Source organism: Chondrus crispus, genomic scaffold (genome assembly GCF_000350225.1).
Source record: "Chondrus crispus Stackhouse genomic scaffold, scaffold_84, whole genome shotgun sequence".
Classification (NCBI taxonomy): domain Eukaryota; phylum Rhodophyta; class Florideophyceae; order Gigartinales; family Gigartinaceae; genus Chondrus; species Chondrus crispus.
Window position 1 is genome coordinate 187,061 of NW_005178758.1, and position 71,504 is coordinate 258,564.

A 71,504-nucleotide genomic window follows, 5' to 3' on the forward strand; every position below is an offset into this window, starting at 1 on the left:
TCCTCTGACCGACATGACGCGCAAGGATTCGGATCCTGACTTCTACAACCCCACCGAGGCGCAACTTCAGGCGTTCGAGAGCCTGAAGAAGTGCATGATCGCTCCGCCGATCCTCGCGTTGCCCCGGCATGGTCGACCATACATGATAGACACCGACACGAGTGCCTATCAGCTCGGCTGCACCTTACTACAGGAGCACGAAGAGCCGAACGACTGGCGACCCGTGGGGTATTGGTCGTACTCACTGTCCGATAGTGAGCGCAACTACAGCGCTACAGAGCACGAGTGCTTCGCCGTAGTGTGGGCCGTCCGCACACTACGGCCATACGTAGAAGGAACGAAGTTCACCGTCCGAACGGATCACGACGCCCTGAGGTGGCTCATGTCCCTCACCGAGAATTCCGGAAGACTCACCCGGTGGCGGCTACGTCTGGCTGAATACGATTGCACCATTCAGTACCGCCCCGGGCGCGTGCATCAGGTGCCCGATGCCCTGTCACGCCTCGTGTCGCCTCGTGTCGCCGATGACCCTCGCCCCACCGTCGAGGTGGATGACGACATTCCCACCTTCGACGCTGGCACAACCGTCCGAGACGTGTCGGATGAGCTCGCGGGTCACGTTTGCACCCCGAGCTGCGACCACAAGGCCGTCCATGTTTTCGTGACGACACGAAAGCAGGCGGGATCACGAAGGACCTCGCGCGCTCGGACGCGCGACGAGCCGCAGGGCGACGAGGAAGCCCCGGCTCTACCAGGACCCAGTTCGTTCTGGGAAGAGAACGACGAGTTCGACGCGGGCGATATCGAACGGACCTAAGAACATGAAGTCGGCGCCCCTGACGCTCAGGTCGCCCCTCCTCAAGACGACCTACCGGCCCCTCTGACGATGGAGGAGATAGCTGAGGAGCAGCGCCATGACGACTTCTGTCAAACCATACTGGTGCGCCAGTCGGAATCTCGAGATTCCGTTTTCTTCGAGGATCACCACGGGGTGCTCAAGCGAAGACATCCGTACGACCCGGATCACGTACAGGTTGTAGTGACGCGTACGCTGCGAGCCCGCCTCCTCCAGCTGTGCCATGCACCGGCGATTGCGGGACATCCGGGCCAGAATCAGATGTACTACGCACTCCGTAGGGAGTATTACTGGCCCCACCTAGCCGCCGACGTTGCAGCAGCCGTGCGAGGATGTCGAACCTGCGCAATGAACCGAGTCAAATTGCGCAAGCATCTCAATCGATTGAGACTTTTCCCCGCGACGCGGCCCCTCGAGAGTCTCGCGATCGATATACTGGGTCCGCTCCCAAAGACCAAGACCGGGAAACGATTCCTCTTGGTAATAACAGACCGCTTTACGAAGCTGATGCAGGTCGTCGCACTCCGAACGACGACCGCGTACACCGTCGCAGTTGCGTTCTGCGAAGCGTGGGTCTTCAAGTACGGCGTCCCACGTTCGTTGCTTTCGGACAACGGCCCTCAGTTCAACGCCAAGTTCTTCCAAAGCACGTGCCGGGTTCTCGGGGTTAGGAACCTGTATACGTCGGCGTACCACCCCCAGACGAATGGGCAGGTCGAGCGATACGACCGTACGATAGCATCAATGCTTCGTAACTACGTGAATGAACACCAGGACGACTGGGACGTGTACGTGGGACCGCTTACGTACGCGTACAACTCCCACGTACATCGTACGACCAGCACGACGCCCTTTGAGCTCGTGCTCAGCAGACCCCCGCCGGAGTTCTCTCTCCGAAGAGCCGACGGGGACGCGCCCCCTCCGGATAAGGGGAATCATCGAGCGGCCTTCTTCAAGACCCTGGACGACACGATCCAGAAGGCCTACGGAAGCCTGCGACGGACGCAAGCCCGCTCTAAACGCGACTTCGACAAGCACATTCGGGGCATCAACTCGCGCCTCAAGGCAGGTGACTACGCATATCTGAACCCCACCGATGGGGGGAAGACATCAAACAAGCTCGCCTCACCGGCGGTCGGACCGTACCGAGTTCTCGCGAACGACCAACGCACCATCACGATCGATCGTGATGGAGTTACAGAGCGCATCTCAGCAGACCGCTGCGTCTACGCACCCCCGCCGGCGAACGCGCCACGGGCTAGCACGACTACCCCCGCGGACCTTGCCGGCAAGATCACCGAAGGTACACAGTATGCCGTCGAACGGCTGCTGAAGCATCGCGTCATGGAGGATGGAACTACGGAGTTCCTCATTAAGTGGGCAGACTATGACGCCCCCACATGGACAGCGCGTACCCACATCCCCGGGGAGTTGGTGTCTCGTTACGCACGAAGACTCCGAGCGCGTACAGGGAGAGACCTCACCTCAGAAGTGAACGCAGACGTTCACTCTTGAGGAGGGGGCCCTCAACCGCTTCGTTGCGGATTAACTTCCGTCTCGAATTAAACTCACCCCGCGGGCTTAGGACGAAAGGGGACGCGCGAAGGGACAGATGTCTCCAAAGAACAGCAACGGAATCAGTCGCGAGAAGCCAAGACGTATTGGCAACCGAGAGCTCCCGTACGCAAACCAAAGGAAGCGAGCAGCACGAGCTGCGCCATGATGTCACCTCGTCACGGACTGTGGGCAATGAGCCCTCGAGCAGGGAGACGATCTCCCGGAACGATACAGTCGCCCCGCGGTCGCCACAAGTTTCGCCTACATGTGGACAGCTGTCCTGCACGCACTGGTTCGTACCAGCTGCGCTATACGGAAGGGGTCCGCGATCCCGAGACCCCCGCGACGACGAAGGACGCACCTCGGCACTAGATAGCAACGACAAGTACGCTGCAGACCGAGCAAGGGGAGGGAAGAGACAGTACGAGCCGCCGTCGGCTGATACACTCGAGATCAGAGCCCCAACAAACAGCCACGGCCATACCCTAAATAAGGGAGAAAAATTAGTGGAACACGAAATTACACTGGGAGACAGTGCCCTTACATGACGTCCAAGCGCACGTGATACGTACAACGCGCAAGGGACGTTCGGACGGCAACACGTGGGAAGAGTACAGCGTGTACCCACCGACCGGGACACGCTACCGGAGCCCGACCATGAAGGGGCGCGGTCCCGATGCCGCCCCCTCCAGAATTGTCAAACCGGCGAAATGCGCAGAAGTCCGACGCACGGGGCGTCCCGAAAGCGGAGCAGGCACCAAGACCAGCGACTCGAGACGCTGCGCATGGAAATCATCCAGCGGTGGGTACGGCACGCGAGTAACGAACACGCCAGTCCTCGCCGCCTCCCCACCGTTGGTTCGCAAGGGGACTCGAGAACCCCACACCGATGCGACGAACGCCAACTCCGCGTGTGGAATTGGGGAGTATCGAGCTCCGCCAGGGCCACCCACACGACCATGCGGACGAGCCGTTTTGGCGGTGAGGGAGGAGACGACTCCTCCCCCTTCTCCCACATGCCAAGGTCTCTTACTCCTCTCCGCTCATCGTCAAGAGCACGGGCGGTGGAGACTACAGTACGGAGCGCGACGTCGCACGGGGAAGGGGACGCGTCAGGCGGACGACCGCACTTACCACGAGGCGCCTGCCCCCTCGCCATAACCCCGCGGACCCGAGCCCCGGCGACAGGAGAGAGAAGATGGCGCCCTCTCCATCCCCAGGCGGACGATTCGGATCGTCCACCAACCGCTCTCTTACCCATCTGCCCTCGCCATTGGAGGCGAGGGACGCGACGACAAGGACAATACCGCGCTGTGCTCTCGCCCTCGGAGGCGAGGGGCGCGATGAGAAGACGTACACGAGCGATGCCCTCGCCACCGGAGGCGAGGGCCGCGATGAGAAGTACAGGTCCCTCGGGCCTTGCCCGCGCCATCGAAGGCGAGGGCCGCGATGAGAAGTACAGGTCCCTCGGGCCTTGCCCTCGCCATCGAGGGCGAGGGAAGGCCAGTCTGCGAGTTCGGTGAGGGGCAGCACCGACAGCCACCACCGCCCTCGTCCGAGTACGACGACGACCTCGAGAACGAAAGAAAAGACGCGGTACCCGCACGAACATGATCGCGCCCACCAGAGACCCTTTCGTAAGAGGGAGAAGAATCGCGCGGAGCACTATCGAGGCTCGGCTTCGAGGAAAGGAGAGGATCTGTGCGACGGACATCGCGTGCACAAAAGAGACGGGATTGACTTTACGCAGAGAAGGGGACGGTTGGAAGAACATACCCCCGATGGGTATAACGGGACGACCCGTTCAGTGGTTTGTGCGGTTGGGCGGCGAAGCGACCCCCGACCCGTAAAGGCTCGGGGGACAGTAACTGGGGTGACGAGGCGGCTCTGCCGCGTGCTCCGCCAGTGGGGGCAACGCCACCTCACTGTGGCGGGTCCAGCGATGCACACTGCTCTGAGGATCCGGGACGTTGCCCACCGTAGCGGCCTCGTTCCCCGTCTGCTCGTAGGGATCCCGCCTGACCGGGTGTGGCGTCGACGAAGACGCCACGCGAAGGCTTCGGAGGTCGTCCCGCTCGCGGCGGTACCGGTCACGTTCGGCGGTAGTCCGCTCCAGAATGCTCGCATGACGATCAGAGGACTCGCGTGACGCTGCTAACTCGTTGCGTACACGGCGCAGCTCGGACACGGACGACGCACGACCCGCCTCGAGGCGAGTGCTTCGTCGCTTCGCGCCAAGTACCAGCTCGCGAGTGTGCCAAGGAGACCGCCCACCTGCCAAGTGCGATCGGCAGCGCGACCCAAGGCATGAACTAACGACGGCACGGCCCTGACTTCCTCTCCTTCCAACGTCGCGTGGCGTACGGACGCCACTTGGGGCGCCTCCCGGGGCAGCATCGCATTGAGGGGAGGAACACGGGGGACGGGAGGACTCGCCACCGGACCGAAGTCGCTCTCGGCGAGAAAAGTCTCGAACAGCGGGTCCGCACGTGCGGAAGGATGGGGAGCGGGCTCACTGTCCAAATCGCGATATCGCTTCTTTCGCGCTTCGCGCGAGGCGGAGCCAACTCCGCCCCCGCTCCTGACGTGTGCCGAAGAGGACGCCGGCGCCACCTGGCGCGCCACGAAGGCGTCAGCACGATGGTCATACACGAGGAAGGAGGACCGCTCGCCGGTAGTGAAATCGGGCCAGCGCCGACGCTGGCTTTCGCTCACCTCGCAAGCCCGATGCATGAGCTCGAGGGCGAACGCGTACGATCAAGGCACATGCTGATTACACCGCTCGAGCGGATGAAGGGGGACGTTGGGGAGGTCCCACGCAACCCTCCCCAAGTAGGCCAGCACCTCGAGGGGCTGGACAAACACGCGTCCGTGAATGGACACTTCGTTCATGAACGCATTCCCGAGGGCCCAGTCCCATTCTCTCTCTACGTTGTGCATTAAGTCTGCATAAGCCGGATGTTGAGCATTTGAGCACGCCACACCGAAGTGCTTGAGCACATACGGGAGCAGCGGATGAACTCCCAACGAAGGGAGGGTCTCCCGTATCACTGCAGGGAGCCGGGGGAAGTCGTGGGGGGACAGGCCTCCTTCGAAGGAAGCGTGACGGAAAATGCGCCCGTCCTCCTCCTCAGAATGGCGATACGCCGACCAATCGTGAGGAGCAATGGCGACTCCGTGTAGTCTCATCAGCGAGCACGCTGATTTCTGCAAGGCGGCGCGCGCCCTCGAGTACGCGAAAGGACGGGGGCTCACATAGAGACTACCCACGTGGGACAAGACGAATTCGCGAGGGGCCGACCCCTCGCGGTGGAGGAGATACATGGCCATGCGATCCACTTATTCTACCTCACCGAGGCTGTACGCAAACGTGCGATCGCAGGGGATGGCAGAAGGGATTTGATACGCCGCACCGCCACCTTCTGCCAGCAGGCGCCCCAGAACGAGTGAGGCCTCCTCTACGCGTCCGGCTTCGTAGACCTTCCGGACGCGTAGCAAATCGGGACGAAGTTGCTCCCGCGCCAGCAGCTCTCCAACAGTAATGCCGGCATGGGCAAAGCAGCACCACGCGAACCTTAGACGGTCTAGGGGCAACGGGGCGGAACGCTCGAGCGCCGCCCCGTACCACTCGGATGAAGCCTCGACCACCGCGGGGGCTTGACCCGCCGGATCCTGAGGCGTCTCAGGATGTTCGCCAACGCGAGGGCCGCTGCCCGATCTCCCGCGCGAACCCGTCGCGTCAGGAAGCGCGGCTGTAGCGCCCCCGACGGGGCCTGCATCGACAGGCAGGCGAGGGGCGGTGGCGGAGGGAATCAGTTCGACAGAGGACGTCCACTCCCGAGAGACACGAGCTCCCTGAAATGGCTGTGCAGTAATCCAAGGACGCCCGATTGCCCCGGCGCGACACGGAGCGTGCCCAGCCGGGGCCGCGATTCCGCCGTCGACGGCGGAAGGGGAGCGGCGCCTCCGGGAGATTGCGACGAAGGACACGGCTGCAAAGGGCATGGAGTCACGAAGCTCGACGGAGTAGCGACGGACGCGTCGAACCGACCATCGGAGGGCGACGTCGTGATGACCCCGACACTGAGGCCTCTGACGAAGAGGGACAGGACAGCGGGGGCGCAGCGACCCGAGTGCGGAAAGGGAAATAACAAGAGAGGCGCACCGATGCGCGGACGGAGAAGGAGCGGACGGCAGAGGACAAGATGGTCAATAGGGGGAACGGGTTGAACGATAGATAACTCCGAGCAACGCGAGCCTCGCGTTGTCCTCAGGACGGGTGAGGTGGAACCCGGGTCAAGTCCAGGACTACAGGGAGGGGATCCGACATGGTCGCCTCTACAAACCCGAGACTGCTGAACGCGGACGTTCAGTCTTGAGAGGGGGCCGTGTAGTGGAACGACGAAGCGATTAGATTAGAAATTGGATCCAGGACTGTAAGGCACGAGCCTTACAGGCCACCAGCGCGCACGTGTACCCCACGTGTACGACAAGTGTATGACGCGTGTACCAGCACCCCACCGGCTGACAGTGCACACTACTGTAGCACCGTCGAGTACAGTACGTACTGTACTACGTTATGATAGACGGTTTTGTAACATTAAATACGGGACCGGACCGACGGCGGAGGGGGCGACAAGCACGGACTTGTCATCAACCTCCCGCTTAGGTGAGACTTCCCAGCTTATTCTAAACGCGCTTTCGCCGACCGCACGCGTTTAGACGGAGCCGAGCCGGAGTGGACGCGCAGCACGCGAGCGAGCACGGAACCGCCTCCGCCCATCAGCACTGGTACGTCACCCAGTGCTGCTCCGGGGCGTCGAGGCGTCGATCCGCTCGTGCGTGCGCGAGTCCCCGCTCGATCCCGCTCTACCACCGCTACCCGGGCCCGAGCCCGGTTCCGTAGCTGGTTGTGCTTCCCCCGTCTTCCGCCGATCCGGAGTCTCCGTCGAGCTGTGTGTATACACCCCCTGACGACCGCGGGGTGCTTATACTACAGTTTCGTCCGCGTTAGGGCACCGGACGTTGAGACGTATCGACTAAGTTCGCTCCCGCAAAAAAAACGGGATGCGGACAGCCACAGGGAGACGATCCCTACGTGAGGAGCCCTTTTCAGCAGGGAGACGATATCCGGCGGCGATACGGTGCACGAGGGCGACAAAGGTGCCTTGAGCAACCGGACAGCTGTCCGGAACGCTTCTGTCCGCGCCTTCGCACGCGCGCTTACGCAGGGAAAACCCGCGCCCTGTCGGGGCTCCGACAACCTCGAGTCCGTCGCGACGACGCGACGACGCTGCCCTCAGCGATAGAGGGACGACCTTTGAGCACGAGACCCGATAGGGGAACGGAGATTGGAGCACGGCCGCCGACATAGTCCCGCGAGAACAGATACTGTACCGACAACAGCCACCGTCATATCCTGCAGAGAACAAAAAAAGAGAGAAAAAGGGGGGAGAAAAATTAGTGGAACGCGAAATTACACTGAGAGACAGTGCCCTTACATGACGTCCAGGCGCACGTGGTGCGTACAACGCGCAAGGGAAGTCCGGACGGCGACGCGTAAGAAGAGTACAGCGTGTACCCACCGATCGGTACACGCAACCGGATCTCAATTATGGAGGGGCGCGGTCCGGTTTCGCCACCTCCATAATCGTCAAACTGGCAGACGTCCGACGCACAGGTCGTCCCGAACGCGGAGCAGGCACCAAGACCAACGACACCAGAAGATGAACAAGAAAAGACCCCCGCGGTGGGTACGGCACGCGAGTAACGAACGCGTCCATCCCCGTCGTATTAACACGCAAGTCCTCGCCGCGCCCCCACCGGGGGGGGGGCTCGCAGGGGGACTCCAGAACCCCACACTGAGGCGACGAAGGCCAATTCCGCTCCCTGAGGGGGTAGGCTCGAGCTCTCCCAGGACCACCTGCACGGCTACACGGAAGCGCAGCTCTCGTGAAGAGGGAGGAGACGACTCCTCCCCATTCTCCCACACGCCGAAGATTCGCTTTCCTCACCCCTGCTCGCTCGTCCGATCTCGTAGCGGCGGAGACTACAGTTCGAGGGGAGACGTCGCGCTGGGAGTGAGGTACGCAGCACGCCTGCAGGGTACGTGCAATAAGGACGAGCGGGGACGTCCCGCTAGCGTCTACGAAGAGCCAAGCGAAGCGGACTCCGGTCGGACATGCACACGACCGACGGCCGAAGGGCGGAGAGCGGGGCGCTCGTCTCATCTCCCCGTGGTAGTACATAAATTCGCGCGTACGGTCGCACACGAAAGCGGACGCGGCTCACGAAAGCGAACAACAAGTTCTCACCTTCCGAGCCACGCCGACAATTCGGATTGTCACCCCGCTCGCCTTGCTCGCTCGACCATGAAGAACGACGACGGCTACTGTACTCAGCCGAGCCCGACGACGAGCTCGGGAAGAAAACCACGACGCGTGTGGCAAGACCGGCATCGCGCACGACCGAACCCGTTTCGTGGACGGGAGAATGAACGCGCCGAAAAGTATCGCGAACCTGACAGGGACGAACTGTCAAAAAGCATCCGCGAATACCACGCACAAGAGACGACGCATTCAGGGGGACGCGCCCTGGACGAGACCCCGACCGACTTAGCGCGATGCGGGGGTATCGACACGCCGCGAACGGCCCTGTCCTAAGAGAAAAAGAAAAAAAGGGGGGAGATGTACAGAACATAGTTGAGCGTAAGCATGGAGGAGGGGAACGAAGAGGGTACGAAGCCCACCGGGCCAAGGCCAAGAGACGAATTTGGTTTTTACGCAGGAAGAGGACAGGACGACCTGGCCCCCGCGGACATATCGGGACCCCGCTCAGTAGTCAACGCCGCCGGACGACGCCTCCGGGCGCGGACCATAGAGCCCCGGCGGACAGTAGCCGGGGTGATGTGGCACTGTCGTGCTTGGCCCCGCCAAGGGAGGCATCGCCACCGCACTGTGGCGGGTCCAGCGGTGCACGTCGCCCTCAGAGGCAGCGACGACGTCCGATGAGGGGGGTTCGCACCCCGAGCTCTAGTAAGGATCCCGCATCGGGCGTGGAGCAGACGAAGGCGCCATTCGAAGGCTTCGGAGAGCGTCCCGCTCACGGCGATACCGGTCACGTTCGGCGGTCCTCTGCTCCAACACGCTTGCCCGACGATCCGAGGACTCGCGTAATGCTTCCAACTCGCTACGTACGTGTTGCAGCTCGTATACGGAGGACACACGAGCCGACTCGAGGCGCCGTGCTTCGTCGCTCCGCGACAAGTACCAGCTCGCGAGTGTGCTGAGTAGACCGTCCACTTTCCATGCGCGGTCAGCGGACTGACCCAAGGCGTGGGAGAGTACAGGGACGGCCCTGATGTCTTCCCGCTTCAGCGTCCCGTGACGCACAGACACCACCGGTGGCGCCTCCCGTGGCGGCATCGAGTTGAGGGGCGGGACAGGGGGGACCGCAAGGCACGCTGTCGGACGGAAGCCGCTTTCGACGACGGTAGGGTCACCGGACGGGTCCGCACGTTCGAATTGATACGCAGTGAGCTCGTTGTTGAGCTCCCGGTATCGTTTCTTTCGCGCTTCGCGCGAGGCGGAGCCAACTCCGCCCCCGCCCGCGGGGCGGCTAGGAGAGGGCCCGACGCCCATCGACCGCGCCACAAAGGCGTCGCCTTGGCGGTCGTATACCAGAAAGGAGGACTGGCTACCGGTGGTGAAGTCACTCCAATAGCGCAGGTGGCGATCGCCCATCTCGCTAGTACGATGCATGAGGCCGAGGGCGAACGAATACGTCCATGGCACATGCCGCGTACTCTGCTCGAGCGGGTGTAAGGGTACGCTGGAGAGGTCCCACGCTACCCTCCCCAAGTAAGCCAACACTTCGACAGGTTGGACGAACACGCGCCCGTGAATAGAGACCTCGTTCATGAACGCATTTCCGAGCGCCCAAGCCCACTCCCTCTCGACGTTATACACGAGGTCGGCAGAGGCGGGATGCGACGGATCTGAACAAGCAACTCCGAAGTGCTTTAGAACATAGGGTAGCAAGGGATGGACTCCCAGCGAAGGGAAGGTCTCCCTTACCACAGTGGGGAGACTAGGGAAATCTCGCGGAGATAGGCCTCCTTCGAAGGACGCAGAACGAAACACGCGACCATCCTCCTCCCCGGAGTGGCGGTAAGCCGCCCAGTCGTGGGGCGCGATCCCCACACCGTGCAAACGCATGAGCGAACATGCCGACTTTTGGAGAGCGGCCCGAGCCCTCGAATAGGCAAAGGGGCGCGGGCTTACATAGAGCCCCGGGACGTGGGACAAGACGAATTCACGAGGACTCGATTGCTCCCGGTGGAACAGATACGCGGCCATTCTGTCGACATACTCCACCTCGCTCAAACTGTACGCGAACGTACGGTCGGACGCGACCGCGGCGGGAATTTGATACGCTGACCCGCCACCCTCCGCCAGGAGCCGACCCCGCACTAAGGAGGCTTCTTCCTCGTGCCCCGCTTCGTACACCTTACGCACCCGGGACAAATCTGGACGAAGATGCTCACGCGACAACAACTCACCCACGCTGATGCTGGTCCGCGCGTGTCGACACCAGGAGAATCTCAGGCGATCAAGGGGGAGAGGGGTAGACCGCTCGAGCGGGACCCCGAACCACTCGTGGGTGTCGACGTCCCCCTCCCTGCTCGATATCACCATGGCCTGAGCCGTCTCAGGCCGAACACCGGAACCGCGGTCGCCATCCACCTCACAAGTCGGCGACGGAGGCCGGACGGGTACAACGACGCGCAGCCCTACAGGGCCAGTGGCGGGGATGATCTCGCTGACCACCACCGGGGCGTGGAGGGTGGGAATTAGCTCGACGGACGTCGTCGACCCACGCGAACCGCGGGCTCTTTGGAACGGCTGGGGAATAGTCCACGGAGGCATGACATCCCCGGGACGACCCGGGACACCCCCCGTCGAAGCCATGACGACCGGCGCAGGGGAAGGACCGGCAAGCGAGGCAACGCGACCCTCAGGCGGAGACACCATGACCAGAGCCCCGAGACAACCGACGAAAGACGACGGTACGATCGCGGCACGAACGGCGAGGAAGGGAGGAGATAGTACGACGGAAGCAACGTCGACGCGAGCGCCGAGTGAGCGTCGCTCCGATGGGTTGGGGGAAAAGGAGAGAGAGCCCACGCACAAACACGGGGAGCGATAACGGCGGTACGATAAGAGAAGGGGGTCGGGACGACGCGCATCCACCTCCAGACCAGTGAAAGAGCCCTCAGACATGGTCGCCTCTACAAGCCCGATAGTGCTGAACGCGGACGTTCAGTCTTGAGGGGGGGGCCGTGTAGTATAACCCCCCCTGGGGCTTTAAATTAGATTAGATCAAGAACTAGATCAGCTACTGTAGAGCGTCGAGCTCTACAGTACAACCGCGCGTGTCCAAGTGTACACCACGAGGACAAGGGACACGCGCATACACGTGCACACGTGTACAGCGCGCGAACGAAGCGCGCACGCACCACGAGTAATACGTGTACTGTCAGCCTCGACATTGCTGACAGTATTACAGTGCTGGCCGACCTGCACTACAGTAGCCCACTACAGTACCTCGGTACTGTAGTGTTATGATAGATTGTTTTGTATATTAAATAGGGGGCGGACCGACGGCGGCAGGAGGGGGACAAACACGGACTTGTCCTCAACCGACCGCCAAGGTCAGTCCACCCAGCTTATTCTAACTACGCGCCTTCGCCTTCGCGCGCGTTAGGAGGAAGGGAGCGGGTAGGGGACACGCGCGTGCGCGAGCGAGCCTAGATCCGCCTCCGCCCGTCAGCGCTGGTACGTTACCCAGCGCTGCTCCGGGGCGTCGAGGCGTAGATCGGCCCGCGCGTACGCTCGTCCCTGACCTTCCCGCTCTACTACACCGCTACCAGGGCCCGCTTCCCTTCCTCGTTAGCTGGTGCTTCACCCGTCTTCCCGTTCGAACGGGGTCTACGTCGGACTGTGCATACACCCTCGGTCGTCTGGGGGTGTTTATGCTACAATAGCCTAGGGTTGCCGTAACGGTCCAACCCATTTTGACCGGCTTTCGTGCTATCTTGAGGGGGCTGAGGGGGTGTAAATGGAGCAGATGAGCGTGATCCTGGTTTCTTCGGTCGTCCGTATTATTTCTGACCTTCGTAGTAGAGATCAGGAGTATATTTGGATGTAGATTTCGTCTCTTTATGTAGAACAGATTGACCGACGCTCAGATCTTTCTTTCTACCTTCTTGTTCTTCCTGGTCTTGAAGCCAGGCGGCGTGTAGTGCCGTATACAATTGTTGGAAGTCCCAAGGATTGGATGTGGACTGAGAGTTCGCAAGCGCTGACTTGGCCCACGGGGCTCCAACTACAGCCTTGTAAAAGTATTTCACCTTGTCTTCTTCGGAACGGTGAGTCCGTGGTCCTTGAGGGGCAAATCGTGTGATGATCTCACGTAACTCTTCCAAAGCTTCTGCGGTGCTGAGCTTCTTGGAATGTATCAAAGATTGAATTCTCAGGCTCTGGAGATACTTCCTGATTCTGTTCTGTCTAGTGATGTTGTTGTACTCACCTTGCAGAACTTGGCATGCATCACCAAAATTATCACACCTGTCCCTCACTTTCTCTCGATAGAACCTCTTTGCTTCTCCATCGAATATGTTGTGGAAGAAGGCAAGTTTGTTGGTTTGGTCAAGGTTGTAGTCCTGGGCGGCATCAATGTAGTTGTTGATGTGCTCCGTGAGGTCCTCACCTAGTTTTCCGGTGAATTTGTCTTGATTCTTGAAACGCAAGGCCATGTTGTGTGCGACTCTTGCCTCGGAGTCACGTCTTCCAGGAGTATAACCTGGTACTGTGGGACCGGCTTGACGTTCAATTTCCTTGTTAGTAGGCGTACATGCTCGGCTACTCTTCTTGTGCTGAACAAGTCTTTCGTAAGCAAAATCAATGTCGTCCGTGTCTGAATATAACATTTTCATCAATCCCCACGAGATGCGGTCAGTTGCGGGATGTCTGTTATACTGTACACCTTCTGCCCGTAAGAAGTCACGGATGATTCTGAAAACGAACGTGGTGCCCTTCAGTACTTCGAAGGAGTACAGAGTTTCAACAGGGAGATCTTCACGTAATTTTCCTACCAATTCGGTGTCCAAATTATTATCAGATCTTTCGCGAGTAATGTGTAGCGTAATAACTGATATGATATCATGGTGAATTGAAGATGGAGGTGTATACGATTTGAGGTCCTTGGTGATGGTCTTTATACCTGCCTCATCAATTACGTTTTGCATTTCGTTTGATGAGTTGAAGTCTCGAACCAGTATTTTAGTAAGTTACTTAAGCTTTAGAAAACGTTTCTGCCACCCGAGCGTTATACTTAAAAAAATTCAACCTTTTTTGTGTGTGATTCACACTAATTCAAGTTGAGTACGTGTACAGGTGTCTAACTATTACAGCAGAATCTCACACGCGTTGCCGTATAGCTAGTGCCAAATCTGTAATACGTGTCGGGTCACAATTGATGTGGTGTGCGAACAATTGAAATTGGTATTTTGAAAATGGCTAAAAAGGATGGAAGAATTTGTGGAAGAATTTGAGAAATTTTTGTTTCATCAGCACAAAATCTCCAAAACAAATTTTTTTAGTCAATTATTTGAGCGTCAATTCGCGCTCCCGTAAAAATTTGACCCCATAGCGATGTTTCGCGCTGATGGTGTGCGCCTGTGAATCGTGATCGGAGGGAAAAGAGCTGTCGCAGGGGCTGCAGGTGTAGTAGTTGGTTGCCCTCTCCAGGCGAATTTCGCGCGCACGGTGGTGCTTACCACCCTTTTGGTGCTGTAGCTGAAAACTACTCGTCAGGGTGACGTTGCAGAGGGTGCAATTAAATCTACGCGGATGTGCCTTTTTCTTGGCGACGCGGGTTATAGCCATGCGATGTAGAACTCTGTTGACGCCTTCTGGCAGCACCGGGAAAGGGTCCCTAATCACTTAGAGCGTGTCTTAATTCAATTAAAAACACGCGAGGCGCTTTCCACGTGTTGCTCGGTTGCTGCACGTCGCGTCGAAATTTCTGCACCTTCTCCGAAAATCTTATCCTCCGGCCTGGGTAGGTCCGCAGAGGTCACTTCGGTCTCGACGAGGCCCAACACGGAGGTGGAGTCCTCCTCGTCGCTTGTCCAGATTACCTCAGGCGTGCGGGGTCGAGGCCGTGCGCCGAGTGTCGTTGGGTCTTCTGGTTCGTCGGCGAGGACGTGCGGCTGCCCGAATCTTCTATAGCGTCTTGGTTTTAGTACCACTAGAACAGAAAGCAGTTTGTTAACCGTATTTCTATTTTAGTGATAGCGGAAAATAAAGAACTTACTCTTGTATTTTACGGTGAGAGTTTTCTTCTATTAAAGAATATGGGCTTGACTCCTTTTTGACAAAACGTGTTGCGTTAATATGAAAATGGAGGCAAGGACACCACTCTCGAGAACCAAATTTCCAGTTTTGTGTTGATCTTGAGCTGCTGAGTTGAGTTTGTTTTTTTGCAGAGAAACTAATTATGCCAGTAGTCTAGACTGTCGCAAAATAGAGAAAAAACAGTAAAGTTAACCGGCAGGACTGGGTGAGTTGAGGGGTCGCGTCATTTTTACTGTGGGTTCGTCTTGTGCTTGTGCATGTCCGGGTAGCTATTCTGCCCTGCGCCTCTGGGTATTTATACTACTTCCTCTTGCCCACCCCGACCCCCTTTGACTCTCGTACGTGCAATCCTCTGCTGATAATCGCAGAGGATTGCATTATCAGTAGACTCGCTGGGAGAGGATGTGCACTGTGTTCGGACAGGTGATGTCAAATTTAATTCTGCCCACATTTTAATAGTGCTCTACGTGCATTAAACGGAATGTGTACGTCACCGCCATCTGGCAGTTTTTTTCTCACAAATGAGCCTTGTGTGGTAGGAATGTTAGTCTCCAGCGGAAGCTGAGGCTCGGTTTCCCTGAACGTGCGCAGCGGAGGGAGCGGAACGGAGGTGATCGAGCGAGGCGAAGCGAAAGGCCACAAAAGCCACCGGGGGTCTTGTCTCGTGAGTGCGTGAGTAACCCCCGGATTTCTAGTCCCTTTAATTTCCCCTTGATTTAAGTACCCGGTAAAATTCCCCTTTGTATTTTTGGGACCGGCGGCGCACCGCCGCGGACACTGCCAGTCGCTTAGGGCTAGCGCTGTCCTCGCTGTATAGTGCCCACGACACCTTGAACAACTGGATTGTCCAGGGTATCAAATTACGAAGAAACGGAACCTAATTCTTGATATTTGGTCCCGATATTTGGCTCGGAACCAAAAATTTGATGATTTGGTCAGACCGGTGGGGATGTCAATCCACATCAAATCATCGATTTTTGGTTATTTGGTTATTTGATTCTACCGGTGGTGATGCTCTTAACAGTCGGCTCCGCCTCCCCCGTGCTGCCCGCTGCACAAAACTCCCTTTGCCGACCAGCCAGAGCTGTGAAACGTTCAAGACTGCCTCTGCGGATGACATATCTTGAAAGGGGCAATGACTAATTTTCCATAACCCTTCATATTTTTGAAACGTTGCAGCAAAACAGTTCTGTGTTCTTGCTGCTGGCAGCACTGGCACCAGTGCCCGACTAGACTTGACGATCCTACTACTTCTCCATGCGGTGCAGCGTGCAATGGTACTATATTACGATTGCAACGAAACAATGTCCGCCCACGGTGTCACTACTCGAAGCCCTGAAAGTCAGAACGGCTGATCAATTTCAGCTACCGCTAATTTAGATACAGATACAGACACCCCGTAGTTGCGGCTCCATAGAAGAGGTCGCGCGGCTACCAAAATATGACCCTGTCTCGAGCTCGACGGTGTCGTTGGTTGTTCAGTTCATTGTTACTATCTTGTTGTTGTCTATTCTACAGCTGGCATTGCCAACCTAGCAGCTCTATAGAAAAGGTCGCGCGGCTACCAAAATATGACCCTGTCTCGAGCTCGACGGTGTCGTTGGTTGTTCAATACTATCTTGTTGTTGTTTCTTCTACAGCTGGTGTTGCCAAGCTAGCAGTAGCACAGGATAGGTATTCATCATGAGGAAGCAAAGTGCAGAGACGGAAAACCCCGCAGAAAGCGACGACATCTGCACTACTTGCCTCATTGCGCACTGCTGTCCACGGCTGGTGCGAAGCGCGGCCAAAGGCGCTGATAGCGTTTCGGATGAAGAAAGTGCATTGTTGAATGACGTGTTTTCCCGGAGTAACATTAATGTTCTCTCCAACATTCGGACCACTGACAATCTTGGCAGAGTTCACTTCGGTCCTCAACGAGCCGCGTTCCAGCAAGAGCCGCTGTAGTGAACATGGCGAGGTACATGTGAGTGCATCACGGTCAGAGGCGGCGAACACGCTGCCAAGACGCTTGTATCAGCCACAACATATCATGCAGAGGAAGCCGTTTCGCCTGTTCACACCAACGCGTGTTTTTCATTGTCGAGGTACATTCGCTAGTTTCCCCGCTTGATAATTGGTGTACTCTGGGTTTTCTCTCTTGCTGCGGAGATTGTTCATGACATTAAGCGGGATGTCAAGTCCCTTACTCTTCAGCGCCTCTAGCGCATCCACGACCCAATTTTGACAATTCCAGGTAGTACTGTCATTGTTCACGGAGAGTCCCTGTACAATGTCAACCAAGCTACTGAGACTATGCTCTGCTGATATAGTAGCGCATTTGATAGTTTCATGCAAAGAGTCTGATGCGTCCGGACGCTCTGCCTGCGGCTTGGTAACAAAGTAGCCCCTGTCTTGCTCGTCGTCTTCGATTTGTAAAATCCAGTTGCTCTTGGTAGTCGGTTGCGTCAACCACAACGCCCAGTGCGCGGCATCTCGTGGGTCCACTTTTTTGTAGATGACGACGAATGCCTCAGTCGCCATTGCAAGAGGGATTGATGGCGTGAAGAACCGAAACAAAGCGGCAAATAAGAACACTTGAGCCTGTGGGGATGATGGTACTCTTACTAAAGTGACAGCGCATGGTCGCAAGTCGCGCGCATTTTGCTATTTAGGAATTCTGGATTATGTGATCGCGATTAGCAGACGACGCTGTTTGACGTGATTGCACTTTCTACAAGTACCAAAGGTACTGTACTTACCCTAAACCGGACAAAAAGTTGAGGTACAGTACTTTGAAATTCGGCAGCTCTCGAGTGCGGACCTGTACATTACACGAAAACCCACTCGACGATGGGTGTGTTTCGCACACTGTAGTAGGTCCCAGGCGGGCGATACCACAGGTCAGATCTTCACTATGAAGAAGCAAAGTTCTGAGACGGCCAAATCCGCGGAAAGCGATGACATCCGCACCACCTTTCTTATCCCCGACGATGTCCATGTTACCCGACCGCTCGCAGACGATCTCTTGCATCTCCTCCACGAACACGACGCTCCCGCCACATTGGACTCCATCACACAGGAGCACATATCGGCGCTCAATGATGCCATTCTCCGCAGCACCTTGAGCTCGGAGATGGACGGCGTCGCCGTTCTCCAGATCTCCCCCACCGTCGCCCTTAAGAAGGACGCTCATTTCGACATCTCCCATCTATCCACTCTTGATCACATTCGCCAGCATGCACCATCCCTCCCTATCCCTCGCACATTTGGCGTGCTTTTCGACCAAACTCGAAAAGTGCAGTATACTTTCATGACCTTCTTCCCAGGGCGCTTGCTTGAATCGCACTGGATGCATCTGCCTGACGCTCAAAAGAAATCCGTGCATAACCAGCTTGAAGCAATATTCCAGAAGTTAAGAAGCATACCACCGCCAGCGCTTGATAATGGACGTGTGCTGTCGGGCAGTGGAATGCCAGCAAGAATTAAGGACTTCAGAAGGTGGCAACGTATCGCGGAAGAGCAGATTTTAAACGAGAAGGCGTTCAACGATTTCATCACTTGGGGTGATGCGAAGTGTGAAGAGTGGAGAAAGATGGTTCGATCGTTCATGCGCGAGGATCATGCTTGTGTTATGACCCATGGTGATCTTCATCCCCGTAACATTGTGGTGCAGTTGGTGCCACGCAGTGAGGACGATTCCTGCCATGATGACTTGACAGAGAAGAATGTCAAAGTTCTTGCAATTATAAACTGGCATATGAGTGGATGGTATCCAGAATACTGGGAGTTTGTCAAGGCACTGCACACCATCGGGATAAGAAGAGATCCTACGCAGGACTGGTGGCAGTATCTTCCCCCTTGCATTGGCACCTGGCCAACGGAGTATGCCCTGGATGAAATGATAGATCGCTGGCAATGGGCAATGGATCCATAGGTGTAATACAAGCCCTCGGGGGTAAGCTTTGACCAACCACACGGTAAACTGCCACGCCGATGCATGAAAGTGTTGATGCTATCTCAACAGCTGGTTGCCGAGCAAAGTAGAAGATAATGCTGTTCCCGCGCTTCCACTTTTGCCTTCGCCTTTGGTGACTCCTCCCATGCAGCAAACATGTATGTACTCTCAAAGTATAGACCAATGCTAGACGACCTCACCATGTTTCATACTCTACTACACAGAAAATTTTCGGGTTTGCTGCGTACGACATGCCCGCATTCCGAAATTCAAGCCGTCAGGCGACGACAATATCTCAAGACAACAAACAAGCTCACCCATCGTCATCTTTGCTTGCGGACTTCCCTTCTCGTAAACTCCATTGCGTAAGAAGCTGTCGGTGGCACACCGCAACATCTCCGAAGTGTTTTGACCCGCATCCCACTTTCAGCTCTACATCTCGAACTACACTGTCGTCCCCTTACACCATCGCGGCTTGGCGCTCATAAAGTAACCTTTCCCAAAACCATTTAAGCAACGTAATGCATGCATTCCAAAAACCACTGTGACGACCTTCATCAGAACTTCCTCCCATGTCTACATGATCACTTTCTTGTGTCTTTTCTCTCTCCTTGTCTCGGCAAACGCTCCCAAAGCCCTTTCCTCCGCACCATCAACTTCCAAGCTGTTGACAAAGCCAGTGCCCCATCCGATCGCGCAAATACCAATAAAGGCGTCACCACGACCGCGAAGACCACAGAAGCGCTGGCAGAGAACAACAAAATTGCGACGAGTTCTCAAAGCTCTATGGTACAGGCTTCGGTGAATAAGGTATTCAAACAACCGTCTACAACGTCTCCCCTCAATGCGCACGTAGAGGTGGACGAAACCAGGGTCAGATCGTCAGCTGCAGAATCAAGGTCCGAAACCGTGACACTCTCCGCCAGACCCTTAATGCTCTCACCACAGCTGGTAGCGACGAGATATCCCCCACCACCTCGAGGATGCGAACACCTCTCCCAAGCAGGCCCGAAAAAAGGCCACTGTACACACAGAAGATCTTGCTTAGCTCCACGCAGAGACCGCCTTCGTTCGTAGTAGACGTATCCTTTCCATTAGTGAGGCAGCCATTAGCAACTACAGGATCGCCATGGCGTCGGGATTGCAGCTGCCTAGTAGGATATTAAGCAAGTCAATGTTTGTCACGAAAACTCCCAACTTTTTCAATCAGCCGAGACTCAGGACTTTTCAAATCTAGCATTATTAGGCCTTGGCTTTGTTCCCGATACTCATCATCATAGCGTTTGAGAAAAAGACTGACTCACACTGCGTGCATGGGTAGCCGCCGGAAGGCAGGCATCCTGAGATAGCACCAAGACTTCATTTCGTACAAGCGCGTGGCAGGTTCTCGTGCGACAGTTACAGCCTCCGGGCTCCAGTCACATCTCTGGGATTAAATTTCCTCCTAACCGTACCAGCGCCAAATCATTCGATCCAAAGAATGCTCCACCGGCCAAAGGCCAACGGAGTGGGGAAGATACTGCCACCAGTCCTGCATGGGATCATCCAAGCCGATGGTATTCAGTGCCTTTACAAACTCCCAGTACTCCGGATACCAGCCACTCTTATCCCAGTCAATAACGCCGAGCACTTTGACATCCTTCTGTGTCAAGTCATCATCACTGGCGTCATTCTCGCTATGCGGGACTATCTGCACGACAATATTACGGGGATGAAGGTCAGCATGTGTCATAGCACAAGCATGATCCTCGCGCATAAATGATCTAACCATCTGTATCCATGGCCCATGCCCAAGCCGGTCTCTCGTGGTAAGAAAATCGTTGAATACCTGCTCGTCCAAAATCTCTTCTTTCGCAACACGCTCCCACCTTCTGGTGTCTATACACCTTCTTGGCACTCCACTGCCCCAAGTCAAACGTCCATTCTCGAGCGGTGGCGATGGTACTTTTCGCAACTGTTGAAAAATCGGTTCGAGCTGCTCCTTGACGGATTTCTTTTGGGCATCAGACAGATGTATCCAGTGAGTTTGAAGAGATGGCCCAGGAAAGTAGGTCATGAAATGATAATACATCCGTCGAGATCGGTCAATGAGCACACCAAAAGTACGAGGGATCGGGAGGGAGGGGGCATGATGGCGGATGTGATTGAGAGTTGAGATATGGGCAATGTCGAGATCTGCGTCCCGTTTGAGAGCAACGGTAGAAGAGATCTGGAGAACGGCGGCACCATGCATCTGCCAGATCACAGTGCTGCGGCGAATGGCGTCATTGAGAGTCGAGATGTGCGGCTTTGAGGCGGAGTTGGATGTCGACAGAGCGTCATGTTCGTCGAGGACATGTAAGAGATCTCCATTAAGCGGATGGATGACATGCACATCGTGGGGGATGAGACAACTGGTGCGGATGTCATCGCTTTCTGAGAGTTTGTCCATTCCTGAGCTTCTGTTCAAAACTCCTTCAACGCCTGCTCTCTAACGGAGGCGGAAAGTAACCCAAACTGGACATTTTTCCGCAGAAGAAATTATTCAAAAATCGTATTCTCTATCTGGAGACAATAGAGAATACGATCATCGTACAGTAAGAGCCAGGCATATCTTTTTCAGAGCAGCACATTGAGAGCAACTTAACCATTTATTTGATGAGTTAATGCTGCGTTTAGTAGGGCGATCGTGGTCTTTTTTGTGGCAAAAAGGGGGTGAAATGGCTTTTCTTGTAGTGTTGAGGGGGTGAATTGCGCGAATGTGTTGCATAAGGGGGGCGAAGGGAAGAATATCAGTAGTATGTTAGACCCGACCACTGAAATGTCGCCTTTGGTCACCCGTCCCAAACAACACAATTGGGATTTTTCGCCCTTGTAGTAATCCAAAATGGCAAGTAATCGAGCTATTAAACTCAACATTTCTAGAACGCGGATACTGTAGGGACAATTAATCTCGTGATCGGCCACGCCGATGTGGCCCCCCTTATCGACTGTTTCAACCTCCACAATACGCCACACGTGTACGATACAATACGCCACACATGTACGTGAGCGGGTGCCGGCCCATGCGCGCGCGGCTGTGGTCGGCGGCGAAGTACGCCGTGGCGGGGCGGGGGAACGCGACGCTGCGGGGGGGCCAGATGCGCACCGCGGCGGAGGAGATGGTCGAGGGCGACGGGTAGGTCGAGGCGATGTACGAGGCGTACCCGTACGTGGACGGGGAGGGGCGGCCGAACGGCACGCCGAGGGAGAAGAGGCTGGTGCCGGATTACGTGGTGAGGGCCGGGAGGCTCGAGGAGGACTTGGGCGCGCTGCTCACGGCGATGGGGTGCGCGGCGCGGTTTCGCAGCGACAACGTGTACGAGGAGCGCGGCGCGGAGGGGTTTCTGGAGGGCGTGCAGCTCGCGCATGCGGACGCGACGTACCGCCGGCTGGAGCGGCTGGCGAGGGAGGGCAATGAGAGGGGGCTGCGGAAGGTCCGGGACTTCATGGCCGCGGCGGAGTGAGTTGTCCGAGCGGGCATTCCCGCGGATTCCGAAACGTGGGGGGCGGTTGGTTGTCAGTTGTTTCGAGGGCATCGCCCGAAATGCTCTCTGAAACAGCTGTATGGGGATACTGCAGAGTAGCCCAGTAGCCGCTCTTTTAGTAACGCCTTAGTATCCGATTTCGCCTGTCATTTAGTACAATTTATAGCACCGTCCACTTTGTTCAGATTCTGTCGCCCCTCACGAACAACCAAATTCTTTTCTGTCACCCCCATGTTGAAGACGTCACCCATACGATCCCTACAAATATTTCTCAATCGGATGGGTGCCTCAGCAAATTTGACCGCGTCACCCCCTCAACACTACAAGAAAAGCCATTTCACCCCCTTTTTGCCACAAAAAGACCACGATCGCCCCACTAAACGCAAAATCTCCCTTATTTGATTTACCCTAAACTTCGGGGAAAATGGGAAATTGTCAGAGCGGACGAGCCAGCGGGAAATCCGGCGATATTAAAGTCCGAGGGCAGTATCCCGACCAACCATCGGGATTGGTATCTTGCTACCCTCCCCGAGTGCCTGCCTCAAGTCTCGACACGCCTTTTGGGAAGTATCCCCGCCCTTTCCGCCGTCGCAACTCCTTTCCCCCGCCCATGCACACTGTTGGGGTGAAAACGGGATGCCTCGTCCCCGTGTCTTACCCGTTTGTGTTTTCTGTCATGTGTCTGCCCTCGGCCGTTCAAGACGACCGAAAACAACCGCGTTTATACTCTTTTTGCGCACTGTCTACAATTACTAACTTAAACTTCCAATTACTTACAACGGTCCCAACAACGTGTCACACAACCCCCCACTGAGGCGGGGCCACGGGCCCCGGCCACTCAGATTTTGCCTTTGATTTTGATTTTTCTCCACCCTCCAGCCTATATCAACACAGACCTGGGGTTCGGACCCCCCTTCCCTTCTTGTGGTATCTGCCGTCACTCTCCGTCCGCCTTTCTCGCTCCATCCCAGCCTCGTTTTAGCTCTTCCGGCCTCCTGCTTCCTGCGCTGCTTACCTCTCGCGGCTCTTCCGCGTTGCCTCCTTGGTCCTCGTCGTAGCTTAGACCTCCAGTTTCCCACCAAATTGAGAGGCACGCAGGTGGGGTTTCAGTCCCCTAGTGCCCTCTTTGGCCCCCCTTATAGCGTAATACGATGGCGAGGACCAAGCAGACAGCGGCGAAGAGCACGGGAGGTAAGCGTCCGCGGAAGCAGCTCGCTCTGAAAGCTGCATGCGTCGCCAGCCGCAGCCACTTAATATTCGCGCTCTCATCTCGAACAGGTGTAACCAAGGTTTCCAAGACGGGCTCTATATTCCACATTTGGGTGGCTAGCGGACATCGCCGTTACGCCGTAACAGAACAGGAGTTCAAAATCCTTCTAGGAGATCATATTACCGCCCTGCTCTACCGCAAGCAAGATGAAGAGTTTTCTCTCGAAGAGATATGGCGTCTTGGTCTCACAGAGTCGTTGTCGGACACAAACCAGTACTGTATTATAGGCGACGGTGAGTGGAATATTGAGTCCATCTATCTCGACGTTGACAACACGTACTATGGCGTCGACGCCGCAACCAACCTTCCTCACCGTATTTTGCTCTACACTCTAGCAATTTCCGGAACTGGGAATAGTACAACTCACAAGATTGTTGATGATCTCTTCCAGTTTGGTGGGAGAGATCGAATTAGTGGCTTCTTAAGTATTGACCGTTTTTGTACCGATCAAAAGGGTAGGAGTCTGAAGATGATCCATGGTCGTTCCAGGGCGGTTAATCCTCGGACTCCGATCTACCGCGTTTCCACACACGGGACCGTGCGGTTCCGAGATAATAGTGACATGTGCATCTCCGCCGCCGTCTGCAACGGTCTCCAACTACTAGGGTCCCTGAATCTTGCCGTCAAGTACTGGGATCTTTTAGTCCGCAACAGCCTCTTCTTTGAGAGGACCGGCTCTCCGTCGCGTCGAATCCGAGATTTCCATGACGCTGCAAAACACCTTAATCAAGATGAAGTCACTCTCCGCGGGTCGGGTCTTCGTAGTCCATCTCTCGGACTCCTCTTGAGGCTCGACCCGGGTGTCTATGTCGCGACTTTAGAAGTGTTGCCCTACATAACGCACAGCATCTGCGTCTCGACCATACATTCCATTGTACTTGATTTTATGGAGTGGTTTCCGCTTCGGTTCTGCGCCGGCGCGGTCAAAGCATGCGTTGGAGCCGACGGGATCTTAGTTGGCGTCTCCGAACTGCGCCAAGTTCTCGTCGTCACCCCTTCCAAGAAGAAACGGAGCAGAATTGGACGCGTAAGCAGCCGCAGAGCACACAAGAAAGCCGCGATTCGGGGTTCGGGAAGTTCCATTCAGCATTAGAGGTCATTGGTGATTCCCATTGTCTCCATGACCCACTCTCTATCTACTCGTAGCAAGTAATCAGCACTTCATAGGCATTTCACTATCTTTCAATTCAAAGCGTAAAAATCCCTAGTCATTTGCCTCACTGAAGGTGCAACGGTTGCCTCTTGTCGAGGACCAGCCTTCTGGCATGTATCTCCCTTCTCGAGTAGCGTTGATGCGGCGACACTATGGTGTACCGCGGATGGCGCGCACGAGCAACTCGGCATGGGCCATAGAGATTCGACAAGGCGATAGGCCATTGTAGTGCAACGCCGAGTTCGGCGAACTACTCCGCGAGTTCGGGCGCGGTGGGTAGCGACGCAGTATGACTGCGGTAGTGGTAGAGTGGAGACAAGCTCCGAAAGTACCCCGGACTGACCGGACTGTAGACAGCCAGTAGGGCGGATAGGGATAGGAGGGGAAGTAAAGGGAGCTGTTGGTGAAGTCAGCGTACACTCGCGCTTGGCGCCTATACCGTCGGTGAGTTCACCGTGCAATATTAGGGGGCACTGAGCTGTAGAGGCCGGACTTGGTTGGGTTTACTAGGGTGGTGCTACCGTACTACCCTATATACTAATGGAGTGCCGGATTGAGGTCGCGGTGGTCCGCACACGTACACGTGTCGAGGGGCGCCGACGGCGGCGTGTCTATCATACTACTGTCAGGGAAGGGTCTGTAAGCTCTGTAATGTCAGCACGGAGGACAGCGGTACCTCCGCGAGGATTCCGCCCACACGTGTACACGCGAGCCCAAAAATTGCAATTTTTGGATTGCCAGCAATGCCATGCGGCATGGACGCGTTGCGCCACATATCCCCCCCGTTAAGAGTGGAGGCTGCCGGTGTCCACTGTACTCGTGCGCTTGCACTTCTTCCTTTTCTTCCATCTTCCACATTGCAGGGATTTCCCTGGTACTCTTCGTTCACGCTCACAGGCGTACTGTATCATCGAGGTATTCCTCGCAGCATCATGGCAAGCGACAACGCCACTCCGGCGGCGCCCAAAACGTTTCCACCGCCTGCCGCATATTCGGGGAAGTCCCCGCGAGACGATCCGCGGTTATTCGCCAGCGCTCCGTGGTTCGACCGCGATTACTTCCGCGAACATGATCTCATCGCGCCGTACGTGACTGCGTTTCATCTACCCGGGGAACTCCCCGTTCACGTTCTCGACACTCCGGATTGGCGTCTTCGAGGGGCCATCCCCGCGCACTATCTTTTCACGCGATCGGGGGGAAGTCCTGAGAAAACCCGCGAAGAATGGGTGCGCCTCTGCTATCGGAGAATGACGCGGACCATCGGCCGAGAACTCGTCCCGTCGGATCACGGCGTTGATATCGCGGTATACCGCACGGACGGAGAGCGCGATTACGTGGCTCGCCTCGCGGCGATTCGCACGGACAGTAGCTGGCGCGGTTTCGAACCTCAAGGGCGCCAGGCTGCGTTGCTCTTCGACGTCCAACTTCGCGCGGAATTCCGCTATCTTCGCAAGCGCAGCAACTCCGCGTTCTGGGACAAGATTCGCTTCGAACGTCGTGCTCGTTGCCGACACAATGTCTTGGTCCCGTATCAAAATGTCGAGGTAGACCTCATGAGAGCCACTTACCGTTATCGGTGCTATGTGAAACTCCCGCATCAATGGGCGCAGGTTGAAGTCTGCGAAGGTTTCATTTCGGAGCTGTCTCCGGTCGTCAGCTACCTGGGGTCTGAGATCATCAGCGACCCCGGGAGCGGGTTATGGACGGTGGTGTACACCGAGTTCGTCGCCAAAGTTGCAGTGAACTGGCTTTGGGAAATGTATGACACCTACCGAATGTGGTGGCTTTCCCCGAAAACGAGGCAACTCCTCGACCAGCTCGATCTGCGCAACGTACTTGGTGGCGACGATAATCACGACGAGTTCCGTCATCTTTTGGTGATACTCAAAGACATTGGTTGGGATGATCCCAGTATGGTTCCTTTGAGCAACAACAAGCGGAGCAATCTCCGTCGCAACTTTTCGCCAGGGCGTCGGCATCCGAAGTGCGGGGATTTTATATGGTTTAACCCCTGGACCCGTACGGTCATTTCACCGGAAGAAGCACGTTATCTTCGCGAGAATCCGCGCCCCATGCCTCCTGGGCATCCGACCGGGTATCTGTACAACGCTGACTTCAGCGATGGTGAATTCGAGGATGATCCTCATGACAAAGGCGACGATGACGTCGACATGGATGAAGGGGGTTGCGACGAGCCGCGTAGTCCTCCACCTGCACAGACTGATGAAGCCGATGCGAGTGCAGCAGATGCATCTGCGACTGCGCCTTCCACATCCGTCGCCGAACCTTCGGCTCGTAGCCAACGCGAAATAATCGCAGAATTCCTGCGCGGGATTGGTGTTCCCGAAGCTGATCTCGAGGGTGACCTCGCGTCTCTCCAGCGCCTTGCCCAGGGAATGTTCAAGGGCCCGCCGAGTGCAGATGCACAGAAAGACGGCGATGTTGGCGCTGAGGAAGACAATGACGGCGGTGACGCCGATAAGTAGTGAGCGTGGTATCTCCACGATTTGCCCGCAAGAGATACTGTAGTCACGGGAGTCAGGGACTAGCCCTCTTCCGTCTGCGTATCTCGCGGGGTGGCTTCATCGATCAATAAAAGCCAGTGCGTTTCTGGGATTAACCCACTTGTGCATTGTCAATGCTCTGGGGAATTCCCAGTTTCACGCGTTTAAAGTATCTCACAACGAGACTGCGCGGTAAGTTTTCCATGGGCTCCCATGTGTTGTCACTCTGGGGGTACCCATACCATTTGATGAGGAAGACGAGCTCTCCCTTTTCGTTATAGTCGTGGGATTCCACTTTCTCGACGACGTACTCTCGTCGAGTGACGTCATCGACCGGCCTTGCCGTGGTATCATTTCGAGGAATTTCCTCGTTGTGCCCAGTTTCGATTGGGTCTTCGTTCGCGAACGAGACGCGTTTTCCTTGTCGAGATTTCGACTGATTGTGTTTCCGAGGTTCGTCCTCGTCACTAGAACTTTTGGAGCCATCGCTGGGTTCCTTAGTGAGTTTCTTCGCGGTGTTCCGCGTACTGTAGTGATTTCCTTCGTCTTCTGATGACGACGAGGACTCGGCTCGAGGTAAATCCTCGTTTGGAGCGAAGAAGTTGTCTTCGATTGGCCGAACGCCGGGCTGAGATTCGTCACGCTCGTCTGAAATCCGAGGTGATTCTCCGTGCTGTTCGACGTCGACGAGTCGAGGACTGTACTCTTGCGGAAAATCTGCACTGTGTTCAGTGTTCTTAATCTCGTCCGATTTCGGCGGTAACTGCACCGTGGGGTCTGCGGTAACTTCGCAGCTTTCTGCGCGTGGAAGTTTTGGGATCTCCACGGGATTCCTCGACGAGGAGCTAAGATTGTGCGGGGTTACATCCCCGAAGACTGCTTTTCGCACGTCTGTCGCGGTCTTGACCGTGGTTTTGTGTTCCATTGATGAGGGTCTCATCACAGTTGGGGAAGTTGTCGAGGCTATCCTCGTGAAAATTCTCGGCCGTGATTGGCCGTTCCAACTCGCCTTTTGAGGCGGCGGCAAATCAGCCAATCCGGTTGCATTATGAGAAAGCACCGTGTGCGGCGATTGGTGCGTCGAATTACCTCGTACTGTACTCGAGGTCGTTACGCCACCTTCTGGTGCCGGCTGAGTGCTTTCCTCTGGTGTCGCAGAATGCTGAGATGGTGTGAGCTGCGGTGTTGGCGCCCACACAACTCGATCACGGGAGATCCGTTCATGAGTATCGTCGATCTCGACGACAATCGTGTCATCGTCTTTCTGGACGGGTTTAACGACACGATAAGGTCCGTCGGCGATCGGCGCCAATTTGTGCTTCGGAGAATCTTTTCCGAAGTACTCCTTTCGTACAAATACGTACGAACCTTCCCGGATTTCCGGTCCATGCTTGCGGATACGCGCGTCGAAGTTGCGCTTGTATCTCGCCTGGGATTTGCCCAGTTCTAGTTTCGCCGTGGACATCAAGCCACGCAACCACGCTTTCCATTTCTCGTGGTACTTTGCGGTGTCATGCACCGATTCCAATCGAGGCTCTGATTTGATTGAGAGCGCCGGGGGAGGCCTGGACAAAACCAGTTGAAAAGGTGCGAGCTTAGTGCTCGAGTGGACCTGCGTGTTGTACGCGTATGTTAAGGCGTCAACGAAAAGGTCCCAGTCACGCGGATGATCCGCTACGTAGTGTCTCAGGCTTGCTAGGATAGTTCGGTTGAATCTTTCAACCTGTCCGTTAGCCTGAGGATGATAGGTCGTGGTAAATAGATTCTCTATTCCAAGGATCCCACATATATCCTGGAACAATCTCGCAGTAAACTGCTTTCCATTATCTGACAGCAATTCACACGGAGCTCCGTACACAAATACCCAATGGTGTACAAAGTTCTTCGCGATCTCAGACGCGGTAATCTTCTTGAGCGGTACAGTCCGCGTTAATTTAGAGAAACGGTCCGTAATGACCAAGAGGTATCGATTTCCTCGTCTTGTGCGGAGAAGTTCTCCGAGTATGTCTATGGAGACAAATTCAAGCGGCGCTTTCGCCGGAAACAACCGCATGTGTGTTGCATTTCGTCTGAGCTTGACTCTATTCTTTGCGCATGTGACGCAGTTTCTTACCGTGGTGTAACAATCCACGCTCATTGTCGGCCAATAAAAGTGCCTGCGAAGGGAGTGATAAAGTTTCCTCCCTCCAGGGTGTGCCGAGAGCTTCGAGTAGTGACTCAGATGAAGTACGCGTGCACGAAGCACGAATGGGATGAAAACTTGAGGCATGCCCTCGACATTTCGATGAAGTATTCCATCCTCGTCGATCGAAAAGGGCAGTACCTCCCCCCCATTAAGACGACTACGTATCTGCGAGCAGAACGTGTCGCCCAACTGTGCACGAAGAAGTTCTTCGATAGTGATTGTACGGAGGAGAGTTTCATCAACTCGCGGTGATTCCGCGATTAGTATGCGATCTTCGAGATCGTATTCAGATTCAAGGAATTCCTTGTCATCGATGATGTCATCGGTTTCGAGCGCTGAAGCGGTGTTATCCGCTATAAAGCACGGGATTTCGTCGTCGAAGTCCGACTTCGTTTCGCCCAAGGTACAAAGTCTCGAGAGAGCATCCGCCTGCGTGTTAGCGCGACCCTTTTTGTAGCGAACTTCGAAATCGAATTCCGAAAGACGGAGACGCCAACGCATTAATCGACCAGACGGGTCGTTGATTTCCATGAGCCACCTCAGCGAAGAATGGTCCGTGTGGACGACAAACTTCTCGAACTGGAGGTACGTCCTCAACGTAGTAATGGCCCATACAACTGCAAGGCATTCCTTTTCGGACACGGAGTAGTTCTTCTCCGGATTCTGCAAAGAGCGGGACCAAAACCCGAGTGGTTTACGGTCACCATCGGCATGCGTTTGAAATAGCGCGCAGCCGACTTGGTATTCGCTTGCGTCGGTGTCGACGGAGTATGGCAGTTCGGGTTTTGGCAAAGAAAGGACCGGAGGTTCGGTGACTGCCTTAATGAGAGCGCGGAAAGCCGCGTCTTCTTCTGTATTTAACGGAGGTATCTCCGTAGGTTGTCCCTTCTTTAGGAGCTTATTCAGTGGTCCTGCCACGTGACTATAGTTTTGCACAAACCTGCGGTAAACATTGCAGAGTCCGAGAAAGGCACGGAGTTCCGTTTGGGTGCGTGGGTGTTTTGCTTCGCGGAGTGCCGCAACTGAGGATTGATCAACCTCGAGACGTCCGGGTTTGATAATGTGCCCGAGGTAAGTAACGGTGTCCGTGAAGAAATCGCACTTCTTTAACTTCAGGGTAACCCCTGCATGCTGGAGCACAGTAAGAATCTCGTGAACATGCCGGATGTGAGAATCAATATCCTTCGAGTAGATGATAACATCGTCGAGATAAACGAGGCATGTCCTCCATTTGAATCCTGATAGAAGGATATCCAATGTGCGCTGGAATGCAGCAGGTGCGTTAGTGAGGCCGAAAGGCATTCTCTTAAAGCGAAAGAGTCCCGAGTGACAAGTAAAAGCTGTCTTGTCGCGGTCTCTTTCTGCGACGGGGATTTGCCAATACCCCGAGTTACAGTCTAACGTCGTAAATATCGACGCGTCACCAAGCGAGTCCATGCACTCGTCCATGCGCGGCAAGGGGTACGTATCCCTCACCGTGATGGCATTCAGTCGTCGATAATCGACACAAAAACGTAAGGATCCATCCTTCTTTGGAACGAAGACGACTGGGGATGCCCAGGGGGATTGAGCAGGCTCGATAACACCCGCGCGGAGCATCCGTGTTACTTCTTCTTGTTCCAATTCACGTTGCCGGGGACCAGCCCTGTAAGGTGGTGACGCGAACGGGCGCGCACCCGGGAGAAGATCAATAAAATGTTCAGTTGTGTTGATCTCTCCCAAAGAGCCGTCCCACATGGACTTAAACTTGTCGAGGAGTTTCCTCACTCTGGCTTGGTATTCCAAGGAAAGGTGGTCGAGGTTAATGTCCTCAAGTGTAGGCGATCTGTCGGCTTCAACATTGACTACTTGAGAGCCGACAGATTCCTCGGCCACAAGGGCTTCTCCTTGCTCAGGCGTCATTCCCAGTAAATCTGATAACTGAATGTGGCTTGGCACCACGGCCGTAGGGTGGGGTAAGGCCACGGCGACTACTTGGTTCTTTGCCAGAGTCTGAGAAGAGCGCGAAAAGTTCGCGATTAAGATGCGGAAAGGCCGCGATGGTTCAACCTGGGCAATCCCATTTGTGGCAAGTACGCCTTGTCGTTGATACGGCTTCTCCGTTGGTTGGAGACACACAACGCCGGATCGATCGGTGACGACACTGACCCAGGTTTGGGACTGTGCCGGGATCTGAATTCTTTCAGTCACCCGAATCTTCGGAGAAATTCTCCCGTGAGTCTTACCGAACTCCTGTTCTTGTGGGAGCTTAGGATAATTCGGTGGCCGTGCGAGGGGTCTCCTCGTAATTGGGACTTTAGTCCCGTCGTCGAGTTCGACTTCCTTGCGGCGAGGGTATATTGCCTCGACAAACCGGTCACAGAAATCACAACCGAGAATGACAGGAGCAGCAAGTCTTTCGCATACAATGAAGTTTACTTTGACGAGACGCGGACCGAGCCGCACGATCAGCTCAACAATCCCGATAGTTCGGACGGGGTTGTTGTTTGCGTCAGCAATCGCGGGAAGTTCCGCGCTTCGAATCTTCGAGCCCAATGACTCTGGTACATCAGATTTTCTGATGAAGTTCGGGCCTGCGCCCGTGTCAAGGACCGTCAGCTTACGTGCTAACAATCCGATGGTAGCACCGATGTCGGCATAAACCTTGAAGTTTCTCTTCGCCATGACGAGTACTTCCGCGCGTCTTGACGGACGGGCGCGTCGCCATGGTCGGTGCAGTGGAACGCCGAGTCGTCGGCGGTTGTCTTCAGGGATATCCCTGCTGTTCACAGAAACGTCTGTCTGTGGGTCGGGTTCAGCGCCTCGGGGCCGCACGACCTTTGGAGAGTCGACGGACATCCCAGTGGCGGGACGATGAACCCCGACTAGTTTCCCGAATCGCGGTTCTCCGCACGAGAGGGTCTACTCAGAACGGTTGGGTGCCGCTCTGAAGGTTTAGGGCGTGGGTTTCCACGATGTTGAGGTGGTGAGGATTTCGGAAACCTCACCTGTGCGCGGATGTAAGAATCCGTGGGGACCTTGGCCTTTTCCTCGTTCGAAAGCGCCTCGAAGTTGGCGAGTACAGTGTCCATCTCCCGAATGGGAAGGACACAGTCTGGCGAGGTATGTCCTCGGGCGTAGCAAGTGTAACAAACCAAGCCACTTGGTTGGCGTTGCGCAGCAATTGGTCCACGATCTTGCCATCCAGGTCTATTCTGGGAAAAGCCTGGGAGTACCTTTGATACGGAATGCGTGGAGCGGCCACGGTTTGGGCTCGAAATGCCAAAGTTGGGTCAACGGAGTGATCCTCCGAGTACGAATCAGTGGGAAGGCTGAAAGTCGGAACCGACGAATTGGTATGTAACAGATGAAGCTCATCGTCTGCAGCCTGGACTGCGCTTCCAGGGAATGAATGGTCGCGGAATTCCACGCTTGAATCGGCCATCAAAGCCGTTGACTTCCCAGCAACTCTTTTCGCTGGTGCGGCTAGAGTGGGGTTGCGAGGTCTAGAAATCCCCGTTCGAGCACGTTGTGCATCGCCTTCGTCTTGGGCGTACTGTACGAGCCTTTCGTATGAGAGATCGCTTCGAGGGGTTTCCTCGCGATACCTCGCAACGAGTGAGCGAATAACTGGGTCAAGCCCATCAATGAAGAATGTCATCTTCTCCCACATTGGGTAGACATTCCCACATCGAGCACATGCTCTACTGAGTCTTGCGCCGTAATCGGCTTCGCGCTCACCCGGCTTTTGCTGGGTGGAGCGGAGTGCGAGTGTTGCTCCTCGGATAGCGCTTGGAGTGGCGTAAGTGCGAAGTAAGTAGTTCACTGCTTCTGGCCAAGCGGAGACTCCTCCTGTGGAGCGAGCGGGACTTGCTCTTGCGGCGCGGAATTGCGTTTCGGCGTTTCCGCGTAAGAAATACGGTAAAGCCACGAGAGCTTGCGCCTCGGACATTTCAAGAGTGTCAGCCTCGTCGACAAAACGGGCAAGGAACTCGAGAATAATCACGGGGTCTTCCCCATTGAAAGCACCGTTTTTCATGGTCAGTTCCATGCGTTTGATTTGATCCCGGATCTTACCGGTCTTTTTCCCAGTACGATCTTGACCTGTGTCAATGAGCCGGTATCGGCGATACGACAGAAGCTCGTCGTAAAGCGGATTCGTGGGCTTGAGTTCCTTGAGATGTCGGAACTTGGGTCCACGGATACGGGCTTTGTTTCCCGGGGCGTTTCCCCCGTCGGACTCTGATTCTGACGAGTCCGAATTTGAAGGCGTCGATGACGACGATGAAGAGGGCGATGAATGATCATCATTATGATCGTGGTGATTCCCACGTTTGGACTTAGACTTCTTCGAACGCCGGCTAGAACGCTGAGTGCGTTTCGAGCGCGACTTCGCTTTTCTGGAGAGGTTTTCCTCGTGTTCAGATCTCGCTGCTCTGTCTCCGAGCTTCAGGACGAGACCTTCCAACGCCTCTAGTCGGCGAGCAACACGAGAAAACTTCTCATCAATCCCCACTTCGTTTGGGTCTTCCAGATTCACTGGACCAAGGCGACGATTTACGTCGGAATGCAAAACACGGAGATCCCGTGAGAGATCGTCGATCAGGTCGGCGTTAAGAGTAACCCGACGTTTGACGTCATCGAGATTGTCTCTGATCTCACCGGTTTCCTGATCGAAACGGTGTCGAAGCAATATGTCTTCGGATGGAATTGGCTGGCGTATTTCTGCGCCATGTTCGGTCTGGGAATTCCCAGTATGCACACGCTTGGGCGTGTCGTGTGGTAAGGATGGAAGCGGTGGCGGAGGCGGGGCCTCGGAGAGGCGTGTCGGATTCGACGGACCAGCATTCCGAGGGCCAAATGCCTCACGAACAGATGGGCTGGGGCCACGCCCCGAGCGCGTTTGAACGCCTACGCTTCCATCCGACGACGAGGGCTTCCTCGGTCGCTGGGACATCGTTGGAACCACAAAAAGGGACAGCGAAAAACAAATGAGCAGAGAGATCTCTGAAAGAGCACGATTCTAGGTCGGGAGACCAGAAATGTAGTGCAACGCCGAGTTCGGCGAACTACTCCGCGAGTTCGGGCGCGGTGGGTAGCGACGCAGTATGACTGCGGTAGTGGTAGAGTGGAGACAAGCTCCGAAAGTACCCCGGACTGACCGGACTGTAGACAGCCAGTAGGGCGGATAGGGATAGGAGGGGAAGTAAAGGGAGCTGTTGGTGAAGTCAGCGTACACTCGCGCTTGGCGCCTATACCGTCGGTGAGTTCACCGTGCAATATTAGGGGGCACTGAGCTGTAGAGGCCGGACTTGGTTGGGTTTACTAGGGTGGTGCTACCGTACTACCCTATATACTAATGGAGTGCCGGATTGAGGTCGCGGTGGTCCGCACACGTACACGTGTCGAGGGGCGCCGACGGCGGCGTGTCTATCATACTACTGTCAGGGAAGGGTCTGTAAGCTCTGTAATGTCAGCACGGAGGACAGCGGTACCTCCGCGAGGATTCCGCCCACACGTGTACACGCGAGCCCAAAAATTGCAATTTTTGGATTGCCAGCAATGCCATGCGGCATGGACGCGTTGCGCCACAGCCATTTCTGCATGGGCCCGAGGGCGGCCCCTTTTGCGACCAACACTTCGTCGCCCACATTGAAAGTTGCTTCGCGACCGTCTTTTAATGTAGTTGCAGCTCTGCGCCCGATTATTCTTGTTGCCCGCATCGCCCTGGCTTGCAGGAGTTCCATTTCCCGGTGGCGGATCTCGGAGACTTCGAAGAGAGGCTCTTGGTCTCCAGGCGCCATCCTGGGCAACTCCCCATAAAGCAGCTCGAACGGGGACAATCCCACCGCCATCCTCCTGCGACGGTATCCATATAGGACTTGATGTAAAGCATCGTCCCACTCAAAAATTGCAGGCGAGGCAGCGAGTATCATCTTATGGAGGGCTCTCTTCAATGTGCCGACCATCCGCTCTGCCCGTCCGTTCGACATAGGCGCATAGGTGAAGTGCACTGACATGCCTCCCTCATTCGCGAGGCACATACCAGTATCCCACGTGTATACGTGTATTTCTCCCTCAGGCACGGCCTAATGTAAGCTCTGTCGAAGTACTGACAGGTTCATCTCCCACGTGTAAACGTGTATCATCTCTCACGTGTAAACGTGTATCATCACCACGTGTACTCGTGTATTATCACCACGTGTACTCGTGTATCATAACCCAATATGGGTATTGCGTACAGTACAGCGTATAAGCTGGTACGCCGGTATTATTACCGTATTTTAGCTATTATTATTACGGCGTCGACGGCTATATAGTCGACGTCCCACCCTAAGTAAAACAGGCACGAAGCCTTGGGTTCTTTCCTATGTTTCTGGATTCTCGGTAGTAGCCTCGCGCCGGTACTGGCCCACTCTGTGCGACACCACGCGAGCCCATCCACTTCCCCGAATCTCCTCTTTCATACCGCGCGCTGCTACCGAGGTCCTCTACCGCTCCCTACGCGCGTTCGCTGTCGTTTCGCCCCGCTTACTGCTTGCTACGCTCCGTGTCTTGTTTCTTTCCTACCACTCTACCTACCGCGCACGCTCGCCCGGACCCCGTTGCCGGTTATCACCGGGTGGTCTCCCGTATCCCACTCACCCCGCGTTCCGAACACGCGTGCTCTGCCTGAGGCTGCCACCCGTGGCCTCAGTGCACGACATTTGGTCTCCCGACCTAGAAGTCTGCGGAGTTTCTCTTACCCTTTCTCTTTTCTTTCGAAGGTTTTCCTTCCACCGTTCACAGGTGTTGTCAAGACATGGTGTCCGGTTCTGAGAGCTCCCGAGAAACCCGTCCCCGAGACGTACCACCCGCCACCGCGGCGTGGATCACTCGGAGTTGCCGCGAGGCACTCCGAGAAGCCGAATGGTTTACGCTCACTACTGTACCGGAAAAACTCGCCGCACAATCGCCGGCGCTGCGAGAAAGCCTCAACAGCTTTGTTGTGGAAACCATCGCCGCACAAGCGGATGTTCAATCCGCGCAAGGGCGCGATCGGCTCTCCGCTTTTGAAAGCGTTTTAACTCGCGCCTGGCAGAAAGATATCTCGGCCAGTGTCGACGAGGCCGTCCTCCCTCTGAAAACAGAGATCGTCACTTTAACTGCGGAGCTTAATACACTCCGGCAGGAATTCTCCGTCCTTAAGACGTTGCGTCCCGATCCGTTACCGGCTACGCAGGTCGGATCGGCGACGCAAACCCCAGCCATGGCTGCTGTTAACCCTCCGACTACCGCCGGAGTTTCCACGACACCCATACCGGGTGAAAGGTCTACCACCACTCCCGTTGCGGAGTTACCCCCGTTGAACAAGAGCTTGCTCTTTTCAAACGTTACTCTTCTGGCGCTACAAGCCGCTGGGATTCCGGTCCCCTCTATGGCGACCGTCCCCCAGTTTTCCGCCAATCACGCGGCGTTGATGACTACGGCTGGAGCGTCCCGCGAAGGTGCCTCCGCCGGACCTATCCACCTTGAAGGTGATTTACCTTCCCGGAATGTACCGGGAGGGAACCCTGACTCTGGGGGAGGCTCGGACGACAATGGGGATGGACGACGAAAGAAGTCCAAGCCCAGTCGGAAGAAGGGCAAGGATCGCCGTCGCAAGGGACGTAAGGGCAAAGACCCTCCACCCGAGGATTCGTCCTCGTATCATTCGAGTTCATCCTCGTCGTCTTCCTCTGACTCGGAATCTGATTCCGAGTCGGAGTCCCTCACGGTACTAATGCCGACGTTCGGCCCCAAACAGAAACACCTTCCTGTTTGGAAGCCGACGAACCACCGCTTCAGGGGTGCATGTAACTACCGTGCATACCGTCTCGTGGACACTGGCCAAAACTTGGATGACAAGGTTTATGCCACCACCCGTAAGAGGGTGCAGTACCTCCTCGTCGTCATAGGCGAGTACAAGTTCAGCGGGGTGGACCCGATCAGAGTCATAAGTTTCCTTGCGCGGTGCAAGGAAAACTTTGACAACGCCAATATGACGGAGGCGATGGCTCTGATGGCCCTCCCCCACCTGTTATCACCGCCCGCGAAAGAGGCGTATGAGTCCCAGAGAGGTTTGCAGCGCAAATCCCAAGGGATCGCGAGTTGGGCCGCCGCCGTTAATTGGCTACTGCGCACATACGCGACTAACCTCGAAATAGAGCGGGCCCTCACCTCCTTACCGGAGTTACGCCAGAAGCCCGGCGCAACGGAAACCGAGTATGCTACTCGTATGTTAACCGCCTTCGGGAGATGTGGCGACGTCCACTCGCCGTACGAGAGGACCACTCTGTACATAGAGGGACTAACCCCCGCGATCAAGCCGCTGGTGCTACAAACTCGCAAGGATCGTCCCCGCTTCTCGTTCGAGGATACAGTAGCCCACGCCCGGTCACATGGCGACGCTCTACGGGCCCAGCTTGCGGCTGGGCACCGGGTGGACTTCATCAAGCCTCGCCCTGTTAAACAGGTTCTAGCCGCTCTTGATAGCGTTCCGTCTTCGACGACCGGCCCCACGCCCAGTTACTAATCAGCCAGGGGTGCCGAGAATTACTTCGCAATGGAAGGTGACAACGTCGGGGGGATATCCTCCCTACCGACGGAAGACTCCTCCTTCAACGACGTAGATTCGCTTTTCTACGGCGACCGGCGCAAGCCGTACCAACCCGCTGTAGAGCGTCCGGGAAGCACCCGCGGCCTCTCCGGCGGACGAACGTCCCGGGAGTTTCAGAAGGATCTGCGGGGCCGCCTTCCCCGCAGATCATCTGCTTCGCCTGCTACACAGTCGGGGATCACATTGCCCCCGACTGTGGCATGAAGGTGAAGGATGTATCCCTCGTACCCCACCAGTACGAGAAGCTATCGACGGCACAGAAGAGCCGGGTCCCACCGGATGCGTATCTCCGCGCCGTCGCTCTCCTCAGTTACGAGGCTAACCGGGTAATCAATCCCGTTCCTGTCACCGGACAGTCGCCGACGTCGGCAACTGTGGCGAAGACTTCACCGCCCGTAGATGGCGTACAGCGACCTCCGAAAAACTAGGAGAACCTCAGTCCGCAGCAACTGAGGTAAAGACGGGGGCTACCCCGGAGAACTCGCCCAAGTCGGCGGATACAATTTCACCTCCCAAGATGGAGAAGCGGTTCCGAGTACTCGGCCAAAAACACACTGGCATAGCCCAGGACAATCCCGATCCCGAAGGCCTCGGTACGCTACGCCAACCATGGCGGACGAACATCCAGCCGCTTGCAACGGATGTTCACCCCTCCGCGACAGTAATGACCTTGTCGCGGAGAAATTACAAGGTCTATGCAGACCTTGGTATTACCCCAGCTGTCATGGTGAGGCAACTCACCATCCTCGACACGGGGGCGGGCTCCAACTTCGTTCGAGTTGATACCTTACCTCCAGGATGGGAGTCGCTCGTCACCCCGGGTGAAATCCCGACAATCGCTGACGCAAATGGCCGCCCATTGCGGACGAGCAGACGAATCCCACTGGTGGTGTGGTTAGGTGACCGCACCATGAAGTGTAACTTCATCGTTTGCCAACGATTGGCAGCCCCGGTCATTCTCGGGTGTGAGTTTAACGACAAATTTGTCGAAGCGATCTACCCCCGACGAAAGCTGGTGGAGTTGGACGACGGTACAAAGGTACCGATCGTTCGTAAACCGGCTCGCCGTGCCGTAGATCACCCTCCGCTCCCCTCGGAGCAGGAGTATGCCCCCGAAGCTGGGCGTACCTCGCCCAAGCTGAAGGTTTCTCGAGCGGTGAATATACCGGCCGGTACCCAAACGTGGGAACACGTCACTAATGGACGAAGAGGTCTCTCCACTGTGGAGCCAAACCCGCAACTATATGCGAAGCATCGTGTCTCCATTTCCAACGGAGTGATCCACATCACTCCGTTGCAGGAGTTTAAAATCTTGGTGGCCAACTTCTCATCGGCCACCAAGCGACTGTCGAAGAACCAAGTGGTTGGTTTCGTTTCTCCCCATCCCCGTGCGACGATCCGCACGCCGATGCCTCTAGACGCAGTTCTTGCGGCGGAGTTCGACGAGGGGAGCCCTCCTTCACAGGACGCCGACTCCCCTCGCTCACCTTCCTCGAATCATGAGGGTTCTCATCCCATGGATGCTGTACCCCTCGACCACTTGCCGCAGCACGTGCGTAAGCAAGTTCGCACCATGCTTACGCCGTACGCAGGCATGTGGAATGGGAGCCTGGGTGAGGTTCGAGCGACCGAACATCGCATCGAACTCACCCCCGGCGCAAGGCCGTTTCGTTGTCAACCCTATCGAGCGGGTCCTCGCGCCCGAGAGGCGTAACAAGCCTCGGTAGACGAGATGTTGGCAAGCGGGGTTATCACCCGGTCAAAATCCGAGTGGGCCTCGCCGGTCGTCCTCATCCCCAAGTCGGATGGCAGTCTCCGTTTTTGCGTCGAATATCGTCGCTTAAACGCCCTAACCGTGCGCGACACGTACCCTATTCCTCGCATGGACGAGTGCCTAGATTCCCTAGGTGAAGCCAAGGTGTTTACCACACTAGTGTGGCGCAACGCGTCCATGCCGCATGGCATTGCTGGCAATCCAAAAATTGCAATTTTTGGGCTCGCGTGTACACGTGTGGGCGGAATCCTCGCGGAGGTACCGCTGTCCTCCGTGCTGACATTACAGAGCTTACAGACCCTTCCCTGACAGTAGTATGATAGACACGCCGCCGTCGGCGCCCCTCGACACGTGTACGTGTGCGGACCACCGCGACCTCAATCCGGCACTCCATTAGTATATAGGGTAGTACGGTAGCACCACCCTAGTAAACCCAACCAAGTCCGGCCTCTACAGCTCAGTGCCCCCTAATATTGCACGGTGAACTCACCGACGGTATAGGCGCCAAGCGCGAGTGTACGCTGACTTCACCAACAGCTCCCTTTACTTCCCCTCCTATCCCTATCCGCCCTACTGGCTGTCTACAGTCCGGTCAGTCCGGGGTACTTTCGGAGCTTGTCTCCACTCTACCACTACCGCAGTCATACTGCGTCGCTACCCACCGCGCCCGAACTCGCGGAGTAGTTCGCCGAACTCGGCGTTGCACTACATTTCTGGTCTCCCGACCTAGAATCGTGCTCTTTCAGAGATCTCTCTGCTCATTTGTTTTCACTGTCCCTTTTGTGGTTCCAACGATGTCCCAGCGACCGAGGAAGCCCTCGTCGTCGGATGGAAGCGTAGGCGTTCAAACGCGCTCGGGGCGTGGCCCCAGCCCATCTGTTCGCGAGGCATTTGGCCCTCGGAATGCTGGTCCGTCGAATCCGACACGCCTCTCCGAGGCCCCGCCTCCGCCACCGCTTCCATCCTTACCACACGACACGCCCAGGCGTGTGCATACTGGGAATTCCCAGACCGAACATGGCGCAGAAATACGCCAGCCAATTCCATCCGAAGACATATTGCTTCGACACCGTTTCGATCAGGAAACCGGTGAGATCAGAGACAATCTCGATGACGTCAAACGTCGGGTTACTCTTAACGCCGACCTGATCGACGATCTCTCACGGGATCTCCGTGTTTTGCATTCCGACGTAAATCGTCGCCTTGGTCCAGTGAATCTGGAAGACCCAAACGAAGTGGGGATTGATGAGAAGTTTTCTCGTGTTGCTCGCCGACTAGAGGCGTTGGAAGGTCTCGTCCTGAAGCTCGGAGACAGAGCAGCGAGATCTGAACACGAGGAAAACCTCTCCAGAAAAGCGAAGTCGCGCTCGAAACGCACTCAGCGTTCTAGCCGGCGTTCGAAGAAGTCTAAGTCCAAACGTGGGAATCACCACGATCATAATGATGATCATTCATCGCCCTCTTCATCGTCGTCATCGACGCCTTCAAATTCGGACTCGTCAGAATCAGAGTCCGACGGGGGAAACGCCCCGGGAAACAAAGCCCGTATCCGTGGACCCAAGTTCCGACATCTCAAGGAACTCAAGCCCACGAATCCGCTTTACGACGAGCTTCTGTCGTATCGCCGATACCGGCTCATTGACACAGGTCAAGATCGTACTGGGAAAAAGACCGGTAAGATCCGGGATCAAATCAAACGCATGGAACTGACCATGAAAAACGGTGCTTTCAATGGGGAAGACCCCGTGATTATTCTCGAGTTCCTTGCCCGTTTTGTCGACGAGGCTGACACTCTTGAAATGTCCGAGGCGCAAGCTCTCGTGGCTTTACCGTATTTCTTACGCGGAAACGCCGAAACGCAATTCCGCGCCGCAAGAGCAAGTCCCGCTCGCTCCACAGGAGGAGTCTCCGCTTGGCCAGAAGCAGTGAACTACTTACTTCGCACTTACGCCACTCCAAGCGCTATCCGAGGAGCAACACTCGCACTCCGCTCCACCCAGCAAAAGCCGGGTGAGCGCGAAGCCGATTACGGCGCAAGACTCAGTAGAGCATGTGCTCGATGTGGGAATGTCTACCCAATGTGGGAGAAGATGACATTCTTCATTGATGGGCTTGACCCAGTTATTCGCTCACTCGTTGCGAGGTATCGCGAGGAAACCCCTCGAAGCGATCTCTCATACGAAAGGCTCGTACAGTACGCCCAAGACGAAGGCGATGCACAACGTGCTCGAACGGGGATTTCTAGACCTCGCAACCCCACTCTAGCCGCACCAGCGAAAAGAGTTGCTGGGAAGTCAACGGCTTTGATGGCCGATTCAAGCGTGGAATTCCGCGACCATTCATTCCCTGGAAGCGCAGTCCAGGCTGCAGACGATGAGCTTCATCTGTTACATACCAATTCGTCGGTTCCGACTTTCAGCCTTCCCACTGATTCGTACTCGGAGGATCACTCCGTTGACCCAACTTTGGCATTTCGAGCCCAAACCGTGGCCGCTCCACGCATTCCGTATCAAAGGTACTCCCAGGCTTTTCCCAGAATAGACCTGGATGGCAAGATCGTGGACCAATTGCTGCGCAACGCCAACCAAGTGGCTTGGTTTGTTACACTTGCTACGCCCGAGGACATACCTCGCCAGACTGTGTCCTTCCCATTCGGGAGATGGACACTGTACTCGCCAACTTCGAGGCGCTTTCGAACGAGGAAAAGGCCAAGGTCCCCACGGATTCTTACATCCGCGCACAGGTGAGGTTTCCGAAATCCTCACCACCTCAACATCGTGGAAACCCACGCCCTAAACCTTCAGAGCGGCACCCAACCGTTCTGAGTAGACCCTCTCGTGCGGAGAACCGCGATTCGGGAAACTAGTCGGGGTTCATCGTCCCGCCACTGGGAGGTCCGTCGACTCTCCAAAGGTCGTGCGGCCCCGAGGCGCTGAACCCGACCCACAGACAGACGTTTCTGTGAACAGCAGGGATATCCCTGAAGACAACCGCCGACGACTCGGCGTTCCACTGCACCGACCATGGCGACGCGCCCGTCCGTCAAGACGCGCGGAAGTACTCGTCATGGCGAAGAGAAACTTCAAGGTTTATGCCGACATCGGTGCTACCATCGGATTGTTAGCACGTAAGCTGACGGTCCTTGACACGGGCGCAGGCCCGAACTTCATCAGAAAATCTGATGTACCAGAGTCATTGGGCTCGAAGATTCGAAGTGCGGAACTTCCCGCGATTGCTGACGCAAACAACAACCCCGTCCGAACTATCGGGATTGTTGAGCTGATCGTGCGGCTCGGTCCGCGTCTCGTCAAAGTAAACTTCATTGTATGCGAAAGACTTGCTGCTCCTGTCATTCTCGGTTGTGATTTCTGTGACCGGTTTGTCGAGGCAATATACCCTCGCCGCAAGGAAGTCGAACTCGACGACGGGACTAAAGTCCCAATTACGAGGAGACACCTCGCACGGCCACCGAATTATCCTAAGCTCCCACAAGAACAGGAGTTCGGTAAGACTCACGGGAGAATTTCTCCGAAGATTCGGGTGACTGAAAGAATTCAGATCCCGGCACAGTCCCAAACCTGGGTCAGTGTCGTCACCGATCGATCCGGCGTTGTGTGTCTCCAACCAACGGAGAAGCCGTATCAACGACAAGGCGTACTTGCCACAAATGGGATTGCCCAGGTTGAACCATCGCGGCCTTTCCGCATCTTAATCGCGAACTTTTCGCGCTCTTCTCAGACTCTGGCAAAGAACCAAGTAGTCGCCGTGGCCTTACCCCACCCTACGGCCGTGGTGCCAAGCCACATTCAGTTATCAGATTTACTGGGAATGACGCCTGAGCAAGGAGAAGCCCTTGTGGCCGAGGAATCTGTCGGCTCTCAAGTAGTCAATGTTGAAGCCGACAGATCGCCTACACTTGAGGACATTAACCTCGACCACCTTTCCTTGGAATACCAAGCCAGAGTGAGGAAACTCCTCGACAAGTTTAAGTCCATGTGGGACGGCTCTTTGGGAGAGATCAACACAACTGAACATTTTATTGATCTTCTCCCGGGTGCGCGCCCGTTCGCGTCACCACCTTACAGGGCTGGTCCCCGGCAACGTGAATTGGAACAAGAAGAAGTAACACGGATGCTCCGCGCGGGTGTTATCGAGCCTGCTCAATCCCCCTGGGCATCCCCAGTCGTCTTCGTTCCAAAGAAGGATGGATCCTTACGTTTTTGTGTCGATTATCGACGACTGAATGCCATCACGGTGAGGGATACGTACCCCTTGCCGCGCATGGACGAGTGCATAGACTCGCTTGGTGACGCGTCGATATTTACGACGTTAGACTGTAACTCGGGGTATTGGCAAATCCCCGTCGCAGAAAGAGACCGCGACAAGACAGCTTTTACTTGTCACTCGGGACTCTTTCGCTTTAAGAGAATGCCTTTCGGCCTCACTAACGCACCTGCTGCATTCCAGCGCACATTGGATATCCTTCTATCAGGATTCAAATGGAGGACATGCCTCGTTTATCTCGACGATGTTATCATCTACTCGAAGGATATTGATTCTCACATCCGGCATGTTCACGAGATTCTTACTGTGCTCCAGCATGCAGGGGTTACCCTGAAGTTAAAGAAGTGCGATTTCTTCACGGACACCGTTACTTACCTCGGGCACATTATCAAACCCGGACGTCTCGAGGTTGATCAATCCTCAGTTGCGGCACTCCGCGAAGCAAAACACCCACGCACCCAAACGGAACTCCGTGCCTTTCTCGGACTCTGCAATGTTTACCGCAGGTTTGTGCAAAACTATAGTCACGTGGCAGGATCACTGAATAAGCTCCTAAAGAAGGGACAACCTACGGAGATACCTCCGTTAAATACAGAAGAAGACGCGGCTTTCCGCGCTCTCATTAAGGCAGTCACCGAACCTCCGGTGCTTTCTTTGCCAAAACCCGAACTGCCATACTCCGTCGACACCGACGCAAGCGAATACCAAGTCGGCTGCGCGCTATTTCAAACGCATGCCGATGGTGACCGTAAACCACTCGGGTTTTGGTCCCGCTCTTTGCAGAATCCGGAGAAGAACTACTCCGTGTCCGAAAAGGAATGCCTTGCAGTTGTATGGGCCATTACTACGTTGAGGACGTACCTCCAGTTCGAGAAGTTTGTCGTCCACACGGACCATTCTTCGCTGAGGTGGCTCATGGAAATCAACGACCCCTCTGGTCGATTAATGCGTTGGCGTCTCCGTCTTTCGGAATTCGATTTCGAAGTTCGCTACAAAAAGGGTCGCGCTAACACGCAGGCGGATGCTCTCTCGAGACTTTGTACCTTGGGCGAAACGAAGTCGGACTTCGACGACGAAATCCCGTGCTTTATAGCGGATAACACCGCTTCAGCGCTCGAAACCGATGACATCATCGATGACAAGGAATTCCTTGAATCTGAATACGATCTCGAAGATCGCATACTAATCGCGGAATCACCGCGAGTTGATGAAACTCTCCTCCGTACAATCACTATCGAAGAACTTCTTCGTGCACAGTTGGGCGACACGTTCTGCTCGCAGATACGTAGTCGTCTTAATGGGGGGGAGGTACTGCCCTTTTCGATCGACGAGGATGGAATACTTCATCGAAATGTCGAGGGCATGCCTCAAGTTTTCATCCCATTCGTGCTTCGTGCACGCGTACTTCATCTGAGTCACTACTCGAAGCTCTCGGCACACCCTGGAGGGAGGAAACTTTATCACTCCCTTCGCAGGCACTTTTATTGGCCGACAGTGAGCGTGGATTGTTACACCACGGTAAGAAACTGCGTCACATGCGCAAAGAATAGAGTCAAGCTCAGACGAAATGCAACACACATGCGGTTGTTTCCGGCGAAAGCGCCGCTTGAATTTGTCTCCATAGACATACTCGGAGAACTTCTCCGCACAAGACGAGGAAATCGATACCTCTTGGTCATTACGGACCGTTTCTCTAAATTAACGCGGACTGTACCGCTCAAGAAGATTACCGCGTCTGAGATCGCGAAGAACTTTGTACACCATTGGGTATTTGTGTACGGAGCTCCGTGTGAATTGCTGTCAGATAATGGAAAGCAGTTTACTGCGAGATTGTTCCAGGATATATGTGGGATCCTTGGAATAGAGAATCTATTTACCACGACCTATCATCCTCAGGCTAACGGACAGGTTGAAAGATTCAACCGAACTATCCTAGCAAGCCTGAGACACTACGTAGCGGATCATCCGCGTGACTGGGACCTTTTCGTTGACGCCTTAACATACGCGTACAACACGCAGGTCCACTCGAGCACTAAGCTCGCACCTTTTCAACTGGTTTTGTCCAGGCCTCCCCCGGCGCTCTCAATCAAATCAGAGCCTCGATTGGAATCGGTGCATGACACCGCAAAGTACCACGAGAAATGGAAAGCGTGGTTGCGTGGCTTGATGTCCACGGCGAAACTAGAACTGGGCAAATCCCAGGCGAGATACAAGCGCAACTTCGACGCGCGTATCCGCAAGCATGGACCGGAAATCCGGGAAGGTTCGTACGTATTTGTACGAAAGGAGTACTTCGGAAAAGATTCTCCGAAGCACAAATTGGCGCCGATCGCCGACGGACCTTATCGTGTCGTTAAACCCGTCCAGAAAGACGACGACACGATTGTCGTCGAGATCGACGATACTCATGAACGGATCTCCCGTGATCGAGTTGTGTGGGCGCCAACACCGCAGCTCACACTATCTCAGCATTCTGCGACACCAGAGGAAAGCACTCAGCCGGCACCAGAAGGTGGCGTAACGACCTCGAGTACAGTACGAGGTAATTCGACGCACCAATCGCCGCACACGGTGCTTTCTCATAATGCAACCGGATTGGCTGATTTGCCGCCGCCTCAAAAGGCGAGTTGGAACGGCCAATCACGGCCGAGAATTTTCACGAGGATAGCCTCGACAACTTCCCCAACTGTGATGAGACCCTCATCAATGGAACACAAAACCACGGTCAAGACCGCGACAGACGTGCGAAAAGCAGTCTTCGGGGATGTAACCCCGCACAATCTTAGCTCCTCGTCGAGGAATCCCGTGGAGATCCCAAAACTTCCACGCGCAGAAAGCTGCGAAGTTACCGCAGACCCCACGGTGCAGTTACCGCCGAAATCGGACGAGATTAAGAACACTGAACACAGTGCAGATTTTCCGCAAGAGTACAGTCCTCGACTCGTCGACGTCGAACAGCACGGAGAATCACCTCGGATTTCAGACGAGCGTGACGAATCTCAGCCCGGCGTTCGGCCAATCGAAGACAACTTCTTCGCTCCAAACGAGGATTTACCTCGAGCCGAGTCCTCGTCGTCATCAGAAGACAAAGGAAATCACTACAGTACGCGGAACACCGCGAAGAAACTCACTAAGGAACCCAGCGATGGCTCCAAAAGTTCTAGTGACGAGGACGAACCTCGGAAACACAATCAGTCGAAATCTCGACAAGGAAAACGCGTCTCGTTCGCGAATGAAGACCCAATCGAAACTGGGCACAACGAGGAAATTCCTCGAAATGATACCACGGCAAGGCCGGTCGATGACGTCACTCGACGAGAGTACGTCGTCGAGAAAGTGGAATCCCACGACTATAACGAAAAGGGAGAGCTCGTCTTCCTCATCAAATGGTATGGGTACCTCCAGAGTGACAACACATGGGAGCCCATGGAAAACTTACCGCGCAGTCTCGTTGTGAGATACTTTAAACGCGTGAAACTGGGAATTCCCCAGAGCATTGACAATGCACAAGTGGGTTAATCCCAGAAACGCACTGGCTTTTATTGATCGATGAAGCCACCCCGCGAGATACGCAGACGGAAGAGGGCTAGTCCCTGACTCCCGTGACTACAGTATCTCTTGCGGGCAAATCGTGGAGATACCACGCTCACTACTTATCGGCGTCACCGCCGTCATTGTCTTCCTCAGCGCCAACATCGCCGTCTTTCTGTGCATCTGCACTCGGCGGGCCCTTGAACATTCCCTGGGCAAGGCGCTGGAGAGACGCGAGGTCACCCTCGAGATCAGCTTCGGGAACACCAATCCCGCGCAGGAATTCTGCGATTATTTCGCGTTGGCTACGAGCCGAAGGTTCGGCGACGGATGTGGAAGGCGCAGTCGCAGATGCATCTGCTGCACTCGCATCGGCTTCATCAGTCTGTGCAGGTGGAGGACTACGCGGCTCGTCGCAACCCCCTTCATCCATGTCGACGTCATCGTCGCCTTTGTCATGAGGATCATCCTCGAATTCACCATCGCTGAAGTCAGCGTTGTACAGATACCCGGTCGGATGCCCAGGAGGCATGGGGCGCGGATTCTCGCGAAGATAACGTGCTTCTTCCGGTGAAATGACCGTACGGGTCCAGGGGTTAAACCATATAAAATCCCCGCACTTCGGATGCCGACGCCCTGGCGAAAAGTTGCGACGGAGATTGCTCCGCTTGTTGTTGCTCAAAGGAACCATACTGGGATCATCCCAACCAATGTCTTTGAGTATCACCAAAAGATGACGGAACTCGTCGTGATTATCGTCGCCACCAAGTACGTTGCGCAGATCGAGCTGGTCGAGGAGTTGCCTCGTTTTCGGGGAAAGCCACCACATTCGGTAGGTGTCATACATTTCCCAAAGCCAGTTCACTGCAACCTTGGCGACGAACTCGGTGTACACCACCGTCCATAACCCGCTCCCGGGGTCGCTGATGATCTCAGACCCCAGGTAGCTGACGACCGGAGACAGCTCCGAAATGAAACCTTCGCAGACTTCAACCTGCGCCCATTGATGCGGGAGTTTCACATAGCACCGATAACGGTAAGTGGCTCTCATGAGGTCTACCTCGACATTTTGATACGGGACCAAGACATTGTGTCGGCAACGAGCACGACGTTCGAAGCGAATCTTGTCCCAGAACGCGGAGTTGCTGCGCTTGCGAAGATAGCGGAATTCCGCGCGAAGTTGGACGTCGAAGAGCAACGCAGCCTGGCGCCCTTGAGGTTCGAAACCGCGCCAGCTACTGTCCGTGCGAATCGCCGCGAGGCGAGCCACGTAATCGCGCTCTCCGTCCGTGCGGTATACCGCGATATCAACGCCGTGATCCGACGGGACGAGTTCTCGGCCGATGGTCCGCGTCATTCTCCGATAGCAGAGGCGCACCCATTCTTCGCGGGTTTTCTCAGGACTTCCCCCCGATCGCGTGAAAAGATAGTGCGCGGGGATGGCCCCTCGAAGACGCCAATCGGGAGTGTCGAGAACGTGAACGGGGAGTTCCCCGGGTAGATGAAACGCAGTCACGTACGGCGCGATGAGATCATGCTCGCGGAAGTAATCGCGGTCGAACCACGGAGCGCTGGCGAATAACCGCGGATCGTCTCGCGGGGACTTCCCCGAATATGCGGCAGGCGGTGGAAACGTTTTGGGCGCCGCCGGAGTGGCGTTGTCGCTTGCCATGATGCTGCGAGGAATACCTCGATGATACAGTACGCCTGCGAGCGTGAACGAAGAGTACCAGGGAAATCCCTGCAATGTGGAAGATGGAAGAAAAGGAAGAAGTGCAAGCGCACGAGTACAGTGGACACCGGCAGCCTCCACTCTTAACGGGGGGGATATGTGGCGCAACGCGTCCATGCCGCATGGCATTGCTGGCAATCCAAAAATTGCAATTTTTGGGCTCGCGTGTACACGTGTGGGCGGAATCCTCGCGGAGGTACCGCTGTCCTCCGTGCTGACATTACAGAGCTTACAGACCCTTTCCTAACAGTAGTATGATAGACACGCCGCCGTCGGCGCCCCTCGACACGTGTACGTGTGCGGACCACCGCGACCTCAATCCGGCACTCCATTAGTATATAGGGTAGTACGGTAGCACCACCCTAGTAAACCCAACCAAGTCCGGCCTCTACAGCTCAGTGCCCCCTAATATTGCACGGTGAACTCACCGACGGTATAGGCGCCAAGCGCGAGTGTACGCTGACTTCACCAACAGCTCCCTTTACTTCCCCTCCTATCCCTATCCGCCCTACTGGCTGTCTACAGTCCGGTCAGTCCGGGGTACTTTCGGAGCTTGTCTCCACTCTACCACTACCGCAGTCATACTGCGTCGCTACCCACCGCGCCCGAACTCGCGGAGTAGTTCGCCGAACTCGGCGTTGCACTACAAGCACATACCTCTGCTTGTACGCGTGCTTCAAGCACGCATGAAGTTCATGCGTAGCCACAAGCACAAGGTGGAGACAGCGCAGCCACGTGTACTACCGTATGGACTACGTCCCGATTGGTTACAGTAGATTATAAGGAAGTACTATAGAGGCGTAGAAATCAGTGTAATAGAAGTGTCAGCCGGGGGAGTCTCAGCCTGCACACGTGGTGCGCGCTCTGACACGAGTACCGGTGACAGGAGCGTAGCCACGTGTGCCGCTATGCAGATCACTCCCCGGTGGAGTACAGAAGAGGTACTCGCCTGTAGTGATCCAAAGTAGAAGTGGATGACTACTGTACCCGGGCGGCGGAGGTGGACGTACTTAGGGACCGAGGCAGTACGCCCCCACAGTAAGGGGGGCAGCGACCCCTCGAGCGAGAACCTAGCGGGGACTTGGAAAAGAGAACAAGCAAACCATCCCGCGTGGGTCGTCCCTTACGGCCTCTTGGCGTCCGTTCCCTAGATTGGTTGGTCTACCCTCAGGTGGCAGCGTTCGCCCATTGAGCCCTCTCCCTTTCCGGGTTCGTAGTTCTATTCGCCTGTTTTTTGGAGTCATATCCGCAGCCCTCGAGAGAGGTTGGTGGTGTCGTAATCTACCTCTACCGTGGACACCCCTTCCGCCTCGGCCTAATATCGATCCGGAAGGATACATATTATTTCAGTGGCTAATGACGCCATGACCTGGGCGCGCAGGATTCTTCCTCTTAATTTCCGACGTATGAAACGTGGGAACATCCCCTTCTTCCAGCGCACTGTCCGACTCGAACGTAAAATGAGATCGAAGGCGGGATACTTCTTAACTTACCAAATAGTCGAAGCGGGGGAAATTGCTCGGTCTCATAGCACAAACCAGTACCAGCAAATCCCCTCCTGGTGGGGTCAATCCGAGGTCTGCCAAGGATTTTGGGCAGAGCTCGGTCCCATTCTCACGTATTTTGGAAGCTATCTGAACGATGCTTGTCACGGGTTGTGGTTTGTCTTTTTGTCAGAGTGGTGTGTGAAGGTAACCGCCACCCTGCTTTGGGAGGCATGTCATTGCTAGCGGCTGTGGCACCTTCTTCCCAAGCTCGTCAAGCTCATGCCCCATTTAGTATACATTGTCCCCTTAGGCGGAGGTGACACCGACTTCGAACTGCACTGCCTGCTCGATAAGATTTCCAAGGTCGATTGGGACAGCGTTCTACCGCACAACTCCTCAGGGTCCTTCAGAAAGCGACGTTTCTCCCTTTGTATCGGGCGGAGTCACAGTGCTGCCGGTGCCTTCGTCTGGTTGAACCTCTGGACGTCGACGTTGTGCTCACCCTCAGAAACCCGGCTGACTCGACAATGTGGTAGTCAAATTTCCACTCCCGAGGCAGTGGTCGAACACGGCGTGGATCCCCGGGCAGAGAACGTATGCCCTCGACTGTCAGCCGCGTCATATCCTCATGCCGCGGTACAACCTTCCATTCGTCACGTGCAGTCTCCGGCGTCTCGTCTCACTGAGCCGGCCTCGCCTACAAATCCACCTGCCCGCCTTCGATCTCAGCCAGCTCCTTCACAACCACACCTCCCCCCGGTGTGTCCAGCCGTACCCGAAGCTCCTTCTGACGTGGTGCTTCCCGGTACCAACTCGAGGGTAAACCTCTCAGTCCGAGTAGTGTCGTCGTCTAACGTGGCTCCGACCCCACGTCCGACTTACCATTGCGCGAGGAATGGCCCCTTACTCCTACCATGGGTCTCCCGCCATCCTCAGTTCCTAAAAAATAATCCTGCCTCTGGCGTCTATCATCGCCTGCTTCTTGCTCACGGCGTGAAGGAAGGGACCCTCTACAGTCCAACTCTGGAAGATCTACAAGTTCGTGCCCGGCTGATTACTTCTCAGCCGAAGGAAGGATCTTCCGGTGTCCTGCTCCCTTCATACTCCACCTGCAGCAGACCCATCACGTCGATCTCCGCCTCCATTCCCCTTCAGGGTCAATAAAAGGTGATCCTCTGCGTATCCGTTGTCCTTTCGAATTCCTCCTCTTTTCCTCCGTGCGTCCCGCCCCTGCGTTTGCATTCCCTTATCATCGACTTCCTCCTGTTTTTTCTGGCGTACCGTCACCGCGGTCGCATTCCTCTCATTGTAAATTCCCTCCTCCTTTCCCTCGTCTCATTTCCCACATGTGGGACGACCGTCGGTCTGCAGACCGACGGTCATCGGACCATGTCATTATTTTCACTCTTCTGATTGCATGTCCTCTCATGCCTCACCTTCTTACTGTATCCCTGCTCGCGTAGATTCCTCATCGAACGACCATATCGGATTCCGACGGCGGTTCCCGCCAGTCCCTGACTCACCATCTCATCGACGTTCCAAATCTCCAATCGTTCCTTCTTTCACTGATTACTGTTACGCATTGAACTTCCGCAATGTGGATGTTTCTCAGCCGTGTTTGAGCTATCCTCTAAGAGAAATGATGTATATTTTTGACTCCCTTTCAGCTTTTTTGGGGCTGCGTCAGCCACATCCTCATTCTTTGGTGCGAACGCCAAGAACAGTCATGCAATAAAAATATCAAACGGGGGGCGGATGTCTGGCTTGATGTCCTGTGTTTGTCACGCCCTGTACACATCGAAAAGCGGAGCCATACTGAGAGTATTGTAGAGACGAGCATCACCGTCCAGAATTTTGATACCGTCCCGTACGCCTCGTCGCTCGGACGGTATATGTTCAAGGTAGTATCTACTCTCCGTGCCGTCCTTCCCTTATTTACCTTCGCGTTCTGATGTGACGTCAGGGCTTCTCAACTTTTGACAGACGACCGCGAATTGCGGGAGTGGTCCCCCGGCAGTGCCACATCACGCAGAATCGCGGTGCACAGGTCCAGTTACAAGCACGAAGCCAAAAACTCCCGGAGCAGGGGCGGTCGGGTAGCCCAACAGGCACGCAGGAAGTACGAACTGACACGAGCAGATTCGGAGGTAGTACTCGGGTGGGCGAAGGCGCAAAGCACAGAGTGCACACAGACAGAGACATGCTCGATGATAGGAATCAGGTGAGTGGGAGCGCGAGGCCGGCACCGCACACATACACAAACAGGGTCGGTCGTGGCTGTCCGGGGCACCGGCTGCGCACACAGACACAGACAGGATCTGTGGTGGGGGCAGCGATGGCGGGGGACGAGGCCAGCAGCCCACACAGACACGGCAGGATCGGCGCTGGTGGTTCGAAGGAAGCAAGGAGATCTATGGGAGGTAAAGCAAGTGAGAAAGTGGGTGCGGGAGGTGTGTAGGAGGGGAGTGTTGATAACGGGTGAAGCTGGTGCGTTATAAGGCTGATGCTTTGGGTGCACTTCGTGAAATGCGATCTTGATCCTCACGCTGTCGTGCGTGAATTCACGCTTGACGTCGTGAAAATCACGTGTCGCCGCATGATTCACGCAAACGCACGCAGATTCACGACGTGCTACCGTGATGAAAAATATTCACGCAGCCTGCACGGAGCTATGTTACGGGCAGTGCAAACCGTGCTCCGTACTTCAAAGTGTTAGAAATGTGGAAATGACTGAAAAAGTAAGAGTCGGACGCAACAAAAATGAGACCGGACACTGTTCAAATTGTTTGCTGCGGGACATCTTTACCGATTTTGTCGCACACCAAAGGAACTGGTCAGCGCTGTAACTTACAGCGCTGACCAGTTCCTTTGGTGCTAAACATTGTGCCAATACTTCCCTCTCCATACATGACAAAAGAACCCCTAGGGCTGAGGATGTGCTATTTAAAGCTTTCCCATCCTTCTACGCTACTGAAACGTTTGGTAATATATACAATCGTATTCGTGAACGGGTCATTCTAGCTTCTGAACAACGGGAAACGACGTTTGCCATTTATGATGTGTGTGGAACAAGTACATTATTCGTCCTAGCGTTTGCCGCTGTGTGCAATATTTGCATGGATACTCGCTGAGGAGTCGGGATATTCGTTTCTGACACGACGACAGGCGCCGAATGAACACCCTAGTTGCTTGCAAGGAATGCCCGACATGGGAAACACCAACATCCTCAGAGGTATATGTCGATGGAAATATTATTTTGCACTCTTCTTTGACGCAGGGCAAAATCATCCATAATATATCGATCTGCGTCAAAATGTGCTTTGGAGATGGACCAGCGACATACCTAGTTTGCACAGCAAAGTAAGTTCTTATATGTTTACTTCTGAAAGATGAATCCACAATTCTGGTCTTTGCAGATATTCGAATTGCTCCAAACAAGGTCGGGCTATTGTTTGGCAAAAGAAACATGAAATTCCTACACATGAATTTCGATTTGGGAAATGATGCCTTCCCATTTGGTGATCTCAAATGTCCATCCCGTATGCTCGATGCTGGGCATTAACTCATCATGTTGGACTACCCAAAAGCATCGGTCAAAACGAAACTTTTATTGATGTTCCATCCTTATACCAGCACAAAGGGCCCTCCACTGCCTTCATGTATGAAAACATGTCTCAGTAGCTGTCTGAGGCAGAGCGTTCGGTTACAGACGCTGTGTCTGTGGCTTCCATAAGCGACCTTTACCGGAAACTCGGCTGTCCGTCAGATTTTGGTCTAAAGCTCTTCATCCATGACTCACAGACCGATGCGTTACCCGTAGATCAAATTGCAGCCGTCGAAAGGCATATTTGCAAGCTTTGCGGATATCAGATCGCAGCCTCGCCGAGACCGACCGTAACACTTCCAAATTATCGGAGGCCTGGAAGGACATTAAGCACGTACATAGGTTCATTTAGATTCCCTAATGCAAAGAATCAACTCAAAGCTCTACTAAGATTGACACATTTTCCTTCCTGATGACCGTAGATTTGTTCTCTACAGAAGATTTGGTGAATCACGGGAGTACCATCAGATCCGTGCTGTTGCGGCTAGTTCAAGCCGCACACCCTACGGACCGAGAGCGCGGCCAATTCTGAAAGTAGCACACAAGTTTACTCCCAAGTCGCCTCTTGCTTCCTCAATGCCTTCCGTACTTTTCGCGAGGCACGGAGCCCATGTTATACCACTGATCCAGGGTCGGCAGCCGCGGTCCCTCCTTCCAGCCACCGAGTAGTCACCCGCCACTGTCGACCGAGACTGCGGCCGCTTAACAACTAAAACCTTTTCCCGGCTCCCTTGTCCCCGCGGCCGGGCGTAACCTCCTTCGATGATGGTTCAGTAATGCGCGCTGCCCGCCCGACGCCTCCACCTCCCGACCGGCTCCATTTCCTGACCACTTAGCGCGGCCCTCCCCCCGCCGCGTACGGCCTTGCCTCCGGGCGCTGGTGGCGTTTATGCCCGCTGACAGGATCCCTCGCAAGTGTTCCCCTTGCCCTGCTCGCGCCGCCACCCTGAGCCCTCGGTAGTCACTTGGAACGCCTGCTGTGCAGCACGTGAACCGCCCTACATCTCGCGATCCAACGTCCTTCTTGCCTCCCCGCCACTGTGCCCGCCACTGTCGGGTGGTACCGTTCATCCAAAGTGTGCGCGCACACTCTGGATGATCCAACCCCGGGGTCTGGACGCCGGTTCGCACGTGTGCTACGTGTAAGGAAGGGAGAAAATCCCAAGGCACAATATCCGTCCCTCTTCCTATGTCCCAGAGCACCATCAGAGTTGCTGGTTTTGTCGGAAGCGGATCGTCCCCGGTTTGCTCTATTCTCGGCCGACCTTCGATCCCGGACCCTCGCCCGGCAATTTACATGCCATCTGCCGGATGCTACGGTTCGGCAGAGCCATTGCGTTCGTCGTAAAGTCTGACTATTGCCTCTGGAAATAGGGCTTCCGTTGTCCACCTCGGCGAATCTCGCCCGCGGAGCTGTACTTTGAACCACCTTTCGGTCCTTCCAGTCTCCGGGCACGTTCTGTGTTCACACGTAGTCATCTTCTCGAGTAGCCTGAGACCGTCTGGAAACACCCCTTCCTCAGGGCCTGCGGTCTGGATGGCTACCTGTGAGATGGACGTAAGCGATTCGTGGGCACCCGTGCCGTCACATCCCCACTTTCGGAGCGCAGACTGTAGCTCACATCCGAAAGCATTTGATCCAAGACGTACGGTCCTAGCCACGAAGGGACCACCATGTTTCCCTCATTACTAACAAGGTCAGGTGCCCACACCATCACGCGGTCTCCGACCCGCAAGCGCATTCCCCTCACGCTACGATCGTAATGCTTGGCTGCTTTTCTGCGTGCCTCCATTCCACACTTGAACCGCCTGTTTACGGAGCTCTTTGAGGTTACTTGGCGTGCTGTAGGGCTCCACCACCACCCTGTCGCCCTCCACATCACCCCAAGCCATGAAGGCCTCGATCCCGAACATGGCCTCAAATGGGGATAACTGGGTCGCCTCATGCGCCCCAGTGTTGTACCGTAGGCAGGCCAACGAGACGTGAAGGTCCAAGTTGTCCTGCCCCGTACATACAAAGCTTGCCAAGTCTTGCGCAAGCGTCCAGTTCCACTTCTCCACGCACCCGTTCGCCTTGGGGTGGAATGGAGAGGTGGTGACGCGTTTTATTCCGAGCTGCGCGGCCATACTTGGCACAACCTTCCCCTCAAAACTGGGAGCCCTATCCGGCAGGAGCGTTTTTATAGCGCCGAAGATCGATACCGACTCGTCCAGGATTTTTCTTGCCACCGTCTCTACCTTCTCATTCGGAATCGGGACTGCGCGAGCGACCCTTGTGAACGTGTCGATTATGACGAGGACCTTGATACTTCCAGCCCGTGTCGGCGGTGTTATTGTCTGCAGGTCCACAGCGACCTGCTGAAACGTGCGTGCGGGATGATACACCTGCATTCTTGCACCCTTCCGGGCCTGGCCGCTTTTACGTCGGTGCAGGCAACGCATCGCGCAATCGTCATTCTGACATCACTTTTCCACGACGGACTCTAGTAGCGACCTCTGATGCGTGCCTCGGTCGGCCTGATTCCATAGTGGCCAGCCATCCGGGACTCGTGCACGAACTGCAGAACTGCCCCCACTAACTGTGACGGGACAACCAGGCAGCTTGCGCTGCCAGGGCCCCGTGGTCTGAAGCAGGGTAAGCCCTCGCTTGTCACGCTGTATCCGTCCCTCCCATCTGCCGCAACCCACTCGGCGGGGTCACCAAAGGCCTCCAGCTGGGCTTCTCGTAACTGTTCGGCGGTCGGCTCTCCTTCGAGGGCCCCAAGGGTCACGACAGCCCTGACCTCCTCTGCGTTCTGGATCCCTTTCTCCCGGAGCTCAATCAGCGCTAAGCAGCGCTGGCATAGAGGCTTTTCGATGGCATCCCTGCTGAAAGTGTCCGGGACGACGAGGGCGGACCCGGGGGCGTACTGTACCGTAAAGTCATAATCTTGAACTTCTAACATCCCGCGAGCCAACCTCCCTCTCGGGTCGCGGAGGCTCATTAGCCATTTCGGGTAGCAGTTGTCAGTTACGACTGTGACCCCTTTCTCGCCGTGTAGATACGGGCGCGGTTTCCGGAGCCCGTGAACCACAGCGAGACATTCACTTTCGGTGACGGCAAACTTCCTGTCGGACTCGGACAGCTTTCTGCTTGTAAAAGCAATTGGTCTCCATTTGCCATTGCCTTCCTCCTGCAATACACTCCCCCGAGTCCGTACCCACTGGCGTCGGCCATTACCTTCTTGGCCGCTCCCCTCCTTGGCGATGCGAGAAATTCCGGGTCCCCAAGGACCTTCTTCAGTTCCTCCCATGCCTTTCTCTGGCAGCTACCCCACCTGCTGCCCCAATCTTTAATGACAAAGTGGGTCCCACGCCCCTTCTTCCGATTGAAGCCCGTACCCCTCAGGACAGCATGGAGCGGCCTCGCAATTTCGGCGAAGTGGTCGACGAAGTCACTAAAATAATTGGCTAGACCCAGGAAGCGCATGAGCTCCTCCCTGTTTCTTGCCTCTACGAGTTCCCAGATCGCCTTTACGTGGGCGGCTGACGGCTTGAGCCCATCCTCTTCAATGCAGTGCCCAAAATTTTCGCCAGCTCGTACGCCGAACTGGCACTTTGAGAGCTTCAACCGGGTGCCTGCGTCGAGAAATCGCCGCAAGACGGATTCCAGTGACCCTAGGTAGCCCTCCGCGGACTCAGTACCGAGACTTACATCGTCCATAAAGGCCTTTACGTCTCTTCCCTTGAGATCCCCGAGTATGGAATTGATGACGCGTTGGAATGCGGCCGGGGAATTCTTTAATCCTTGCGGTAGCCTGACGTGCCGTAAGAGGCCAAGGACTGTGCGCACAGCAGTGTATTGCTTCGAACACTCATCCAGCTCAATCTTAAAAAAGCCGTCCTACAGATCTATCGTAGAAAAGACACGCTTGCCGCCCATCCAGTCCAGGGTCACCCGAACGTCCTCCATGGGGTAGCTCTCCATGACGGTCCCCGAGTTCGGTCCTCTAAATCTGACGCAACTCGAGTCAACCCGTCCTTTTTCTTCTCGAATAAACTGCAAGCTGCCCATGGTGACGTCGCGTGTTCTACAACCTCCAGCTCCAGCAGCCTTTTCATGGCTTCGCGGTCCACCTCCTCCTCCTTCGGCGAGCGCCTCCGAACAGGCCAGCATACCGGGCGGGCAGCAGGGTCTATCTTGATCTCGTGCTTGACTCCTTTTATGCACCCGAGCCCCTTGAATACTGCCCTCTGCCGCCACAGCACCGCCCGCAGTCGCTCCTGCATCTGCTTCCTCGGACGGAAAGTCGACAGGTCCATGCCGACAATTGCCTCGTCGACTTCTGCGTCGCAGACGGCAGCCGCTAGTTCAACAAGCGCGCCGCCACTGTCCTGCCTGCGCACTTGCCCCCCTGATACGACGCCTTTCAACCGAGATGTCCGCCATGTCTGCAGTGAGGTCTACATGCAGGCCATGTTTACTCCAGAACTGGGTACCAATGAGCACGGTGCTGGAGAGGTTGGCAGCCACGCGTACCGACTCGCAAAATTCCTGCCCCCACAGCGAAAACTTCAAAACACCGCGTCCGCGGACCTCCATCTCCCTGCCGTTTGCTGTGCGGGCAGAGCAGTCGGCTGCAGTCCATGTGGCCCCAACTGATTGGAACCAGTCTCGATCGACCCATACCGAAATGGCACCGGTATCTGGTGGCACTCACAAAGTCCCATTCCGCACCGCCAAACAGAAAATCATCCCCTCCGACAACCCCTGTCAGCCTCCCGTGCATCTGCACACACGCTCCAGGGCTGTCCGGCCCTTACGGAGCGGTATGCTTAGTTCTTGCCGGGCGGCAGCCCGGTGGGCCTCTTTCCGCCCCCCACTCCTTCCCCCTGCGGTATGCTTGCAGCGGCGCCTCTGTCCTTTCTCTCCTTCTCCCAGCACCGCGCGATGTGCCCTTTTTTTGCAACAGTAGTATCACGTAGCTGACGTGAAACGCTCATCTGTAGAGGTGGACAGTGGAGTTGGCGGATTATTTGGGTCGACGCGGGCGACGAGTTCCACATCTCGGGCTGTTCCTTCCTCCATCTGCTTGACCCGCTCACCGCGGAGTCGGCCCCTGCCGGTGTCAGAACTTGTAGATGCGGACATCATGGCTACTCTCCCGGTCACCTCACCGAATGACCGAGGGACAGAGACCGCCAATTCCTGTAGGCTGGACGGCAGCGATTGGATAAATCTTTCCAGCATGGTGCCGTCCGACACTGGGTCGTGTAGCATAAACACCCCTAAACGGATAGGGGTGTATGCTTAGTCCTGGAAGACCCGTACGTACGAGAACACGGGGGAAGTCGGACCAGCTAACGAAGCCGGAGCACGGGCCCGGGCAGCATGGTGGAGCAGGATCGAGGGGAAGACGCGCACACGCGCGGGCCGATCTACGCCTCCACGCCCCGGAGCAGCGCTGGGTTACGTTCCAGCTCTGACGGGCGGAGGTGGATCTGGGCTCGCTCGCGTGCTCGCGCGTCCTCTACCCGCGCTCGGTCTCGCCTTAAGGTAGCTAACGAAAGCTTCCTTAGCATACTCTCGGTTGTTTTCTTCGATTATCGTGCGCGCAACTGGGTCCGTCGGCTCCCCCCTCCTCGTCGTCCTGGCAGGTTCCCCGCCGACTTCGGCCCTAGCGGGGACAGACCCCTTGCGCGGTGAGCCGTCTCGCCTGGCAATCGTTACGCCATCTATCGAAGGGCCGGTCCGTTCCCATGGGTCCGCGGCAAGGCAAGAGGCATCCCCGCTCCAAGACGCGTCGATTGCGCCCGTGGTCTCCTCCCTTCCGCCGTTCCAGCAAGAGCGGCGGTCCCGTGAGACTACTTTGTCCACGGAGTTGTGTGCCGCCCCTGCAGCGGCTTCCGTCGCCGCTGCACAGTCCAATACGCCGGTGGCCGGGGTGGTCCAAGGCGGGGTTTCGAGTGACTCGTACGGAGGGACGTCAACAGCCGGGCACGAGTTCGGAAACGTGGGGGTGGAGCGGAGTGGTGAGGCCCCGTCGTTGGGGCGGGGGAGCGCGGCGTACGAGCCCGCAGAGGGGTCGTATGGCGCTTATGGGAGCTGTCAGCGCCCCGCGGCACCGCCCGAGGCGTCTCAGGATATCGGTGGTATATCCCAGGAAGCCGCAGCAACCACGACGCAGTGGCTGGGTGTACCTCTCGAGCGGTCGACGACACTTCCTCTTGGTCGTCTAGGGTACGCATGGCGTCGTTACGCTCTATCAGGGATCACCGTTGGTGAGATCCTCTCGCAGGGTCGGGTACGTCCTGAACTGTTACGTATCCGTCCCATATACGCGGAGGGCCTGACCGAAGAGGCCTCGCTTGCCTTGGGACGTTTGCTGGCCGAGGGGACCAGTGCCCCATACCAGCTACCCGATGAAATCCCCAGTGACAGAACATTTGTATACAGTATAGAAGAGGCGGGGTATGTTGATCGCATGGCGACCTATATGTTCCACCCCGGCCCCCGGGGTCCTCAACAGTTTGTACTTGCGGAGGTGGCGGGACTGTACGTGAGCCCCCGGCCATATGCGTACTCGAGAACGCGTGCGGCACTGCAAAAGTCTGCCTGTTCTTTAATGAGACTCCATTCGATTGCCCTCGCCCCGCATGATTGGTCTGCTTATCGCCAAGCGGGCGAGGCTGACGGCCGCGTTTTGCGGTCGGCATCATTCGAACGTGAGTTGTCGACGGACGACTTCCCTGAATTACCCACGTCGATACGGGTGGCTTTTCCTCCCTTGGGAGTACACGTCTTACTCCCCTACGCCCTCAAGCATTTCGGCTACGCTTGCTCGGACCGACACCACCCCGCTTACGAGGTCCTCCTCTATAATGTGGAGCGAGAGTGGGTTTGGTCGGTCGAAAATTCTTTTATGAACGAGGTTTCCATCAACGGGAGGGTCTTCGCACAGCCCGGTTCCGTACTGTCTTTTCTTGGAAGGGTCGCTCTGGAGCTCCCTGACGTCGCGTTGAATCCACTTGAACACGGTACGCAGCACATGTCGTGGTCCTACTCCTTTGTCCTTGACCTGATGCACCTCTCCTTGGACGTGCCGAAACGCAACCACCGTCCCTGGACGGACTATACGACCAACGTGCGCAGCACGTTTCTGGCATACGACCGTCGTGCGGACGCCTTCGTGGCACACCCTAACCAACCCGCTACCTGGACGTACCGCGGCGGCGCCGGAGATCGATCGGCGGTGCGGGAAGCCCGCAGGAAACGTTACAGGGACTTAGACAGAGAGCCGACTACCCCCCTACGTGTGGGGGTGAATCCCTTCTGCGCCCCTCCCGCGTTCGATACGATTCAAGGCGTCGCGGTGGGGTCTCCAACTCCGTCACTCCCTCCTCTAAACATCCCCGGCGGCGCCTCCCTTCAGCATTTCACGTTAACGGGAGACGAAATTAGGGCCGTCCCTGATCTTGTGCGGGCCTTGGGGAGCTCGGTCGACCGAACTTGGCGCGTGAGTAGCTTCCTCAGTACGCTGGGTGGTTGGTATCTGGCTCGTGGCGCAGAGGCGTGTCGCCTTGGGGCTGAACGCTCCGCCTTTTCTTCTCAGCTACGTCAGCTGCAGAGCGAACTGCGAGACTTCCGGGAGTCCTCCCTTCGTCAGGAGGGCGCATTGGAACGTGCGGTTACTGAGCGAGATCGCTACCATCGTGAGCGTGACACCCTCCGATCTCTCTCCGCCCCCTCCACCACGCACCCTTCGTCAGGTTCCGTGCCGCGTCCGAGAATTTCGGACCCTTATGAAGGGAGGGGGTACGTTCCCCCTGCAGTCGGCGGGAGTGTTGCACCCGTAGCTCCCCCGCACCCTTGGCCTCGTCACGTCGAGATGGCGATGCCTCCTCGCGATGAGGTAGCGACGGAGACGCCTCGTCATCTTAGCTACTGTCCTCCGGGTACTACCAAGCTGGGATCTATAAGTAGTACTTATGGATCCCAGCTTGGCGCGCCTCCTATCGGCTCTAATGGCTGAGCCGGGAGTCCGCGCCCTCCGTGCTTCCCTCAATCCAATTCCCTTCTTCAATAAAGCCAATAGGGTCGTCCGGTTCCTTCGTAAACCACTCTGAGCTCGTCCGACCAGCGGGTATAGAGCAGATCTCCCCCCTCCCGACGGGGGAGGTTCGCCCGAAGTCGCGGACAGGACGTACCGTTCGCACCGCGGGGCACTCGCGCGCGTACGGTGGCGGCGCGTTACTATGTAGGTCGATCCCCGCTCGTCTTGGGGTCTCTCCCTGCTCGGTGCAGGTCCTCGACTACGTCGCCCGTCGCCCCGCGGCGTCGCCGCGCTTCTTTCCTTCTCGCTCTCCCCTTCTTCGGAGCATCTTCCCTTAGGCGCGAGACGCTGACGTGGCATCCTGCCATTCCCCGTTGGTCTGAGTCTGCCGGCCACGGTGCCTCGAGCTATGGTCTTGAGGTTTATCCGGTTCCGGAACCGGAATCTCGTACTCTGCGACTTGACAGGCAACTCGGTACGCGTGCTCAGTTACGCGTCGGAGCCGGCCGACAGCGGTTCGTGCCGCCGGGAGCAACGGGTACTGTGCCTCCTACGTGGGACAGAGATGCTGAGGTACGGTCCACTTGTGGTATAACTACCTTCGTCCCGACCACTCGGAAACAAGGGGGGTTAGAGGTAAGGGAGCGCGCGCCGCTGGGTAACCTACGCGCGAACGCCGACCGTACGGATGGACCCGAAAAGAGAGAAGGCTCACGTGGCCGGTGACGCGCAGCCGAACGGTGGTGTTAGATCCGGACGGCCGGTCATAGGTTAGAAGCCTGAGACCAAAAGGGAAACCGGAACGGTGTTAGCACATAGCCGTAAAGGGAAGGGAGGCGAGTCTGGCTCCTCTTTACTGGGACGGGCAGGAGTCCCCGGTCTTAACCCCTAAGTGGGACGCCAGGACACCTGTCCCTCTACAGTAGCTGCCACTTACTGTGTACCAGCTACTGTACACAATTACTTAATTTGTGCCATTAACTACTACTTACTAGTTAGCCACCGTTCGGATTATAAACGTGTGCCCGTGGCGACGATCCCGGCCAACAGTTGTGCCACGTGTTACTCGTGGCCACGCCCGCTGCTACCGGCTGTCCCACGTCGGACCCTTGGGGTACTACTGTACACGGTGGCGGGCGCGTGTACGCCCGCTCGCTACAGTAGCACCCGCCCTCCCGCGCGGTTATCATCTCTCCGGGGGGTTGTGGTACGGAATTGCACTACACCACTCGTCTCGCCGTCCTCCTTGAGATGTCGCACTGAAGCGACAGCGGCACCGGCCTTAACGTGGTGGCGTCGTACTTGTTCGGGTCGGCGGTGCGGTACGCGGTGGCGGGAGTCGGGCTTCTACAAGGACGCCGAGTTACGTATGCCCGTCTCGGGGAGTCGTTGTCCTTGCTTATCATAGCTGTGGTCGGGTCTGTCCCCCTACCGGAGGTGAGGCAGGCGCCCGTGTGCGCTGCTTGCTTGCGTAGACCCGTCCGAAGGGTCGGGTACAACAGCCACGGTACGTCCCGCTAGGTACTGCGCGTCTCCCGTGCGGTGCATGCACAGGTTTTTGCGCAAGTGAGCGGTGCCCGTCGTGCGCGTCTTCTCCCGCTAATTTTCCCCCGGTTGGTGGCGGATTGACACCGGCACCGCAACTTGCTGTCGGGGGTATAAACAGCGTACAGTAAAGGTAGGTGGCCCTAATTCTTGGCCAGTGCCCGTAATCATTTGGCGACCTTGTTTGTTACGTGATAATAATCGAAATTATACTAATTATGCACTCTCGGTCCACACAATGGCCCTTCTCATCTCTTCTGAATGCATTTGTGCCAAAACGTGTGGTGGAATTCAAAAACAAATCAAACCAATCGTTTCAGCTGTCCAAAACAGCAGAATACGATCTATCAGATCCTAGATCCTCATGAATACAGTGAGAGGGCGGGTTTCTGGGATCAATGTCGCCAAAACCCCGCCTTCCCATTCACAAGCAGGCATCAAACTAGAACTGCTGCCCCCTTTCACTCTTCCCCCACTTTTTCTTGTTCCTTCTCCTCAATTTTTCATCCCTGCGATAGCATAAGACGACATTATGAGCCGTCCGCATGTACCTCGGCGCCGTGAAGACCGCAAATGTCTTGCGGTTCAGGAGTACCGGGCAGGGCAAATGTCCGCATGAGATGCCGCAAAAGTGGTTTCAAATTCTTCGGTCCATAGTCCAGTACGCCGCGGCAAAGCCAAACAAAACAATCACGAAGCAGGCTGGGCGACCACGCGCGCTAACTGATCAAGAAGAGAAACCCACTCTCGCTCTCCTTACTGATTACGCAAACAAAGGAATACCGTTGGACACCCATCATGTGAGACAGGCCGTCGCAATCATGGTGTCTCACATGCCGCCAGCAAGACAAGCGTTACTGCCATTTCGCCAGGGACAACCGGGTAGAAAGTGGGTACGAAACTTCATTAAGAGGCACAACAAACTCATCAAATTTTCCAAACCAACAAAGCAAGAAGCCGAGAGATTCGCAGCATGTAGTGGGGAGGGCTTGGCTACGTATTTTGCTACCGTTGAGAGAATAATTGCTGAATACGACATCGACGCTGAACGTATGTGGAATTTGGACGAGTGTGGAGTTACACCTGGCAAGGATGTCAATGCCAGGTCAAGATCAAGAAAAATGATGCCTCGCAGTTGCTCGCAAGACATAAAAGTCCCCCGCTTCTCGTAGGACAAGAGAGTTACAATGATGCCCACAATATCCGCAGCTGGCAGTACAGGTCCATGTCTATTCGTTTTTAAAGGAAAAAGAATTCCTTTCAGGAATGTGTTGCGTCATGGAACTGTGGTGTCAGAAACACCTTTATGCGTACTACCGCGGGGTTCTCTTGGTGCACTGCGTGAGGAGTGCGGAGGCGTTGATCAAACGAATTTTCTCAACTGGTCACGCTGTTTTGTAGACAGTGTTAGCGATTTGACAGCAAATAGGAGGAAGATGCTGCTCATTTATGATGCTTAACGCTCTCATTTATCACTTGGTGTTCTACAGTTGATTCATAAAAGCTACATCATCGTGTACGCTTTGCCCGCCCATACCAGGGGGAAGACAACCGTTAGACGTGGTAGTGTTCAGTGTGTTCAAGCGAGAACTGAACAAAGTCATGAATTCAATTTCTACAAGGGAGGAAGGTGAGAGTTGGGATGTCTTTAAATTGTGCATGCAAATAAGGCATGCATATGAGAAGGCATTGTCTTGGGAAAATATCAAGGCAGCATTTTGCAGAGCGGGATTATGGCCTCTCGACAGTCGGAAGCTCCTATCTGTTCCAAGCCCAGCCGCCCCTGACAGTTTAGAAAAAATACTGGATAAGGGCCAGTAAGCTGATTTATTTGAAAAGAAGAGGGCAGTGCTAAGGGAACAAGTGCTTGGCGAGGAAGCGGTTCTACAGTCAAGGGGATATGTTGACACTACATGCGGCCAAGTCATGACGTCAGCGAATGCCCTGACTCTGATTGAGGCGCATGTCAATCGCAAAAGACGTGCCACAGCATCGGCGAAATTGGTCGCCAAGAAGAAGGAATTGGTGGAACAGAAGAAAGTAGTGGCGTGGGAGAAAAGGAGGGCATTGCTGATAGAGTTTTTGGAGCTGAGGAGGGCAAAGCAATGTGGGGAATCGATAGAAACATATAGAAATCATGTGCGACCCCTCGGAGGACGACGGGCTTCTGCCAAACTCAATGGTGCACGTCGCGCACACGATGCTGCAACAGGCGGTGGTGGATCGAGTGATTGACGTGGACCCAATAAACGTTACATAATTTTAGCAGTCCACCGGGCCAATTCCGATCAGTGACCGATCTTTAGGCACTTTTTGCCAAATTTCCGTCGCATCAGTGTGGAATGTTGCTTGTCACCTTTCTTTGGTGGCGTTTCGCTTTACCGGAAACGATTGGTGGACTTTGTTGGAGCTTCAAGTCACGATTCCAACGGTCCAGAAACCATGTTCTCCGGCCCTCATTTCTTAGTTTTGTTTTTTTAATTACTACCGGTGGCCAAGAATTAGGGCCACCTACCCTTATCCGTCGGCGCGCGTGCGCGCACAGCTCTGGATCCAGGCCTCTGATCCAATCACCCCAAAATAATCACCTCAAAATTTGGCTAATTTTCCCTCGAAAATAATTTCGGCAAAAATTAAATCCCAATCTGTGGTTGGTGCGCTGTTATACGCCAGCCAGATTTTTCCAGAAATAAAAATCCTCGGGGCGCCCCCGCTTGACACGTGTATCACCTTCTCCCCACTATCATCCAAACTGTACATGTACACTTTCGATGGCGACCACACGCATGGCACGTGTATAACTGAAACTGCCCGGCCGGTCGTGGCGTGTCTCTTGGTCTCTCCTCATTGCGTGTTAACTGTGCGGTACGGGCGTACAGTACTCATGCACGCAATACACGTGCTGGTGTAATTCCTCCTTAACTTTTTCCTTGTTTTCAGGGGACGGTGGCGGTTGTGATTTTGGGGTGACGCGGGTGGTTTTGATGGTTGTCGGTCGCTTCCATCTGCACATTTGCATTCTGCGGCGGCGTTGGATCCCCTCACTACCGTTCCCGGCTCCCCCCTTGGACAGTCGCCGAGCGGTCCTGGTGTACACGCGTCAATGGTGAAGAGTGTCATACGTGGCAGTATGTTTTCAAATTTTTGGCTGGCGGCGCCGTGAGGTGCGGTGGCTGGCTGTGAAGCGAGGTCCATGCCATTTATCAGTCTCGTACCCAGGTCAGTCCCCCCCACTCACTGCGTTTGCATCCCGAGCATGAATGCGTTATTACCATCTTCTTGTGCATCTTTTGGCGCGGGCTATCCGTCATCGCCTCCACCCCGTCGCGATACGACGATGATCTGGTCGTTCGTCATGTTACCTGAACCGGATGCGGGTTAATGTCTCTGTGTGAGCCACGGTATTCTGCCACATTTCGACGCTGGCGGCGTTCGTTTGGGTCGCCTACGGAGCCCACGGAGGCGCTTCTGGAGAGACAAGGGATTCGGATCCCTTGTCGTCGAGCGGGAGCGTGAGTGGGCCCGTGGCACAAGAGTGTTGCCCGTCCTTCGGAGTACTCGGTGTCCTCCCTCACTAGGTGCCCTACGGTGGTCTATCGCATCCTCTCCGTGCGTGTCTGGAAGCGGATCCCCTCCTCCTCCGGTAGGTGTGCTGGTGATCGTCGCGTAGGTTGAGCGTCTCCGCTCGATGGTTGCTAGACTTAATGGAACGTCCGCAACCTCCAGTGAGAGGGCGTCTATCCCTTCAGCGCCGAAGGGTGTACTTGCCTTCCCCTCGAGCTACCTGCGGTCCCCGTGTCGTTGGTCGTTACGAGGGCCCAACATTTTTTCACGCAGTTCGTACTGTCCTGTTCATATGTATCACGTCCTTGACGCACGACATTCAATACGACTTGACTTCCATACGTCCCCAGCTCTGACCCTCTGATAGGGACAGGGTACCGTCCTCTTGCGTCCCCCCTTTCAGTCTGTTCATCCAGGCTTGCGTTAATCCGCGAAGGAGCGGTTGAAGCCCCTCAAGACTGAACGTCCGCGTTCAGGTCCGAACTGAGGTCCCTACCGGTGCGCGCTCGAAGTCGCTGCGCGTAGCGATACACGAGCTCTTCTGGGACGTGAGTCCGAGCGGTCCAGGTGGGCGTGTCGTAATCCTCCCACTTGATGAGGAACTCCGTAGTTCCATCCTCCATGACCCGGTGCTTGAACGTCCGTTCTACGGCGAACTGCGTCCTCTCCCTGACCTTGACGGCAAGGTCACTGGGTATAGTCGTGCTCGCCCGAGGCTCGTTCGCCGGTGGGGGCGAGTACACGCAGCGGTCTGCGGAGATTTGCTCGGTCACAGCATCGCGATCGATCGTGATGGTGCGCTTGTCATTCGCGAGCACTCGGTACGGTCCGACTGCCGGTGATGCGAGTTTGTTCGACGTCTTCCCGCCATCGGAGGGGTTCAGGTACACGTAATTCTCGGGCTTAAGACGTGCGTTAATTCTTCAAACGCGCTTGTCGAAGTCGCGTTTGTATCGTGCTTGGGTCCGACGCAAGCTTCCGTAGGCTTTCTGTATCGTATCGTTCAACGTTTTCAGGAACTCAGTACGTTGATTCCCTCTATCGGCAGGAGGAATGCCTTTATAGGCTCCTCGAAGGGATAACTCCGGCGGTGGTCTGCTGAGCACGAGCTCGAAGGGCGTCGTCCGCGTCGTGCGATATACGTGGGAATTTTACGCATAAGTAAGCGGTCCCACGTACACGTCCCAGTCGTCTTGGTGCTCGGCTACGTAGTTGCGCAGCATTGGGGCCATTGTCCGGTTGTATAGCTCGACTTGTCCGTTCGTCTGCGGATGGTATGGCGACGTATATAGGTTCGTAATCCCGAGAACCCGGCACGTGCTGTGGAACAACTTGGCGTTGAACTGCGGTCCGTTATCCGACAGTAACGTGCGCGGGACACCGTACTTAAATACACAGGCGTCGCAGAACGTGACTGCGAAGGTGTATGCGGTAATCGTACGTAGCGCGACGACCTGCGTAAGCTTAGTGAAGCGGTCGGTAATTACGAGCATGAACCGTTTTTCTGCCTTCGTCTTGAGGAGCGGACCCAGAATGTCGATAGCCAGGCTCTCGAGCGGCCGAGTTGCTGGGAACAACCTCCAACGGTTGAGGTGTTTCCGCAACTTAACCCGGTTCATCGCGCACGTCCGACACCCCGGCACCGTAGCGGCGGCAGCTGCAGCGAAATGGGGCCAGTAGTACTCGCGACGTAGCGCGTAGTACAGACGGTTCTGGCCCGGGTGTCCCGCGATGGCCGGGTTGTGGCACAGGCGAAGGAGCTTGGCGCAGAGCGTCCGAGGTACAACTACCTGTACGATATCATTGTCGAAGGGGTGTCTCCGCTTGAGCACCCCTGGTAGTCTTCGAAGAACGCGGAGTCCCGGGACTCTGACTGTCGTGCCAAAACGGTTTGGCAAAAGTCATCCACGCGTTGCTCCTCGTCGATCTCCTCTAACGTAAGAGGAGCCGGTAGGTCGTCTTGCGGAGGAGCGAACGTGGAGGCGGGTGCCCCCACCTCGGGTTCTTCGGCGCGCTCGAGATCAACGGCTTCGAACTCGTCGTTCTCCTCCTAGAACGGACTAGGTCCTTGGAGAGCGTGGGCTTCGTCGTGGCCCCTTGGTTCATCGCGCGTTGGGACGCGCAACCTTTACGTGGTCCAGCCTGGCTTTGCGTCGTCGCGAAGACGTGTTCGACTTCGTGGTCGCAATTTTCGGTACAGACGTGGTCCGCGAGCTCGTTCGATACGTCTCGAACGGTCGTACCCTCGTCGAAGGTGGGAATGTCGTCATCTACCTCGGCTGCCGGGCGGGGGTCGCCGGCGACTCTCGGCGACACGAGGCATGACAAGGCGTCCGGTACTTGGTGCACGCGCCCGGGGCGGTACTGAATGGTGAAATCGTATTCAGCCAGACGTAGCCGCCACCGGGTGAGCCTTCCCGAACTCTCCGTGAGGGACATGAGGCACCTCAGCGCGTCGTGATCCGTTCGGACGGTAAACTTCGTGCCTTCAACGTACGGCCGTAGTGTGCGGACGGCCCACACTACTGCAAAGCACTCACGCTCCGTAGCGCTGTAGTTGCGCTCACTATCGGATAGTGAGGACGACCAATACCCGACGGGTCGCCAATCCTTTGGCTGGTCGTGCTCTTGGAGCAACGTGCATCCCACTGGGATTTGGCAACTGTTAGGCGCTCGTATCCGCGTCGATCATGTACGGACGGCCGTACCGCGGAAGGGCGAGGGTCGGCGAGCGATCATGGACTTGTTGAGGTTCTTGAGCGCCTTTCGTTACGCCTCGGAGGTGCAGGATTCGGATCCTGACTTCTACAACCCCATGGACTCATTGGGGTTGTAGAAGTCAGGATCGGAATCCTTACGCGTCATGTCGGTCAGAGGACGGGCTATCCTCGCGAACCCCTTAACGAATCGGCGGTATACGTTGCACGCCCCGAGGAACGAGCGCACTTGCGTCAGCGTCCTCGGGAACGTGAAAGTCTTGAAGGCGTCGGCCGCCGTATCGGCCACACTTAACATACCTGGGGAAATGACGTGCCCCAGGTAGTGTACCTTCAGTTGAAACAAGCTACACTTCTTGAGCTTGAGGGAGATTCCGGCACTCCGCGGCAAGCTCAAGACATTGTTGAGATGCTTCGCGTGTTCTCCGTGCGTACGTGAGAACACGATGACATCATGCATGTAGACGAGGCATATTTGCCAACGTACCCCAGATAGAATGATGTCAAGTGCGCATTGGAAGGTGGCCGGTGCCCCTTTCAGTCCGAACGGCATGCGCAAGTGGCGAAGCGTGCCCATGTGCGTAGTAAACGTGGTCTCATCCCGGTCCTCCGGAGCGACCGGGATCTGCCGATAACCGGAATTGCAGTCCAACCTGGTGAAGACGGCTGCATCTCCAAGCGAGTCGATGCAGTCGTCCATCCGAGGCAGCCGATACGAATCCGCTGCAGTCTTCGCGTTGAGGCGCCGGTAGTCCACGCAGAACCGAAGAGATCCGTCTTTCTTCGGTACGAGCCCCACTGGAGACGCCCACTCGGTGCTCGCGGGTTCGATAACCCCTGCGTCCAACATCTTGTTGACCTCCTTCGCGACCATTTCGCGCATCGCGGGCCCCTTACGGTAGGGCATCGAATGTATCGGCTTCGTACCCGGTTCGAGGGGAATGCAGTGTTCGGTCGCTCGGATCGTTCCGAGCGCCCCGCTCCACAGACTCGAGTGCTTACGGAGCATCTCTAGTACGTGGCCACGGAGCTTGTCATCGTCGATGTATGACAAGTTGATTTCTTTTTCCCAATCCATCGGTGGATATTCGGGATCCCTTTTCTGCGGGGGCACAGTACCCCTCGCCGTCGGTTGGTCTTGAGGTGGCCGTTCGTCAGTGACCACCTCTTTCTTCACAACGGTCGTCCGTTCGTCGGAGCTCGGTCGTCCAGCTCCTGCCTTCCCGACT

The 71,504-nt window shown here is 55.8% G+C and overlaps 3 protein-coding genes across 3 annotated transcripts; 2 read left to right on the forward strand and 1 right to left on the reverse strand.

Moving 5' to 3' along the window:
• The first annotated feature begins 17,728 nt into the window (after positions 1 to 17,728).
• CHC_T00007769001 (hypothetical protein) lies at positions 17,729 to 18,748 on the forward strand. Its single transcript, XM_005711480.1, has one exon. The coding sequence runs from the start codon at positions 17,729 to 17,731 to the stop codon at positions 18,746 to 18,748; it is 1,020 nt and encodes a 339-aa protein (XP_005711537.1).
• A 1,465-nt stretch (positions 18,749 to 20,213) lies between these two features.
• CHC_T00007770001 (hypothetical protein) lies at positions 20,214 to 21,200 on the reverse strand. The gene has a single exon (XM_005711481.1). The coding sequence runs from the start codon at positions 21,198 to 21,200 to the stop codon at positions 20,214 to 20,216; it is 987 nt and encodes a 328-aa protein (XP_005711538.1).
• A 2,226-nt stretch (positions 21,201 to 23,426) lies between these two features.
• On the forward strand, positions 23,427 to 24,638 carry CHC_T00007771001 (hypothetical protein). Its single transcript, XM_005711482.1, has one exon. It carries the CDS (start codon positions 23,427 to 23,429, stop codon positions 24,636 to 24,638), a length of 1,212 nt encoding a protein of 403 aa, XP_005711539.1.
• The last annotated feature ends 46,866 nt before the right edge of the window (positions 24,639 to 71,504 follow it).

Excerpts from the sequence above, each read along its gene's own strand:
- CHC_T00007769001 (XM_005711480.1), top strand. The coding sequence starts at position 17,729 with ATGAAGAAGCAAAGTTCTGAGACGGCCAAATCCGCGGAAAGCGATGAC.
- CHC_T00007770001 (XM_005711481.1), bottom strand. The coding sequence starts at position 21,200 with ATGGACAAACTCTCAGAAAGCGATGACATCCGCACCAGTTGTCTCATC.
- CHC_T00007771001 (XM_005711482.1), top strand. The coding sequence starts at position 23,427 with ATGGCGAGGACCAAGCAGACAGCGGCGAAGAGCACGGGAGGTAAGCGT.